General features: G+C 32.6%; 18 protein-coding genes across 18 annotated transcripts in view; 7 read left to right on the plus strand and 11 right to left on the minus strand.

The window, feature by feature from the left end:
- The window catches only part of Tsp_11380 (hypothetical protein), a 2,031-nt gene extending 564 nt beyond the window's left edge, over positions 1-1,467 (minus strand). Inside the window, exons 1-3 of the mRNA XM_003372591.1 lie at positions 1,411-1,467; positions 1,083-1,126; positions 694-906 (exon numbers count right to left, since the gene is read on the minus strand). Of these exons, the coding sequence (XP_003372639.1) occupies positions 694-906; positions 1,083-1,126; positions 1,411-1,467 (314 nt within the window). The remainder of the gene's footprint in view (positions 1-693; positions 907-1,082; positions 1,127-1,410) is intronic.
- Positions 1,468-7,415: 5,948 nt separating this feature from the next.
- Positions 7,416-8,322, minus strand: Tsp_11381 (conserved hypothetical protein). Its single transcript, XM_003372592.1, has 4 exons — positions 8,113-8,322; positions 7,774-7,887; positions 7,551-7,658; positions 7,416-7,478 (listed from the first exon to the last, which is right to left on the minus strand). The coding sequence occupies exons 1-4, from the start codon at positions 8,320-8,322 to the stop codon at positions 7,416-7,418; spliced, it is 495 nt and encodes a 164-aa protein (XP_003372640.1).
- A 131-nt stretch (positions 8,323-8,453) lies between these two features.
- Positions 8,454-9,068, plus strand: Tsp_11382 (hypothetical protein). Its single transcript, XM_003372593.1, has 3 exons — positions 8,454-8,486; positions 8,583-8,679; positions 8,899-9,068. Exons 1-3 carry the CDS (start codon positions 8,454-8,456, stop codon positions 9,066-9,068), a joined length of 300 nt encoding a protein of 99 aa, XP_003372641.1.
- A 1,274-nt stretch (positions 9,069-10,342) lies between these two features.
- Positions 10,343-11,797, plus strand: Tsp_11383 (hypothetical protein). The gene is made up of 2 exons (XM_003372594.1): positions 10,343-10,376; positions 11,436-11,797. Exons 1-2 carry the CDS (start codon positions 10,343-10,345, stop codon positions 11,795-11,797), a joined length of 396 nt encoding a protein of 131 aa, XP_003372642.1.
- Positions 11,798-12,184: 387 nt separating this feature from the next.
- Positions 12,185-13,432, minus strand: Tsp_11384 (conserved hypothetical protein). Its single transcript, XM_003372595.1, has 5 exons — positions 13,398-13,432; positions 12,942-12,992; positions 12,611-12,703; positions 12,257-12,406; positions 12,185-12,224 (listed from the first exon to the last, which is right to left on the minus strand). The coding sequence occupies exons 1-5, from the start codon at positions 13,430-13,432 to the stop codon at positions 12,185-12,187; spliced, it is 369 nt and encodes a 122-aa protein (XP_003372643.1).
- A 596-nt stretch (positions 13,433-14,028) lies between these two features.
- Tsp_11385 (transmembrane proteins 14C) lies at positions 14,029-15,778 on the minus strand. The gene is made up of 5 exons (XM_003372596.1): positions 15,706-15,778; positions 15,466-15,561; positions 14,474-14,943; positions 14,361-14,414; positions 14,029-14,292 (listed from the first exon to the last, which is right to left on the minus strand). Exons 1-5 carry the CDS (start codon positions 15,776-15,778, stop codon positions 14,029-14,031), a joined length of 957 nt encoding a protein of 318 aa, XP_003372644.1.
- Positions 15,779-18,424: 2,646 nt separating this feature from the next.
- Tsp_11386 (conserved hypothetical protein) lies at positions 18,425-18,800 on the minus strand. Its single transcript, XM_003372597.1, has 2 exons — positions 18,630-18,800; positions 18,425-18,601 (listed from the first exon to the last, which is right to left on the minus strand). Exons 1-2 carry the CDS (start codon positions 18,798-18,800, stop codon positions 18,425-18,427), a joined length of 348 nt encoding a protein of 115 aa, XP_003372645.1.
- Positions 18,801-23,425: 4,625 nt separating this feature from the next.
- Positions 23,426-26,077, plus strand: Tsp_11387 (conserved hypothetical protein). The gene is made up of 3 exons (XM_003372598.1): positions 23,426-23,489; positions 25,506-25,652; positions 25,926-26,077. Exons 1-3 carry the CDS (start codon positions 23,426-23,428, stop codon positions 26,075-26,077), a joined length of 363 nt encoding a protein of 120 aa, XP_003372646.1.
- A 915-nt stretch (positions 26,078-26,992) lies between these two features.
- Tsp_11388 (putative DnaJ domain protein) lies at positions 26,993-27,304 on the plus strand. Its single transcript, XM_003372599.1, has one exon. The coding sequence runs from the start codon at positions 26,993-26,995 to the stop codon at positions 27,302-27,304; it is 312 nt and encodes a 103-aa protein (XP_003372647.1).
- A 4,999-nt stretch (positions 27,305-32,303) lies between these two features.
- On the minus strand, positions 32,304-33,459 carry Tsp_11389 (hypothetical protein). The gene is made up of 5 exons (XM_003372600.1): positions 33,442-33,459; positions 32,877-33,110; positions 32,665-32,806; positions 32,506-32,590; positions 32,304-32,409 (listed from the first exon to the last, which is right to left on the minus strand). Exons 1-5 carry the CDS (start codon positions 33,457-33,459, stop codon positions 32,304-32,306), a joined length of 585 nt encoding a protein of 194 aa, XP_003372648.1.
- A 2,287-nt stretch (positions 33,460-35,746) lies between these two features.
- On the minus strand, positions 35,747-39,297 carry Tsp_11390 (putative tropomyosin subfamily). The gene is made up of 7 exons (XM_003372601.1): positions 39,139-39,297; positions 38,517-38,590; positions 38,141-38,258; positions 37,365-37,435; positions 36,580-36,718; positions 36,446-36,515; positions 35,747-35,829 (listed from the first exon to the last, which is right to left on the minus strand). The coding sequence occupies exons 1-7, from the start codon at positions 39,295-39,297 to the stop codon at positions 35,747-35,749; spliced, it is 714 nt and encodes a 237-aa protein (XP_003372649.1).
- Positions 39,298-41,209: 1,912 nt separating this feature from the next.
- On the minus strand, positions 41,210-42,170 carry Tsp_11391 (hypothetical protein). Its single transcript, XM_003372602.1, has 2 exons — positions 41,841-42,170; positions 41,210-41,347 (listed from the first exon to the last, which is right to left on the minus strand). The coding sequence occupies exons 1-2, from the start codon at positions 42,168-42,170 to the stop codon at positions 41,210-41,212; spliced, it is 468 nt and encodes a 155-aa protein (XP_003372650.1).
- Positions 42,171-43,877: 1,707 nt separating this feature from the next.
- On the minus strand, positions 43,878-46,769 carry Tsp_11392 (tropomyosin). Its single transcript, XM_003372603.1, has 8 exons — positions 46,656-46,769; positions 46,474-46,599; positions 45,165-45,298; positions 44,840-44,957; positions 44,706-44,776; positions 44,427-44,565; positions 44,294-44,363; positions 43,878-44,184 (listed from the first exon to the last, which is right to left on the minus strand). Exons 1-8 carry the CDS (start codon positions 46,767-46,769, stop codon positions 44,102-44,104), a joined length of 855 nt encoding a protein of 284 aa, XP_003372651.1. The 3' UTR covers positions 43,878-44,101.
- Positions 46,770-47,168: 399 nt separating this feature from the next.
- On the minus strand, positions 47,169-48,051 carry Tsp_11393 (conserved hypothetical protein). The gene is given in 4 exon segments (XM_003372604.1): positions 47,169-47,262; positions 47,687-47,771; positions 47,784-47,911; positions 48,026-48,051. The coding sequence occupies 4 exon segments, from the start codon at positions 48,049-48,051 to the stop codon at positions 47,169-47,171; spliced, it is 333 nt and encodes a 110-aa protein (XP_003372652.1).
- A 3,317-nt stretch (positions 48,052-51,368) lies between these two features.
- Positions 51,369-51,831, plus strand: Tsp_11394 (conserved hypothetical protein). The gene is made up of 2 exons (XM_003372605.1): positions 51,369-51,461; positions 51,613-51,831. Exons 1-2 carry the CDS (start codon positions 51,369-51,371, stop codon positions 51,829-51,831), a joined length of 312 nt encoding a protein of 103 aa, XP_003372653.1.
- Positions 51,832-53,057: 1,226 nt separating this feature from the next.
- Positions 53,058-57,424, plus strand: Tsp_11395 (cuticlin-1). The gene is made up of 12 exons (XM_003372606.1): positions 53,058-53,143; positions 53,542-53,551; positions 53,685-53,730; positions 54,686-54,915; positions 54,976-55,077; positions 55,133-55,275; positions 55,483-55,589; positions 55,691-55,769; positions 56,099-56,261; positions 56,313-56,463; positions 56,520-56,714; positions 57,381-57,424. Exons 1-12 carry the CDS (start codon positions 53,058-53,060, stop codon positions 57,422-57,424), a joined length of 1,356 nt encoding a protein of 451 aa, XP_003372654.1.
- A 2,928-nt stretch (positions 57,425-60,352) lies between these two features.
- Positions 60,353-63,317, plus strand: Tsp_11396 (brain-specific homeobox protein). The gene is made up of 3 exons (XM_003372607.1): positions 60,353-60,662; positions 62,927-63,120; positions 63,195-63,317. The coding sequence occupies exons 1-3, from the start codon at positions 60,353-60,355 to the stop codon at positions 63,315-63,317; spliced, it is 627 nt and encodes a 208-aa protein (XP_003372655.1).
- A 2,038-nt stretch (positions 63,318-65,355) lies between these two features.
- Tsp_11397 (conserved hypothetical protein) overlaps positions 65,356-66,103 on the minus strand; it is a 3,012-nt gene continuing 2,264 nt past the window's right edge. Inside the window, exons 7-9 of the mRNA XM_003372608.1 lie at positions 65,861-66,103; positions 65,561-65,744; positions 65,356-65,501 (exon numbers count right to left, since the gene is read on the minus strand). The exon at positions 65,861-66,103 is cut by the window's right edge and continues 142 nt beyond it. Coding sequence (XP_003372656.1) covers positions 65,356-65,501; positions 65,561-65,744; positions 65,861-66,103 — 573 coding nt within the window. The remainder of the gene's footprint in view (positions 65,502-65,560; positions 65,745-65,860) is intronic.

Genomic DNA, 66,103 nt, shown 5'->3' on the forward strand with positions numbered 1-66,103 from the left:
TGAAAAGAAAAAATTAATTAATTAAAATCATAATTTTTCCCTTCAAATCCCATCCTGCATTCAAAAATAAAGTAATATTTTCTCCACCACATTAAAATTAACAAAGCAATAATTGAAAGAAAGAAAATCAGAAAAAACAAATTTTGCACAGCATATATGACGCAATTTACCAACTGACGTACTAGAAAGTTTCAGAGACTGAACAGAACAGAGAAAAGTGTACAACTGACTTGGAAATCACATTCTTCGGCATGCATGGTATACTGCATGCATTTGATTCATTCATTTTCATTCAGTGATTATGAATTATACATATGCATATATATACAATACTGTAAAAATGATAACAGCTAATTTGAATGAGAAAAAAATTCTACCAGAGGATAATCAAATAAAAAAACAACGCTATAGCTACGAATATTTTCCCACATAATAAATAAATAAATAAATTCAATAAAAAAAACTATATATATATATATATATATATATATATATATATATATATATTAGAAGAAAAAAATAATGAAATTCTACTTCTGGAAACTGAGAGCGACGAGCAAAGGATGTTCCGTATCAAACATCATACGTGCCATTCTTCTCCTTTGAATGTTGGTTATTTTTACTGCAGAAAGGGGAATAAAAAATAATTTCAGTTTAAATTTATTTTCAAAAAAAACACTCGCAAAAAATTACATTCTTTGGATTTGAACAACGTGTACAACCAAAGCCAATGCATGGTTTTCCAACGAATCACCGGCCGTCGGGAAATGCGAAGCCGCAGTGCAGTTTTCCTTACCAACGAGGACAACAAATAATCGATCAAGTCGAATTTTACCAAACAATCCAACACTGGAAACCAAGCTTGAAACACATTTCTCCTCATCACTTTGTTCATTCTCATTGAGTCTAAAAAATGAAAATATTTGTTTAAAAAAAACAAAGTAAAAAAGTGAAATTTTAATAATTTCTCTGTTTCACTGTTATTTGTTTATTTTTGCACATTTTACAATGCAGAATAAAAAAAAATTCTAACTGACTCTACTTACCCGCGGTTGCAAACCAGTGCACTACGGCTAATTTACTCATGAACAATTTCAATCTGAGTAGCACATTTACAACCTCGTAGCTGAAAAAAATTTGCATAAATCATTAATTCTATTCAATTTCAGTATCCAAAATACAACAACAACAACAACCGATTATTTTTCTTACCCATCAACTGAACAGTACAAATACAACCTAGGTAATATAAGTTCCATGCCGTAATCATCAGGATTGCTCATGACAAATTCCATAACACTGCGGCAGTGGAAAGTCTACGAGAAGAGAGAAACAAAAAGAGAACATTACCAACATTGAAAATTTGCATAAATTGTGAAAAAAGTTGTCTGGAAAAAATCACCAACTTACAACGATTCTCTTTTTAATGAATATTTTCAACAATTTTTGAATTCTCTGGGACATCATTGGGATCTTTTTGGGCGCGGTGCAAATTTTCGGATTCACTTCAACACTCCAACAATTTTCCTGAGAACCAATTCAAAAAAATAATTATTAAAAATATGACAACAATAAAAAAAACAGAAGAAAACAGCATTCAAAGAGAAACAATTACCAGCAGCCAACGAAAGCAAAATTCCGCCGCCACACGCAGCTCGGCCAAAGAGGGCAAATTTGTGTGTGTCGCTCTGTGTCGAACTCTTACAACCCATGCCGGAATGTTAAACTTGAGAGGCAAAGAAAAAAAAATTAATAAGAATTATTAGCAATTTTTTATAAAACAACAACAACAACAACAACCTTGCTCAACGCTTTCATCAACGATTTGTACGCCTTCCTACGTGACTGGGCAATTTCATTGATATAATTGATACACCTTGAATGATACAAAAATCAGAATTAAAAAAAAACTTTACCTTTAAACAATTATTCCGTGTGTAAATTAACAATTTTTGCAACTGTAAATTATGAGTAAAAATTTGAAAATGGATTATGAAATGTAATTTTCCATCTTTTCCAACAAATTAAATTGCCAACTGAACTGAACAAGCATCTCTGTCTAATCACGTTATTTTAATACATATATGTATATGTATGTATGTATGTATGTATGTATGAATGTATATATTCATTTACTTATTCATTTATTTATTTATTTTTAGTTGGATTTGAGCAGAATAAAGAAGTGAAAATTTGTCAAAACCATTATTCTCGTGTGCAAAAAAAAATCTTCAACTACCGTTGAATAACTATATGCTGAGCAAAAAATTAATAAATAATTTTTCTCTGTTCATCAACAATAAATAACTGAACAGCTGTTTTCCAACTGTTCCACACCACAGATGGAAAGATAAAAAAACGAAAGATAGAGACGTCTAAATTGAATAAAATGCACCTGGAAAATCGACTTAAGAATGTGGAAATCGCTGGCCGTATATTTCAAAAAATCACTACTGACGTTGTCCAAAAGCAGTTCATCCGTCTTATTCAACCAAGTCAACTTTTGATTTCTGTCTGAACTGAAAGAAAAAAAAATATCCGCCTCTCGTCTTCGGATATTTTCCCCCATCACTTTCAATATTCGCACGTTTTCTTCAAAAAGCCTAATCACAAACTGTCAACATTGTCGGAATATATTTTCACCAATTTTCCCCATAATCTCAACCAACGATCTATTAATCGAAAAATAGAGCAAATCAAACAACCACACATTCAACAAGCAACAGCTTCGTTCAATTCATCTTTTTCGCATCAAAACCAAAGCAAACAACAAAATTCCAATCTCCGAAGAACAAATAACAATTTATTTTAAAAAGACAAAAATAAATTAATTATATATATATATACATCAATTCTGAGAAACGCCATTTTCTTTTTGTTGAATGAATATTCGTTAATTTTCTTTCTTTTCTAACTAACTTTATCGGTCAGTTGTTGAAGAAATTCTCTACTCCTTTGTTATGGATCTATTTTTGCATGCATGTATGCGTATTAATAATTGGCAAAAAACTGTATACTGTTGGATGACTTGCAAATAAAATAAAAACACACATATGTATATTTACATTTATGCGTGCATGTACGCATGTATGTATGTATGTGTGTGTGTATGTATGTGTGTATTGGTAATGTCAAGCTTTACATCGTGAGATGCTTTTGAAGCATCAGAGCTTGTCGTCGATTGATCATCACCGTTGGACGTGTCGCATTACGACAAGCTTTGAAGATGTTTCAGCTCAGCTCAGCCGGGCCTGGTCGGCATTGATCAATTTACCAGAAGTGTCCGTCAAATGGCAATTTTCCAAACTCAACCGATGAGACCACTCACATCTGCAAGGTAAACAGACTGGCCGGTCCAAATTCAATTCATCCCAAAGATTAGGAGTACACAGCCAGAGGCGACAAGCTCTCAAATGGCCTATTGAAACAACATGCCCCGGCCCGTCGTGGCAAATTGCAAGTGGCCGCAAAAGAAGTGCCAGCAATCAGAAAAGCAACGGCCACGCCTTGCTCGCTTGCTTGTTCTCTCCACTTCCTCGCAAAGTGGATGTTTCAGAACGGCGGCGGCAAGTGGTGACAAAATTACCGTCCCTCCAAGCGAGCAGTTTGAAAGCAATATAATCAAACAGCCTCGACCGAGGAACAAAACCGTCAAAACCATCATCATCATCATCATCAGCTGGCTTAAAATTCAATCACACCCGGCAGGGCGGTTTCTGATTTTACCGCATTCACTGGAAAAATCACCGACCACTGTGCAAAATAATCCAATTGAGCTGCATTTAATAAATAATGGCCAATTGGCAATTGAACACAGCACCAAAGCGTTCAGCCGCCCTCTTCTGACCTCATCACTTTGGTATTTCAAATTGTCCGCAATTGGCCAAAATTGCCAAATCAACCAAACAAATAAATCATTTCACGCTCTTCTACACAAATGCACCACCACCCAACCAGCATCCTCACTGCAACTATCCTCTCCCCCCCCCCCCACACACACACACACACAACGGCAGTTGCAGTTGTGGAATGTTAAAAGCAAATTTTCCCAACTGGAATGTGAATAAGTTCTTCTCACACATATATTATCATCATCATCATTCTCCCAAATAATAATTGAAGCCAAAAAATGAAAAAAAAATTGCCACTTCTTCACCGAAAACTGAAAATAAATATTTTTACCGCGCCAATTACAATTAACACGACAATCACAAACTGAATCGTTGAAAAAATTTTTTCAATATTCATTTTTCGAATCACCACACGCGTGCAAATTCGAATAAAAGTCAAAAACGAATAAACGAGAAATTTCAAAAAAAAAGAAACCTTTCTAATAAATAAATATCCTTGTCACTATACGTTCAGAAAATGAAAGCAATTGTTGTTCTTGTTTCGGTGAATCACAATCACATTGCTTTCAACGGGATTTTTTGACCAAGACAAAATTGTGCACACTTCACACCACAACAACACGAAACGAAACATTTTTAACAACACCGACAAAATTTAAATAAAAAAATAAACATTTCCATCAGTTGTGAAAGTAAATATTTCATTTTTCTGTTCACAATTAAACTTCAAAAATGTTCTTTTCTCACAGTAGTAGTAGTAGTAGTAGGATTGTGTTACTCTTTTCATCAAAAAAAATGGACAACTTGCTTTAATCCCTTTTTTTTGAACCTCATCAACGAAAATTTTTATGCATTCAATGTATATATATATATATGTACATTTTTTTCTCATCTCACACTGCAACAATTCTCACCCAGCTAATAAATAATAACTATAATGAGTCAGAGGAGAAAAGTAACAAACAACAAAACTGAGCCATGTATTTTTGAACTGAACAATGGTACATTTTTAATGGTTTAATGGAAGTACTGCACGCAACAGACGGATCGTCCAAGAACATTTTGAACAAAAAATGACACAATCACATGAGCAAAAGCAACGCCTCAAGCAATGCACAATAATACAAAGGCACAGGCACAGGCGCGCACTAGAATGAAGAGTTCGTTCACAGTTTGTCAACCAATGACAAATCGTCGCTGCCGATTGGCCGCCGGGATGTGAACAGGTGGCGCCAGTTGTGCCTGTGTCTCTAGCTAAAAAGTTAGCCGTTTGTCGCTCGACGCGATGGTGTTGCTGAACACACAGCCAGCCCAGGTCCAGGCCGGATCCACGTCGACTGAAAATTAGAAACAGAAAACGGAGGAAGAGATAGGAGAGAACAAACAGAGTTTGGAAAGAGAGGGAGAGAGAGAGAGAGAAGAGAGAAATAGAAGAGTGTGAGTGAGTGTCAAGAGAAGAGATTTTTTGACGCCTCGTCAAGCGCCTGTTCTCACTAAGTAAAGGCCAAAACCGACTAAGCGGAAAATACTGCAGCCGCTAGGGCATAAAGCGGAGACTAAAGCGAAGAAGCTTCGACAAGCTTGAAACAAACCACGGACCATGCTAGAGACCCTAGCTAGAGTCGGCCTGACACCACAACGAAGCTCGTTGAAAATACCAAGCCACCAGAGTTGAATTCACGCACGCACACGCACACACACACTATACGCCAAATACGGCTGCCAATGCTCTTCTGTTTGCTAAATTTCATTGCCTTTCTGCATCTCGTCCAAACAGGTAAAAAATTTATTTATTTATTTATTTATTTACTTTTCATTATATATATCCCTACTAAGTATCGGTTTTCATTGGAATGTTTCTTCTTCTTCTTCTGCTTTTGTTGATCATTAGCATTTGTAATTATATTTTTCTGATTTATTTATTAACAAAATATTCACAAGAAAAAAATTGCAAAAACTCGAATCAAAAACGCATCATCACCATGTCTGAACAAATTCTAAACATCACTTTTGTGATCAACAACAAACAACAAATATCTGCAGCATTCGGTTAGGTTTTTTTTTCCACTTTCACCTCAAGTAAAATTCAGCACGCTTCTATCTATCTGGCAAAAAAGTATCTATCATCTGATCTGTACACATTTTGAGCAAAAAGCAAACTGATTTCCATTTCGAGCTCGAACCACATTTCCTGGCAATCTGCTCTACACTGTCATTATATATATATATATATATATTTGATTTGAAACAACTTTTTTTTGTTCTCCTTTCACCTTCACGTCGTGGCTTCTTGACCGTGTACGGATCCGCATGGAAGCCAATATCGACAACGCAAGCAAGGTGAAAAGCATTCCTTTGTTGCGCAACCAGGCGCCTCTAAGCCGCCCGTGGGCGTTCCTACCGCTCAGGCAGGCAACACTGCTGCGCAGGCGAAAAGTGACTGCTAATAAATAAGCACGCTCGACCGATCGCCGACACTAGTCAGCTAATGCACGACGAGCCGGTTGGTCACACCGGTTAGCAGTTATAAAAATACCGATAAAATTTCTTTGAAAATTTTACCAACAAATAAAAACAACTTTTCACACGTAAAATAAATTAACATAAGCAACAAAGAAAAAAACAAGCACGCTCCAATCCCTGTGCTAATAGTTGCTTGCCGTTCAATGCTGCGGTTTTCGTAAAATCGTCTTAACGTCGATCATTACTGTGTTCGTTTTCTTTCCCCCATGCCGGACGCTTTGCATATATATGACCAAGCTGAGGTTTGCGTTTGAGGCAAAGACAAAAATTCCCATCAAACGCCAAGAATCAAAAACATTACTGTGAAGCAAGCATGCATGCATGAACATCGCGCTGAGATGAGAGAAGCGTTGACTAAATCGAATCAAGACCGTCACGGAACATTGCTCCAAGGCGGCCAAGCTTTCACCAGTCGCCATCAATAAATTAAGCGCTACGGACAATAGCCAGCAACGCGCTGACTAGCCGTTAAATAATGAACAGCAGCAGCAGCAGTGTAGTGGGTTCGGTTCACGTGAAAAATGCAAAAACTCACTTGAAGGAAGAATAAGAAAAACAAAACAATAACTACAAATACAATTTACAAGTAACAACAGTACACAACTGATTGGATGCGTTAGTCATAGAAATGCTCATAAACTTGATCTATTATACAGCACAGCTAGCTGGTTGTTGGTGCAAAAATCTTACTAAAAAAAAGACAAATTAAAAAGCCATGGATTCAGTCAGTTCGGAATTTCTATTCTACTCTTTGCTAATGTAAAATGTGGAATATTACAATGACGGATTTTGATACTTCTGCATACAGTTTTCGGTTTCCATTTCACAATCGACAATTTCTCCCATCTCACTTCCTTTTCATTATCTTAAACATTCATCTCCGAAATCAAACACACCTAGCACTCAATGCCATTCATTGTTGAAATATTTCAGTGAGAGAGTGAAACAGATATATATATACTCTCTCTCTCTCTCTTTTTTTCTTGCAAACACTTTCCTTGCCAAACTATTTCTTTCTTGCCTGTAACTACGGATGCGTTGCTAAATTGCATACAATGGACAATATTTTCCTGACGTTGCAACTGTCGAGAAGAGGTGATGAAGCTGAACAAATATCAAATCAATACAAATTCTCGTAATTAACAATGTTACTTAAAAGTTGAATTCTTCCCTTACACAGACAATTTGCAACTGAGCAACTTTTCCACTATGTTCAGTAAAACGAATCCATTTGCTCTTCTTTCTCGTCACGCCAACTCCAATTCTAGATCTCACTTTCCAATTCTGCATACGGTTGTCAATTTGCCAATTACTCACTCATTTTCTCAGAGCCAATAAAAATCACTTTCTCTTATTTTGATCTTCAATTCTCCCCAAAAATAAGTTTCCCCAACTTTACGGGCAGCTGATGCGCATCACCTGACCATTTTCTGATTTGTTTACGCTGAACGCGCGCATCAACAACCGCCAAACTCTGATAACATATCCACGGATTGCTAATCCGGCACTTTGACTAAAATTTGTCGCTGTCACAGAAAAAAATGAATACTTCACGTAGACTATTTTTTTTTGCAATTTCAATCAATTGACTGACAGCAGTTTACCAACAGTTAGGCAAATAACTAAATAGGCACTGGAACAAAAAGAAAACAATGCGCGCACGTATGTAGTAGCAGTTAACACCACAGCGCTTGCCAACCAACTAATGCAATCTCTAGCAATAACTGCCGAAGCTGACTATATCAGCAATTCCTTGGGAACTTGAATTCCACTGAAACAATTCTGCTTCTTCGTCCGGCAGACATGGTTTAATCTTGGTGAATAACAAACTGGAAGAATCCATGCAGCAGGATATATGTGGTGGAACATTTTCCACCATACAGCCTGCATGCTCACCAGTTACTCGCGCAACGTGAAAAACAGGATGCAATTGTTGCACGTGATGCATAAATGACAATCACGTGATTAAAATCCAGCAAGCGCATTGAAGTGTTTATTTTTCGAGCAATTTTCTTGCTACATTTGACAACGTTGACAAAATACAGTCCACTTCCTTGATTTGAGAAACTTTTCACTCAAATGCACCACAGCTCCGGAAATGTTCGTGCTTTGGTTCAATAAAATGAAAGTGCAGTCAGTAGTTGTAGGTCAAACTTGAAAACATGCAAGTCCATCTTCAGAGATTATTGGAATAAAATATTTGTATAGGGCTTTCGTGAATGCGCAAGCGTTAACGCACTTGATGACGTATTGCAAATCGGTTGCCTAAGTTGTAAGCACTTTCGAGTACCAAAATCGACCGACCGTTAGTGTTTCACGATGACCAATTGAACTCGAACAGCCAGCTAGCTAGCTAGCTAGCTAGCTATCCCTCCTTGTTTTAAATTTTCTTCTTCTTCTTCTTCTTCTCCTCTTCTGCTACTGCTGGCCGTCACCGCTGCTAAGCAGAGCAAGAAGAAATTCCTTTCTTTTCTCGGTGCCAGAAAAATCGATTCTAACATATGCATTTCAAAATGTTGTCCAGTCTCCGGTATCTCAAACGAGACCCCGGAGGCCCTCGGAACCAAATTAGTGCGCTTTTGCTTTTATCGATTCAGCTTGCCAATTGACTCCAATATGGGACTGTTCATTCCAGCAGCAAACCAACAACAACTAGCCATTAAAACTGCAGCACCGGCAAGCCGTTCACAATAATAATCATGACAATAATTGTTGGTCTAATTAATTCTTCCACGTCGGCAAAGTCGACGAACGCAATCGCATCTCACCGCTAGTATCCGTTAACTGATCGCAAGAGCACACACACAAGTGCGGATATTTGCCAAAAAGCGGCGCAACTTGTGCAATCAGTGAAAAATAATTTCTCATCTCGTCCATTCCTTCCGCCCTTCTTCCCTTCATCACTATATATCCCGTCCTCAGTCAGCTTATGACGTGCTTCAACGCAACTGTCGCATCCCGTCCCGCGAAAATATGCGCGCACTTTTTGCAAAATTCATTTTGACAAGCACAGGCGTGAGGGAAATTTCTGCGTAGCGAATTCAAAAGAAAATCAAAAAGAAAAAACCACGGTCAGCAAAAAAAAAAAAATAAATTAACAACGGCTAATTTTTGAATAATCGACTAGTTCCCATTTGGATCAAATTTCCCCTCGAAATTCGACTTCTTTTTCTTTTTGCACGGATGATAAATTTCACTGTTCAATTTTTGTATGCGAAAAGATAGATAGAGATATAGACGTTGCAATTGCGAAGCAGCTGCGATTTTTTCCAAAGTGCACGGCTGGAAGAATTATTGGCAAGCAAATTCATTAGTAACCGCACAACCATTGTTCAATAAGCTATGCATGAGAAAGTGAAGAGGGGGATGTGGAGAAAAAAAAAGAATTCATTCAAGTCACACACACATTCAAGGTTGTAGCGGTAGCTTTCGATCAATTGGAAGCTATTCGACACTTTGCATTAACGTAGCACCGAGACACCGACACTACTAGCGGTTTGCTAGGAGCAATCAGAAGAAGAAACACACACCTGCTCTCCTCGGGGAACAGCATTACCGACTGACTGGCAGGTCACTTTCATTAGTTGCCGCCGCCTGTTCTTCACCTTCAAAGCCTACCTGCCAAATTGAGTAATCGATTTCTGGTTGAGCAAAAGTGCCAGAGCATCAATCATGTTGTGCATAGTCGACAAAAATGCATTATTGTTTAATTAAAACATCTTCCACTACCGTCGCAACAACAAGTCACCCACAGGAGGGAATATCAATCGTAGTGCACTTTATTACAATGAATATTTAAACACCAACTGGTGTAAAAACTTCCATAACGAGCATGGAAAAAATTTACCACTATGATTATTATTCATGGCAAATTAATGCGCTGATCATTTTCACTTTCAGCCGGTGCTGTTCGCTGTTTCCAATGCGATAACCAATATGGAAGTTGCAACACTGGCGAGTGTACCGGAATGGCTTGCATTATGATTGAAGCGGTGACCAATCGTAAGTATTTTTCTCTTCTCTTCTCTTATCAATTTCATTCCATTCGAATTTATTTATTTTAAATAATTTTCCACCCCATTCCACTGCAAAGCGTACAGTACAATTATTAGAGATAAAAATTACAAGACAAATAAAATAAATCACTTATCAATCAAATTGTACAATTGAAAACATGCTCGCCCTTCTCTCTCTCTGTCTCTTCAGGTGTGGATTCAAAATAGATAACTTTTCCAGAATTCAAAAAAATAAATAAATAAAAATTATATATATATATATATGTATAAATCACGCCATCGAAGATGAATTGATGCAATTTTCTATTAAATAATTCACCAAATCCACTGTCTGAACGTTACAAACTCAAATCGATCAACGATGCATCATACTGTTGTTGTTTTTTGTCTTTAATTTTTTTCTGTTTGTTCAAATGAATAACATTAATTGTTGTACGTATTCGGAAAATTAAAAAATAAATTTTTAAATAATATTCACAATTGGAATTGAATTTCACCATGATGAAATAAGTGAATAATTAATGTATAATGAATGAAGTGACTGGATTTGATGAAAATCAAGTTGTTTTGTAAGTGAAATGGTTCATTTTACATTTATTTCATCATTTTGAAAAGTAGCTTTTTTCCAAGCTTTCCTGCCAATGTTAAATTTATAAATTAACGATCTTGGCCATGGCCAGTGACTAATCAACCCACATCGACGCAGAATAGAGAAAAATGGACGGATAGATCTGTTGACAGCGGTAATTCGTTTACTGTAATTGCCATTAGCTGAACAAAGCGGAAATGTCAAATATTGAGGACGATGTTGGCTAAAACAGAAAATGGGGAGCCTGTTGGGGGAAAATGTTCTTCTAAGAGCCATTAAAAGTGGTCGAATTCGTCGTCTTATGGGCAAACAATTTCGCACCGTACTACAAGCGAAATTTCCAGTTGGAAAAAGTCATAAAAATGTAGAATAATGTCCACTTGAAATTCTGCACCATCCATTATTGAATTTTGAAAAGATAAATTAACAAAATAAATAATCGCATTTATTTTGCAGAGAAAAAATCGGTGCAAAAGGGTTGCCTTCAGTTTATCGACCGTCCACGTTGCCTCAAAGCGGATCTGATGGGCGTGGAGACGGTGAAATGCACGTGCAACAGTGATTTTTGCAACGATGACGAGCAGCTTATCAAAAATGGCCTCGTGCGACGGTTGCAGAACGTCGCCTCAAGCACGTTCAACCCTGAACGAAGCAAGCGAACCAACCTCGGAGCTGGTCTTGGAATCAAAGTGACAACCAACTATTTATTAATGCTAATTTTCATGTGTCTTTTCATCACCGGCTCGTTCAGTTTGCTCGTCTTCAACACTGTCTGCATACACGCCAGCACACTGATTCTAATCACTTTAGTTGTATAACACGTGAAAACAACAACAACAACAAAGTTCTTCCTCTGTATGCAAATTTGTTGGTTGTAAAAACCAAAAATTAAAAAAAAAGACTACCAATCGCGTGTGATGAACACTGACGATGAAATTCATTTCTCATTTATACATGTTGTGTTCTTACGAATCAAATTCTTATGCATTACACACACAGTTTGCTTTGTATATAAGTGTGAAAAGTAAAAATTTGCCAACGTGAACGTTCGAAAGTTTCAAATTTTCAAAATATGCTAACTAACTCATAATTAAAGTACAACTAAACATGAAAACAACTGAATATTGAAATTATTTTCACGACATTCAACCCGAAGAATAAATAAATTACCCTCAACTGGTTTGTACAAGCAAATTTAAATCCAATTAGTACTTAGTACGAAAAAATATATAATAAAATGTTCTGCTGTAAATATAAAATTAAAATTAAACAACAACCTGGTAACTGCCAAAGCGTACAGATGCTGTAGACAAACTTCTTCGCTGCTGTGGCGATCAGACGATTTTGAACAGTAGCGTTTGTCCTGCACTCGTGCAAAAAGTAACGCCTCCGTGGCCGCGACCACATGTGGAAGTTTTCTACCAAATCTGAATAAAATTATTTTTTCAAATTCACATGATAAATACATTTTTTTAAACTCAAAAAATTAAACAAACAAATAAAATTGTTTTCAGCAATATTTTACCCTTAAATGCATTCATTGCACATGTTGATCACGCTTTCCAGCGCGAGTTTTTTGCTTTTAAATCGTAAAACAAAATTCCTTTTCTTTTCAATACAAATATACTTACGATAATTTCCATAAACGCAACATTTCATGAGCTTCTGTCAACGATTCTACAGTGTCAGTTTGCAATAAAATATTGACATTACCACATTGTTTCCTGAAGAAAAATAACAACGACACTCCATACCAATAATTATGCATACATATTAAATATAAATCATCCAAAGCAATTCTTTACTTTATTTTGTTTTAAAATTTCACAAATATAAAACTCATTACAATAAATAAAACCATTTCATTTAAATGACCGTCGTAATGGAAAAAGAACATCCAAAATGTGCAATTAAAGTATTTTTATCTTATAAAAATACATTTTAAAAAAATATAAAAATCACTTGATTATTAACAATGAACTACTGCGTGCAACAAATATTTTTCTACGTAATCTAAAAGGAATTCTTAAAAATAAACAATCTACAGATATGAAAAATGTAAAAAATATTAATACTGATATTAGGAACATAACAGCATTTCAAAAAATATGAAAAGCGCAATCTGTTTGAGAATGTCTAAAAAGTAAATTAAAATATATAGCAAATGAATGAAACAATAGCACATTAAATACAAATAAAATCAGCTTTGTAAAGCTCATTAGATTTCGCAGAGGAAAACAAAAACTTAGTTAATGAGACCCGAATAAATGCGCAAATCATGCATTGCACTGTGTTTTACGATGATTGTTTCGGCAGTAATTATCTTCGGAAAATAAAAAAAATTTTATCTGATTGTTTCAAAAAAAACATTATCCCAATGTTAAATGATATTTTTAAAATACGAAAAATCATACATACTTCAAATCCAGTGCACTGCATTTACAAAGAGCCATTTTTTACTATGCTGATAATATGTATATTTTTAAATTCACTTCAAATATACTGAATTGAATATATTTAATATATGCAGGACGTGTCAGCTTATACAGCAATACTAAAATGTGAAAAAGTAAAATGCAATTTCACTACAACATATATTTGATAATAAAGATAAGTCATACTGTATCATTTATAGGAAAGAAAATATAAAATAAATTAACCGCTGAATTGTGATATTTTGCCAATCAACACTTTTTCAGCAATTTTAATAATGAGCGGTTTTTGCACTGAATCTTTAAATTTGTAACAAAAGCTATCAGTACGATAAATTAGTGCAACAGTACTGTAGCACATTGTACTGTAAATTTGCTGAAGTTAAACAAAAATTGATAAAGTACATTTCTTTTCATTAATAACTAAAAGAAATCAACTGAAATCATACGTTTTATTTTGATTTTACAATTCAAACAAAAACAGATTAAATGCTTTTTGTATGATTCAAAATGTACCTGTTTTTAGCAATCAAAATTTTCAATTATATCACGCAAATATGTAAATTTTCACCAAATCACAAGCTAAATACACGCAAAAAAAGATACAATCAATTCAATCAAGAAGTGTCCTCTTCTGAAGCTTCGTCGTCATCCGTTAAAATTTTCAAAAACTGTGTAGCGACGTGGGCGGCATATATTTTTCTTTCAGCTTCGGGCAAACTTTCCGCGTACTCTTTCATTTCGCTAAATTTCTGATACAAAGCAGAAAATGACATCACTTCACTGTCTTCGTCCAATCGCAAAGCTTGGAAAGAGTCACTGGCCGCTTCCACCGACTCCCCCGCATCGACGGCCACGTTGGACGACGATTCCGCATTTTTCTGAAACGCAAAAACTCCGCTTTAAAATTAAATTAAAAAAATAATTATGCAAATAAAGCATTACTCACACATGTCACTTTTGGTTGTTCATTTTTGGGAATCATATTACGCCACTCATTAGCCTAGAAAAGTTGCAAGAGTGAATTATAATTTGAAAAAAGAAAAAAAAAACTTTCAAAACCTGCAAAACTTCAACGAGACGATCAATGCCTACAACTTCACCAAACGATTCGGCTTCTTGGCGCATTTCCTCGTCTGGATTCAAAACGATAAAATCGAAATTGTTTTCTATACACCAACTTTCAACACTGTCCACGTGGTCGTCCAGGATGTGCGAGACAACAAACAGACGAACACCAATATCCGCATTTTCCAGAGCTTTCCATACAAGTTTGTAACTTTGAGAATCGTAGGTCAAATTGCAGTGCAATATCACGGCTTCAGCACGAATGGGAGGTGGCGTGAAGCTGTCAATCTCAGCTTGCCTTGTGGTGTGTAAAAGCAGATCAACACTGTAATATTTGGAAACCAATTTCCACGTTTTCGGTTCAGTGTCAGAAAATGATGAACAATCTTTGCTTAACAAAAGCGACGCTATACAAGGTTCTGTACTGTCCGCTTCTTCGGGAAAACAGCGAACTATTAATACATCTGAAGAACTGGCCATTTTTTGTTTTACAAATTCAAAAATACTTGAAATTTTTAAATTATCTCTATATATGTGTACACAAATATATACAAATATCAACCCAAAATTTAACCAACTAATCAAATGTTGCCAAAATTATTCGTTTGTAAAATTTTTTCAAGAATAAATTCGTAAATACGATCGCACAAACATTGCCGCACTTAAAGCAGTAAATAGACCAGCCGGAAAAAATTTATATGAACGACAGAAGCGAATTCCCATCACAACACCTAAGCAACCACTGGTAACTAAAATAAATAGAATCAATTAACTGACGATAGATAACAAGAAGAAATTTGCGTTGACATTTCACTTTGCACAGTAATTTACACTAGTTGAACAAAAATACAGAAAAAAACTTTCCTCATTCACTGCATAACTATGAAAAAATAATACATGTATTAAATACAGCATAAAAACGGTTTGTTTAATTATAAGTTCTTTAATAAATAAAAAGTTATATTGAATTTTATATGAAAACTCACGAAGCATGGGCAAGTGATTCTGCGAAGCTGCGTAATGAGCACTGACTAGTGAAAGAATACCAAAAGTAATGCCGGCCGCTAAAGATGGAACACTACCTAAAATAAAAAATAATGACGTTAAAGTAAATACTTTCTTCTCAGTTTGAATATATCAAAATTATATAAATCAAAGCTTAATTATATAAATCAATAAAAGCTAACGTGTAAACACAGAACTCTCTATCAATAAAAATGCATAACCTGCTTTGTAATAACCAAAAATACCACCAGACAGTATCAGAAAAGCATACAAATTTCCAATGTGATCTGGCATAGGAAATACTCTTCAAGCGAAAACGTACGATACGATGATTTATAACCTCGTTTAGGTAATAAGTTACAGTAAACAATCATGAAATTCAAGATTCATTATGTATTGTAGAATTAAATGAAACTTAATATGGCTAGTTATTTTCTTAGCAATCTTATTTCAAGTACAAAAGTGAAAGTAAAGCGTGTTTGTTGCAAATGACATATTAATGCTGATAACTGTAAATGTAAACAATGCGTTTAACATTGCAGAATTATTTTTCTTATTTTGAATTTTGTCATTTCATTGTTTCTTCAGCACTGCACTGTTTACCATACAAAATTACTGCTCATTTTTGCCATTTATTAAAAGCATTTATTTAAATAATTCATTCTAGTTTATGTTCTTCTTTTTTTTTAAATTATCTCATTTTTGCATAATTTACAAGATCACTTTTCTAAATCAAATGTAAAACATGTTCAGCAATTGACATGTCCAAAGCTGTCACTTTTGCTTGAACAAAATAAAAATAGTGCATAACAATTGCTTTTAGCCGTCAATTTTTGTTACTTTATTCAGTTATCTGCTGAAGCGTTTCAGCATCTGTTGACACACCATTTTACAGCTACAAACGGAACGCTTTGCAATAATTGCAACTTCCCATTATTGAAAAATAAAAGAAAAATATATTTTCTGTTATTTGAACAGATGAATTTTTGGAATATTGTTCAAAAATTAAATAATTAAAAGATCACTGTTAGGATACAATCATAAATTAAATCAATGCATATATTTTACATTTTTTTTCATAATTCTTTTTTAGATTTATAATTAATTAATGAAACAGTAAGTATAGTTTTTTATTTTTTTAACAAGTAATGGTGAATATGCATGCAATTTGAAGCGAAAATATTAAAATATTTCAGTTTTGAATAACTAATTCATATTCAAATACAGGATCATTTAACGTGTAAAATTTTGCTCGGGAAACTTTTTAAAATCGTTACTTTAAGCAATTATAGCGTTCTTTCCAGAAAATCATATTTGTTTAATCGAAATTATCACGTATAGTTTATTCAAGATGAACGTGGCATAACATGTTGAAATTCTCTTGGTAAATATGGAAACGGTTTTCTTATAACGAGCCATATTTGTGGAAAAAATGATGTGTGTACATTGGATGAAACATGAATATTTTAAAAATTTTGGAATTACATAAATTAGATTTGTTCCCCTGCGGCAAGTTTCGACCTATCTGACCCATCTGATAGAAACCCCTTTTATAACTCTCAGCCTTCATTTATGCTGAAGCGCCTGTTTACATTTGTTTTTGTTAGAAAGATGGTAAGACTGTGTGAATTTAAATTAAAAGTCAAAGTATTTTTTTGTTAATTTTGAGAGTAACATATAGCTACGAGAATGTAAAAAACAGTCATAAAAGTCAGCTTTATCAATTTAGCACAGCAATGCAGAAGAGCTTGCCTCTTTTTATCAACGCATGTAGAAGCTAACTTTGGTATGCGACTTGACACGAATGGAACTTTAGAAACTTTAAAACAAGCTACTGCTTGAAAAATATTGTGATCATTTTTTAATTTTACAATAAGTAGAATTAATGTAAAATAATTGAAATATTCTTTAACATGTTTTTATTTGAGAAAAGATTTTTTTATTTGATATAACAATTACTTGAATGTCAAAAAAGTACAGTAAAATATGTATAATAAATTTTTGTTTACTCTCTGTTGTAGCTGGTGGAATTTGAAGAGACAAATTCGAATCGTATTTTGCGTTCAAAATTCAATAAACTGGAAGAAGATGTGAAATTTTCAATTTAAAAATAATTTTGCATGATTTCATTGTGATTTTGAAACAACTTTGAGAACAAATGTTAAAATTCAGTTTGCTTTGAATTTCATTAAACAGTTGTACCCATAAAATCTTTAACATTTTGAAACATGCATGTATAAACAATTTCACATGAAATCATTACTGCAACTGTACTGACTGTTTAATTTGTGAATCATCAAAATTGCAAAAACAGCAACGTTTATTTTATTTTACCACGCTTCTAATTAATATAAAATTCTTCTTATCCAACTGGTATCCAGTTGCAAAATCCACTCTAAAATATCATCCTTTGTGGTGATCATCAATGAAACAGTATTATTCTTCTCTTTTTGTATTCCTGTTTCAACTCGTCGTTTGAGAACAAGATTACCAAAATACGGTTGCACTGAAGACAGTTTTCTTCTTTTTCTTTTTCAAAATGCCAAAGCAAGACAACTCTAGTTTTGATTAGCAAACAGAATGTGTCATTAGACTGGTCGATAAAGTAAAATAATCGCTGTTTCTAATTGGGCAGCAATTGATTGCCAGTCGATGTTAGTCATGCCGGTCCAAAAGCTGGGGGTTACTTCGATAATTAAATTTTGCTTCATTTTTGCTAATCGATCGTCCAGCTTTGCCCCGAATCATCATCATCTTTCTTTTTTACTTTGTTAGACATTTTATTTTATAAATGAAAGAAAAGAAAAATGAATAAATAACTATATATATGTATATATATACCATATCCACCAGGTATCAGAGTTTTACTTACCTTCAGAGAAGAAAATCATTTTCTAGCCGATCAGCTTTAGCTGGTTGAAGGGGACCAATTGATACAGGCTAAATACAATTTGGTACGTCCTCAACCAGTCCAAGCCAGTCGGTTAATGATTTTGATGTGTCGATGCTCATCAGACGAGGAGGATACAAGACAACAGCCGGCTCACCAGGCAACGTACCGTCAATGACTGACCGAGAGGAGCGGACAATTTTTGGCAAAGGCACAAGCCGGCGATCCTGATTGGTCAATCTGATATGGAAGCACCGATGCGTTGCGATCGATCAGTAAAGCTTTTGCCGTAAAGCGACGAACCGTGATCAACTTTTGGCCTTTTCTTGTCGAAATGTGCAGTCGGCTTGATGTTAGCTGCGCCTGGTTGATCATAAGCCCCGCTTTGAAGCGAAGGCGTGAATATGAATTTGAAGCTTTTGTCATATATGTGCATTTTCTTTTTTGTACAATATGAATGAAACTTGACGTAAGATAATTGAAAATGTTGAATTGATAACGAAAAAAAAACACGCATATACGCATATACACATACATACATACATACATACATACATATACACATATGCGCATATGCGGACAAACACAGATACACACAGGCACAAACACACACACACACACACACAAAAGCTGAGAGAAGAAGTAAAGCGGGGAAAAGCGGGTTAAGATTCAGAGAAAGCGAAAACCTATGACGGACGATTTTCATTGCTGTTGTTGCTGCTTTTGCTGTTTCTGCGGCTGTTGTTGCAGCTTCGGCTGCTGCTGCTGCTGCTGTTGCTGACACAGCTGCTTTGCAGCAGCTGCTCGTCAATCATCATCAGTTTGGAAGAGGAAGAAATGTCCGTTTGCGACGGCAATGTCAAAAAGTTGGAACTCACATTTCGCCTCCGCCCCAAATTCATTTTGTGCAGGTTAACATAATTCGGACGGTGATTGTTCTTTGCAAGCTCGATGGGTGGCTTTTTCGATAAGCCATTATTCTTCAGCTGGAAAAGCATTTGTCATATATTTCTATATTACTATTATTACTGTTGTTATTGTTCACTTGCAGTGGAATAGAAAATGTGTTTTAGCAAAAAAAAGAAAGTTCAATAATAATAAAAAAAGCAGTTGAATTATCACCATAGCGTGGGCTTATAGCTTTTTGTTTCCTTTTTATTATATCTGATTTTCAGATGAGCAATTGATAATTTGCTAAAAAAAATATTAAAGAAAAAGAAAAGGCATATGCTCTCTCTTGTACTTTTGAATTTTTCCCATTGTTTGAATGGGTGTGTAGATGATGATATCAGTGTTGAAAGTAGCATAAATAATTAAGGAATGAAAAGCCTCGATAGATATATTAGCTTTATCAACACAGCAACACGGATCTGTTAAAACAGAAATTTGATTCCTGTGTAATTTATGAAAATAGACTGTCTGAATGATTGCGCTGAGATTGGAAAATAGCGTTTGAAATTGATTCTGAAACGTAAATCCATTTGTTTTGCAAATGAGAAACTTTTCCAAGTGAATTCAGTTGAAATTATGGAATTTACACTTTCACATCAGTGGGTTGAAATATTTTAAAACTCTTCAGCAAAGAATAATTATAATTTCTTTTCGTTGGCGATTAGCTGAAACTTGAACTTGAAAGCCTTTTGAAATTGAAACGCACACTTCACCGGGGCTACAAATTTTTTGTCCCAACAATCAGCAAATAAATTTCAAAATTAAATGACAGTTTTTACAGTGGCAGTGGTGGATTCGATAATTTGTAATTTTTCGATAATCTGTTCCACTGTCGGATACGTTGCAAATCTCAACTGGGAATTTTATCCAATGTGTCGGCACTGGGAAGCTCATCTGTTGAATAGAAGATCACTTTTTTTATTAATGGAAATTTTAGACAAATTCGTCGATTTTCATGATATTGGCCAACTGCAGTGAAATTTACCATTGAACTAGGTTGAACTGAAGTGAAAAATCGATAACATTCAAATTTACACAACATGCTGGGGCAATTTTATCCGTTTTACAAGTTAACCAACTATTCACAAACATATTACACGATTGCATGTTGGGAACAAATGTTTTTTAATTATAATGGTATAATTGGCAAAAAATTCTACACTATCATGTATGTAGACTTCAATTTTGACAATCGGATTGTATGACATTAATTTTTTATCAATCAAAAGTGAAAATTTCAGGATATGACAAAAAAAATTAAATCGAATTTTCCATTTGCAATGTTCCAGTAAAATTAATGAAGCTTGACTATGAAATTTTTTACTTTAAATTGAGATGGATAAAATAATCGTCATTAGAAATTTCTTTAATTGAATTGCTTAATTCTTTTTCAGTTTTATTACAATTTCAATAAAAGCAGTTTTAAAATGCATTACATTGATGCTTTGAAGAAAAACAAATATCAACGCAATACGTTTGAACACTGGTGAAACTAGTCGGTTTATACAATTTAGCATTGATAACGGAAATATTTGCTTTGTTTGTATATAAATTTGAATTTGCTTATTACAAACAGCAAAGGCTATTCAAATTGAAAATGTTTCAATTTAATTTTGTACAATTTAAAAGCTTCAATGTTGCACACATTTCAGAAGTATCTATTTAGAAAATAGATGTCATCTAACAAATAAGTATCATAATTTTGCAATGTTTAAAATTTGCTAAAACGTAAAAATAAGCAGTTTAAAATTAAAAATAGAAAACATATTTTATAATAAAAATCGCCACCACCGACAGCTTAGTACTTTGAAGAGTGATTTCAATTAAGACAGTCGAACACATGAAAGTGATATACATTATCATACATTGCTGTATTATTTTTCAAATTATGATTTACTCATTATTTTAATATTATTATTTCTATTATATTTAAAGTTGTCTATATTAAAAAGAAAAAGAACAGTTTTTGTTTTACACGAATGATGGATGAATTTAAAATATCCATTAGCAAAATAGACGTAATTATTTTTTTGATTATTATTAAGTTGATTTATTCAACAATTCGGTGTATTTGTTGTATTTTATAAATTGCAGATGCATTTCAATTATTCATGAAAAAAGAATAACTAACCGAATTTTATTAAATAAATGAAAAGCAAATTCAAATATATACAACTTACAACAACGCGCGGCAGTAATGTTGGGGTTGATGAATTGACGGACAGGACATGATGCATACTTGGAAAATTCAATACCGAATTCGATAATGGCAGGGATTTTTGAATAAAGCAAAACTTGATCATCCGACCGGCGATCGATGCACTTGAAAATTTCACAGCTAAAAAGTCGAGTACGGTTTTTGAGCCGGCTAATTATCTCGGCACGTTGTGGGAAGCAAATGCGCTATAGTTCCCCTCCCCCTGCTCCTCCTCCTCCGGCCATGGTTTATTACCGTGCGTTTTTTTAAAGCGGATGAATTAGCTTCAGATGCAGTTTGTGTAAATAGTGAAAATGCTTGTTTAAATAAAATTGCAATGTATAAAGCGAATTTTTGTTAACTACAACTTTGAGAAGGTAGTGGGTGATTTTTGAAACAAAATTTCAGCGTTCATTTCGGTTGATCGTTTTTTTCACAAATTTGCCCAGATAGCATTGCGACGCTTGTTTCCAAGAAGAAGAAGAAGAAGAAGAACCGTAAGTAGTAAGCTATATTAGCCGTTTGATAAGAAGAAAACGATCAATATAAACTCGCTTGGAAACACAAGCTTGTCTGCTTTTGCCAATTGCACCCATTTCTTAAATTAACTCGCAAGCAGTTGTCATTTTCATTTCATTCCAAGCGTACTTTGTCCGCAAATGTGTATGCAAAAACAAAAAAAAATTTTTTTCTTATTTCAATACAGTACAGCTATACTATTTTTGTTTAATAAGCAGTTTGAAAAAAAATTTTCAAACAAATTATAATAAATTTAAAAATGAATTTATTCATAATGCAGCATCTGCTTACAAATTGCTATTCATTTATCATAATAATAATAATAAGAAGAAGAAGAAGAATATAACGGAAGCGGATGCAATTTTCTTATTTTACAAACATCATAAGAAACTCTTTAACGATTGTAATTAAATAAATACTTCAAATACTGCTTTGCCTAACACTGAAGGTCAAGTGCAATTGTTGAAATAGATTACATGAGTAAATAAAAAAGATGCTAATAAATGTTCCTCGTTAATGTTTTTAATTTTCACTGTGCAGGGATTTTGCTTTGAAAAAAAATTATTTCTACTCATTTAGCACTAGCAAATTTTATTTAAAAACACGAAAAACATATGAAAAACAATATATATATATATATGTATTTCACAATCTGTATGCAAAGTCTAAAAATATTTATCAATGCAAATCACTTACTTATCATCTGTGCAATTTTGCATTTGTTGTTTTGCACTTTTTGCTACTATTGATATAAATAGATTTGTGATTTTATTTCTTTTTTATGTTTTGGTTTTTTATCTTTTTTATGTTTGGAAAATTTGCAATTTTGAAATGATGACAGAAATTTCAGATTGCAACTTGAAAATGGTTAATGAAATTATGGCTGCTTAAGCATTTGCAGAAGTGCTGCCGTAATGGAACGATCGATTCATATATTGCGGTGGGTGATTGGAAAGTCGAGTGGTACTTTGGAAATAAAAGAATCCCATTAGCATGAAAACATTTGGGAATTTTTGCACCGCCTTTGTTGGCCATAAGCAAGGCAACGACAATTGCCCAGTGAACGTTTGAAAACACGAGAGCGTGCATCCTGTGAAATCAAGTGCATGCCGCTGGTTTAGTGGCTTTTACCGTCGTAAATATTACAAATTTGGTCGAAACATCGATCCATCTAGCGCCAAAAAGCAGCACCAATTGCACAACGCTGTTTGGCACTTTTTAAAATTTTGCTTGCATTTGATGTATGTTTTTTGTTTTACAAAATCACATAGTCAACATGTTGCAATGCCGAGCAATTAATTCAGCAGTCTAAGGAAGAGATAATTTTTGCAAATCTGCAAGCAACAGGATACAGCTTGTTTGATCGATCAACATTAAGGCAAAAATGGCAATGTTCAATCTCTTTTGGGATGAGTTTCGGGAAGATATTATTTTAAATGACTCGTTAGGTTTTGCACTTTATGGGAAATAATGTTTTACAGTATCACCATTTTAATAATTTAATCTTCGATAAGCGAAATTTGTCGATCATATTTTTCTGATTTGATCTTTGTTTGAATTTCTCTTTTAAATGTACAAAATTAAAGAATGATAAAAACTAAAAAAAATTCATATACAATAGTTGTTTTTAAAAAATTCCTTTTTTTGAATGAATAATGCATTCCATTGATGGCATTATTTTGTCATGTTTCATCGTCCTTGTTGCAAAATGGCTGTTGAATAAATTGGTTCACGTTTTGTTTAAACATCAGTCTTGTTCAATATTTCATCATCAAGCAAAATTTTAGCGCAAAATGAAATAAAGACCCCAGTCAGGCAAAATATTTATATACTTTATTAGAAGTTTGTAGTCTGTTCAAACCGATCTGCACTGAATAATGAAAGCATTTCTTCATTTAGCAACTGTATTTAAATTTCTTCTATTGTCAATTATTGGATTACTTTCACTGTTTTGATTCTCCTTATTTGAATTGCGACATTGTAAACATTACAACTGTTTCAATTCCTCTGTAACATCATCTTAATGTAAAGCTGTTTAAAATCAGCAAAATTATATGCATTGAATTTGAGAAAATAATAATTTTTGTTCATAAAGACCAGTGTTTATATTTAAATTTAAGTAATACTTTGCTAAATTGCACACTAAAAAATATTTTACATATTATGGGGTAAATGAAATGCTTGTTATAAATAAAGATGTATTTATTTTTTCAATTTATGCCACAAAATCTACCATCGTTGTTTCAGAATTACATTGTTTCTAAGCTTCATTTAAATATTTCGAATTTTTAAATGTTCAAAACTTTAATGTTGTTCTATTGATAATTAATTATTTTATTAACTGAGGATTCAATACAAATAAATAAGTAGCATTTAAAAATAGATTCTTGAAATATTCTTTATTATGCTATATTTTTCTTTGTTTCTCATACACACATTTTGCTAATTTAGGAGAGTGACGTTCAAATGTTGAGATATATTTGAAAAGTTCTGACACAATGACATCAGGAAAGCAGCTCGATTTGTCGTTGTAAATGGTTCGATTTCTCCAGGTTTAAATATTCATTACGTTATAGAAATTGCGATTAAAACTTGAATCCCTTTTTCTTGTAATTTTAAAGCTCTTTCACTTTATTCTTGGCATTTGTCATGCAAATGAATGACTGAATTTACGATAAAAATGATAAAAACAATTTTGTTTTCAATTGCATTTGATTTATTTTCAAATTAAATATTTTGACCACTGCAACCTGCAAAATTCAAAACTGTGCATTCAAGGAGGATGCACTTTCACTTCAATGGCACAAAAATTACTTGAAGCATTTTTTGAATAAAATTAGAAAACGTTGGTCCGTAGTGGGACAGACTTATTTTCAAATAATATTGTGTCTCACGTCGTAATTTATTAAGATATCAAGTATAAAATAAAACTTTAGTTAATTTAATTGACAATTTACGATTATTCGAAGAAATTAAATAATCCATAAAAGTAAAACAATTTTTTCGTACTGAATATAATTGAATGGTTAGTTAATCCCATTGAGAAGAAAATATCAACCTAAAATCAATAAAAGTACAATTTTTATTTTAAAAAATATTTCATTTACTTAAGAAAGTATCAAAATTATATAACATTTAGTTGAAATTCAGTACAACATTTCCATCGGAATGTATAACCTGGCCACGTACAATATGAACCTGCATTTTAATAAAAACATGATTACTGTACTGTTGCTTTTCGCGCAAAATGTTCTATTTTCTTTGTTGTTGAAAATTTCCGTTTATTATTCGCAAACGTAATTAACTGAAATTGTGCTAAAAATATTGGATAGATGTTTTCAAGAATTAATGAAACGAAAAAAAAATTTTTTTTTCGTTTCAAACTTTCTTCATTAGTACTTCAGTTGTTGTGAAATTAAAATGCTGATTATTGTAAATCAGACAAAAGGTAAATTTCCGTACAGGTAATTTCCATCGAGATAGAACGCCCGAGAACTGTGGAATAGATGATAGTGGAAAAGTTTGCTTTGAAAATGCAGTGGTTGTTTTTCCTACGGCTCAGTCGATTGCGATGATGAGAATTGTTGCAAAATTGCTTCTTGCATACACAGGTGCGTGATTTTCTCAAGTTTCAATTTCTTTGAAAATATTTTTTACAACTACAAGCAAATCAAATTCCAACATATCGAATTGGACAAACAGGGAAATTCGTGTTTCTACAACAAAAAAAATCTATGCTTACTTTTGTTTTTCTTTTCTTTCACTTTTTTGTGAAGAAGCGGAAGAAAATAATTCGTCGACAAGCACGGCTGTACTGGGAAGGTTCGCAAATCGACGATAAGCGCTCTACAGGCTACATACTTCTTTACATTCCATATCTTCAGATCTGTATGGCGATGCAAAGAAGTATGGGGCCAGAGAGGCAAATTATTTTTTCTTCTCGATCGAAAAGTTGTCGACCAACCGAGAATTACGAACAGGCTTGTCTAATGACAATCTGGTGCATGCTTTTGTGTGCATAAAATTTCCAAAATAATGAATAATGCATGTAGTAAAATAATGAACTCACAGACGTTGTTATAACTGCACCACCTTTGATTGAACGATTTTAAAATGCGTGCAGAATTATAAATAAATAATAGATGAATATAAATATATACGAGCCGTCGGTGGTTGTGTTTGGCTAGTCGACTGGAGGAGGTGATTTGGCAGCGAGTGATGAGCGAGAATGAAAAAGGCAAAAATGATCCGCAGTTAGTTTGCCACTGGTAGTAGCAGTAGCAGTAGCAGCAGCGGCAGCAACAGCAGTAGTAGTAGTAGTAGTAGTAGTAGTTGCTGTTGCTGTTGTTGTTGTTGTTGTTGGTGGTGGTGGTGGTATTGCAATGGATGAGAGTGTGGCAAACGAACGATTGGACCAGTGGAGCCAGCTTGAACATGAAGAACGAACCCGGAGCAACTGCGAACAAGCGAAAGCCGGCTTGCTAGCTAGCATATTCCACGCCAGCTGCCAGCAAGGCTTTCTATTCTGCGTGGCCAGCGTTTTGGTGGAGTTGTCGAAAAGTGCGGCCGCATGTTGTTTGCCGTCATCTCGGATGCAACGCTGCAGCAACGAAACACGGACGCGCCTACGAACGAAAGAGAGTGAGTAGTCGGTCGGATGGAGAAATAGCAAGCGAGGCAAAAAGAACATGCAACGAGAAAGAGCTGAAAGCCAACCGGCTGGCGACTGGCCAAAAAATTTTTTCAAAAATTTAATAATAATTTCTCCAATCGACGAGCAGGGGAGATTTTTCCCACCGCGGGTCGGTTGTTGCAGGGGTTCGAAAAATGAATGCGACCCCAAGTCGAGAAGAGCAAGAGAAAAAGCCGTTGGAAAACCGGGGAGTTGGTGGTCGTGTGTGGAGAATTAGTCTACCATGTTTTCTCATTTGAAAATTACAAATGAACACTGATGATTGTCGGTGATTGGGTCGACTGCAACATTGATCATGGAAGCTGTATGCGCAAAGGAACCGAATTTATGGGAACGTCATTTTTCCCATGTGTGGACGAACGAACGAACACTATTTGCATATTTTGCAAGCTGTTGTTGTTCTGTGGTGGAAATTTTCGAACTCAACAACAACAACAACACTCTGTGTGTGGTGAAAATTTCTCCAATGATGATGTTTCTGTCGAAATCTTCAACCAACAACCGCAAAAGCAAAAATCAATCAATCAATCAAAATACCCAACGGACGTTTTGCTTTGGTCACTGAAGTGAACTTGTTGGCCAACTCTAGCCGCTTGTGTGTGTGTGTGTGAAAGAGAGAGAGATTTCCCATGGCCGAAACGTCCAGTCGTTGTTAGCTTGCTTGGCTAACAATTTTTTGACTTGTTCACCAGGGCTGCCGTGCGTTCGGAAAAGCTAAGCTGTCGTCGTCGAAACTCCACCACCACCACCACCATTAAAACTCGATTCTTTCACAAATAAACCAGCTGACAAAGCACATCGCATCGCTGAGGGGAAAAAATTCCTCACCAGAGTGATGTTAAAAATATTATTTCATTGGCGAAATTTTCGAAGCAAAATCAAAAAAAAATGAACATAAAAAACAACCTCACAACGATACTGTTCACCTTAGTGTTTTTTTTTCCAAAAAGCCAAAAAGAAAGCAGAACATGCATAAACCGACTGATCAGTGTACCAAACGACAATAACTAGGATGATAATGACAACGCACTGACAGACGGATGTTACTTACCATGACCTTGACGCCCACGTGTTACAGTCCTGACCGCGATAATTCGTCCCTACCGTATCTGAACTGCACACTACTGTAGGCAGTTGCTTCTACCTTTAAATTTCAAAAAGTTTGTTAGTTCATCTTTTCTTAAAAATAAGAAAACAAATAATAATGAATATATGCGCATGTATGTATTCTTGCAGAGGTGCTGATTAGTTGGACAATTTTCCACATCGACGACATTACATAACGTTGCTTGGTCTTCATCGGCATTGTTTTCCTTATCCGTTATCAAAATCATTTCACTCGACTGTTGAACAGCTACAGTTGTTCAAGGTCGGTTGGGCATTTTTGAACAGCGGCCAAAAAGTTACCGCACACCGCGTAAAAGCACACCCCAAAAACCCGTATGCTGACACAACAAGGTCCAGGAAAAAGTTCACGCTCACCTTGAACACATTATACTGTCAATTTGAACAAACTGAAATATAATTAACAAAACATTTCCCCTCCTCCGCACAGCAGGCAACTGTGTATTTTTGTTTTTTCTTCTAATTCGTTTTTTTTGACCTACGACAATTCTGTCCACTTCATCATTTTCCAACTACTGCTTTTTCTTCCATTAATTCAACGCTTTTTTCCTAGTTCTTCCTGAATTCTGTTTGGATTGGTGGGTGTGGCTGTTTTCCACTAAAAGAACAAAATAACAACACCAGAAACATGATCAATAACCTGCCATTTGACCTAACAGGAAACAACCGCAAACGATGACTCGAAATGCAAATTTCACATTTACAATGCTTTTGTCGGTTAATAAAATGTTATTTTTTGGTGCTTTTTATTAAAAAAATATATATATACTTTCTAATAGAACATATTATTCAGTGGAAGAGGGTGAAATGTATAATTCTATAAAATGAAAATCATTTCTTAAAAATAAGCGAACAAAAAAAATTCTTCTCGATGAAGTTCTATTTTCTCAAAATTGTTCAGCATAGCCGCTTTCAATGCAAGAAATATGAACGCAACCAGTAAAATTGATCATTGTTGCTTCGTCAAATTCGATCATCAACAACAATAACGTTGTCATTAAACGTTTCTTTGTTATTCTTAAATGTTGTTGTTCAAAAAATACTCAAAATATTATATGAAAATTTTTTGTTTACGTTGAAAATTTCCCCATCCCAATTCTCGGCGAAATCCATTCCCTAAATACCACTTTCACTTCAAACTACAACTACAATTATGCAAATCAGAACTCGTGAATAAAATTCAAATATTCAAATGCCTTTCTTGAAGAACTTGATCAGAATGGAAATTCAAATATTCCTTTCTTTCAAAATCATCATCATCTTTTTTTTTGTTATTTTTTGTTTCCCTTCTCTCATTTCAACCCAACTTATATATCATTCAGTTTAAAATATAACAATAAGCTTTTACCCAGCAAAACGCCATCGGTTGCAAAATGCATCTAGCAGATGGCCGGCTAGCATTCATCAATTCCATCCAAAATAGCTCCACTATATCATGGCATAGCTGCTGACGGAATGCTGGAAACTCCTCCGCTGCGCAACACCAACGAGCAAAAATTTCAATTTCAATATTATGCTTAAAGTTGGCTCTTTTCGGCTATCCTTTCCAATCTCCTTTCCAATCCCAGAAACGCACAGTCCGGGATATTTTTCAAATTACACTAAACATTCAGCAACCGTGTCTCAATTAGAGCAAAACCTGACTTGTGCGCTTTAATAATTGAAAAGTCACGAAAACAAAAACCACGCTAACACTGCGCCTGGCCGCTTTTTCAAATTATTGACGATTCAGTGTTCTTTCGGCGCGATATAATTTTTTCTTCTTTTTACCTCTTTCAACAACGCAACTTTCCCCCAAAGCAGAAAAAATTATTAATTAACAACCGAACGAGAAAAATCTTCTCGACATTCTCCAAACAACAAACACCAATATTTTTTTACCTCTATCTGCAAAACCGATAAAAAATACCGTACATCATCAAATTTATAATTCTGACAATAAAAATGGGGGAAGAAACGCCCACCAGATTTTAAAAATTTTAATCAATTTTAAAAACACAGTAGATTTTCAACCGTTTTCACGAAGATAAAAAAATAAATTTCAATAAAACTGCGCCTACTTTTTCGCTATTAATCTCTATGTATTTGAAAAAACTACATTTGCATAAAATATAGATATAAAATCGATTGTAAAAATAAATAAATGTGAAACCGCTATTGTTTTTTTGAATGAAAAGTTGTTTCATCTGTAATATCAAAAGTTGTTTTCATGACAAGTTCACAATTTGTACAGTGGAATGAATTTTTATTCTTAATATACTGGGAGGATGAAAATAGTTGGTTTGTAAAAGAAAATTTCAACAACACAAAACAAATGTAAGATTGGAATAATTATATAATGCAGTTGAGAAAGTTTAAAGAAAATGTAAAAAGCTGTAAAAGCTGCTTTTCAGTTGAAGAGATTAATATTTTGCGGCCATTCTAATTCATAAATAAATATCAAATCCACTCAACTAACTAGCTGACAAAGTTATTTAATTGTACTTGAAAATCTTATCATCTTATCGTAATCTATTAACTGTTCGTTGTTTGACTGTGGAGATGAATTGAAATCATCGTGGAATACTTTGAAATTTGAATTGTTTTCGAGCGGAAATTATGAACAATTGAAACAGTGAAATAATGTGAAGTTTGAAATGAAGATATGAAGAATATGAACACTTTTCTGTTTACTTACTGTGAACAGGATGGACAGTTGAATAATTGTAACGCTTGGAAATAATCACTGTGTAAAATCTGAAGCACAGTGTTGTGCTAAGGTGGTGGTCTTTGAACGAGTGTTTGGTGCATCAAAGCTGACACCGCTTTTACACCGATATATGATGCTCGCATTGACGAGGTCGAAGATGCGTGTCACACTGCCAAACAACTGTTCGCGATTATTGCTTGTTCTTCAGTGCAAAGAATCACTGGGTCAGTGGAGCTGAGCCAGTGTTCCGCTTTTCAACATGTCGAGCTAAAACTTTTGACCTACTTTTTTAGGCAACTTTGTTAAGTGCTTGTATTGGCCTGTATTGACTGGCTACCCGCGTTCTGCTTGCCTTTTTCCAATTTCGCAGTCATTTATTTGACCGAGCTGCCCATCCCTTCTGGCCCGTTGACCCTTTCCTCCACATTTTCCCTTAAAAACTCGTCGTCGTCACCTCTTTTCAGCTATATTTGTGTATACTTTTGAAAAATTTTAATTTAATTGATTTCCTGCGATCAGTTTTCAGTCGATCGGCAAACATGGTACTGCATTGCATGGTCTTTTTACAAATCTCTAAACCAGGCGTAGCCAAAGTGGTCGATATCGACCCTTTGGAGTCGATAAAGGCTTATGGGTTGAATGGGGATCGAATATGAATTTTGAAATCCCATTTGAGGAATTTATTTCTTGGAGAACTATTTTTTAACAGTAATTTATACTTTTCTGAACCATCAAGGGAAACCACAAAAAAGCAAGAATTCAGAGGAACAGATGGGACCTGGAAATGAATAGTTTACGCCTAAAATTCACCAATCTCCAACCAAGTTTCAACGCTGCCTTTGCTGCTACTCATCAAGCACATCCCTCTTATTAAGTAGTTAAATGAAAAATTATCAGCTACCTTTTAGCTTCATCGTGAAGTTATTAACATTATTATTCTCATCAATACAACCATTATAGGAACAGATATACAAATTGAAAAAAGGATAATTGAACGTAAAGGTGAAATGAATCTGATCGAGAATCAATAAGGGTGAAAAGGGTACTTTATAATAAAGAAATTCAGTATTAATAATATTCATTTTACAAATATTTTGGATCTCGATGAAGCATCAAGAAATCCACGAGGGGACGATGGTATAAAAAATTTGCCTCTTCCTGCTCTGAATGAAATTCACCCATCCACTTTCAAGGTTAAATGATTTGCAATAAAAATAAAAAGCGCTAAAAATTTCCAATTATCATGAAGAATATGGAAAACTTAAATTTTTAGGATTTATTTGATGTTCGATCTTTTCTCATGTACAACCGTCCGTCGGAAAGTGTTAAATATTTCAACTGAAAAACGAAAACGTTTAATGACGAAAGAATTCACTTTAATGTTAAAGCTAGAATGCCAAAAATAGCATTCAGTGATTCATTGCTTTCATGCTTACTGTTGCAGATTTCCGAAAGGTTCTTTTTTCTTCAACCGACTTTGCAAAATCAAGCTGTATACAGCACCGATTTTTCGTATTATCCTGACAATAACAGAATATCATTGTTGATCATCATAACGATGAAAAACACTTCAATTATAAAAAAAAAATGCAATTTAAATTTTTTTTTCATCACTGCATGATCTACATCAGAATGTCTACAGTACGAGCAATTGTATTTGATAAAAGTATATATAAAAGCGTATTAATTTATCACAAGGAATTGATAATCATTGTGATCTTTAATAAGTTATGAATAAACTGCGCTGGACGAGGATTACTGCAAGGAAACCACTTCTTCACTTTCATCTTCAACAATTTCAATCAATTCAAGATCATTTCTTTTAATGTAATGGTTGTTACGGCAACCAACTCGAGCGCATCTAAAAAATTATAAAACAAACTCCCAAAGTCAAAATTTTAACTGAGAACAATCATCACGAAAATACATTACATTCAAAATGTTAAATTTTGCTCACCGAAATGGAATTTTATTGCTAATTGCAGTTTCGACAAAATCAATTTCCAAAAAATGTCCACACGCTTTAATTTTGAACTTTTTTTCTATAATAATCAAAATTTCATTTTTTTGTAATATTGTTTTTCTTTTCTAATATGAAAATGAGAAAAATGTTTACTCAATTTCGAACGGATATCGGATAACTTTTTCAAATAATTCTCCATTTCCAAAAATTCAACCTTTGTCCTCTTGAATATTTCAAATTGCTTCTTCTTTTCCGCAGGATTCAAATTGTTTTTCAAATAAATTTCCTCTTTCAACTGAATAAATAATTTGAAATTATATTCGATTGAAGTGACAAAAAATTAATACAGAAACAACAACTGCTACCTCAAATTCCGTAGGCTTATAATCATCATCTTCAATTTGTGTTAATCGGTGTTCATAATGCAACAGTTGTTCAAAACAATCCTCAAACGCTTTCACACGTTCCTCATCCACTTTCCCTTCCAGAGGTTCAACCAAAGTAGAACAGACGTCCAACATATCTGCCATATGCTGTCGCAGTAGATCACGCACCACCGGGATGTCCTCTTTACAGTCATCATGGCCAGAAGGTGTAGGCTACAAAACCAAAGAGAAAAAAAAACAATTAAATTAATCCAAAAACCCATTTTTATTCTATTACATCTACACAAAAATGCTGAATTAAAAACCTCTCATAAAGTAATCATCGTTGAAAAATTATTGAAGAATAATTTTCAGAACTGCTTTACAGTTAGTCAGCATCGTGCATTAAGAAAAAACTACTCCACTGATAAAGTTCGATAAAACGGATACTAAAATCAGTTCTCTAATGAAAGGAAATTAATAAATAATATTTTTAAAAAATTAAAATTAAAATAAACATTAAATTCGTTAACACTGAAATAAAAAACTCAAAATACCCACGTACCTTGGTAAAAAAGGACATTGCTGTACGTTGAATTAATTATACGTAACCGAAAACAAATGCTCGAAGTCTAAAAGATAAACTAATGCAAAAATGTCCGAAACATTTCAAAACAAAAAATCACACAACAACTAATAACTTCTTCATAATTTTACGAGACACTTGAAAATAATTTTTAAATATCTATATCTACAGGGCAAATAAATGTCGTCGTCACAAAAGTATAATTAAGTACAATTAAATAATATTTTATAATTTAAAATTAACTTTAATTTTTTTTGCATTTATTAGAATTGAAAAAATAAATATTATACAAAAAGAACATATTGAATGCAAGTGAAATTGTAAAATGAAAATAAATTATCAAATTGGCATATTGTCATGGTTACTTTTTTGTGAAAAAGATGAACGTGAAAATAGTTTTAGTTTAGTATGGAAAAGATAAAATTAGATTTTAAAATGATAAGCAATTTCAAGCGCAAAATATCGATTTGAAAAATGAAAATGCAACAATATTTCGACTTTAGAATTTGCGTACTGTGCAGTATGAATTTTTTATCTTTGTACTTGTACGTTCTTTTACGGTAATTGAAGTATCATTTTTTTGGAATGTCGTTGAAATGTTCAAATTGTAATTTCAGACAACAATTTGCAGCTAGTTAACTGTAAGTATTAAATTGTCAATTTATTGTTGTAATGAATTGTTGTTGTTTTTGTTGTTATGTGCGTCAAAAGGAAGCGCGTTGTAGTTAATAGTGAGGGCAGCATTTCGAATTCGAATTACATTCGGTAAAATTTAAGAGTAACATTCGATAAAAGAGATTGTTTTTTTTCAACGTACATAGCTTTTCTCTTTTGTAAATAAATATAAATTTCCAACATAACAATAGAATCAATTTTTTGAAGTTTTTTTTGTTTATTTTCCAATCAATACTTTATCCACAGACGATTTTATTGATGTGATAATGAACAAAAATATTCAAGCAATTAACATTTGACATTTCGCAAGCGATATAGGAAATCATTTCAACAAATTTCGGAACGCATCTAACGCTGATCTGCAAATTAACGTTGTCCGTATGATTCGATTTTTCTGCGGTTGAATTGAATTCAGTATGATAAAAGCACAAATATATTATACTGGACGGAAATGGATGAATTTGAAAAAAAAAGAATATGTACAGTCAGAAGTCGGCAAAAAGAGACGACGACAAAATTACAACTGTATATATATATAGATATTTATAGAAGGAGAGAGAGAGAGTAAATGGTGAATGGAATAAATAATGTTGAAAATGATGATAAAAATAAAGCAACAATTTCAACCAACACAAAAGAATACACTTAAGAAATATGTTGTTAATGAGAACTGAAAGCCAAAAGAAATTGAAGAAGCTGTTAATCAAATCAAAATAAAAGGGGAAATAGCATAGATGGGATCGAATAAGCAAGCAGTGTGGGTGGGATAACAGAAATTGGATAGAAATGTGAATTCTTTGCCAAGAAATGGAAGGTCAGTGCGATTGTACAAATGTGTACAAGAAGTATATTACGATCATCGGCTAAAAAGTTGGCCCAGAGAAACTTTCTTGCTAGTTTCTTGTTGTACCAGCTGATCTACAGAACAACGGTTAACAAAAGTACAGGTCAACACAACCGGATAATCAATGTGTGAAAAAAAATAGGGGAAAAAAAAGAACAAAAACGCGCCACAGCGTGCAAGCTAGGAATAAATTGATCTTAAGCATGCTTAAAATCAAGCCGACTAGCAACAACGAACAGCGAATGTACAAGCAAAAAGGTTATAAAGTGTATGCATGAACAGAAAATGCACACCATTTTGTTTGTTTTTTTTTTAAATTCACTGAGCAGCAGCCTCCAATATTGCTTCTTGCAAGGCGTGATTTCTTGCCCGATGGTTGGCTGCATCGTCTATAATGTAGTGGGTACGAGGAAAAAGCGATTGAAAAAAAAGAAAGCAAAAAAAATTAATTTAATGCAACACCGAACTACTAGTTCATTCATTCATTCATTCATTCGTATTAAAAATGCTCTGATTAAAGAAAGAGCAGAAAAGAAGAAGCATTAGAGATGAAGGAATTGAGAATGTTGAAAAAAAAACATTTCAAAAGATGAAATAGAAATTGAAAATCAAAGAAAAAAAAAACAGTGGACGGATCACTAGTACTAGGAGTATTGGTTGTACTAAAGTGCGTATGTATTAAGCTAAACATTCCGCATCCAAATGAAAATAATAATAATTTAAAAAAGAAAAAGAACGGTAAGAATGTTAAAAAAATCAAGCATTTTAATTGGTTTGAATCTCTTGTACAGTAAGCTCGATTTCTTCAGTCAAATGACGACAGCGCTCTTTTTCAACGAGTAAATCATCTGAGAAAACAAATGCATGACAGACAAACATAAAATAACAAACAAACAAACAACAACATTTAGCAGCCAGTACAAAAATAAAAAAATACAAGCATAACAATTAAATTAATTGTGCTATTCGTAAAAAATTAAAATGACCACCAACATCGTCATCATCTCTCTGTGTGTCGTGTGATATATATTTTTTGCAACGAAAAAAAAATATTTTTCAACAAGTGCGAAGTGTGTTATTAAAAACAAGAAAAAAACATCAAACGTACGTTTCATGTTCAAATATGAAAATCCCTGAACTGCAATATTGAGCTATTCACTTTCCTCCGTTTCCCCTTTGTGTTAAATTTCACGTTGATTTAAATTTAAATAACTAAACTTGAAATTCACTTTTACACGTCTACTTATTTTACACGTATTGTAAAACAACTGAAAAAAAGAGGGGATGGGTAATCACGGATTAAAAATTTGAAATCCCCACCGCAGAAATCCTCGGCTGACATTTGAAAAAAAAAACAAGTTTGTCATTCAAAAATCAGCCTAAGCGTACACATACATTGGTTGTAAGCATTGGTTATAAGCGGAAAAGAGAAAACAACACTGCCGGGAAATAGCTTTTGCTCACCTTCGAGACGATCGACTTCTTTTTGCAGCTTTTGCACAGATCGTTCGGCAAATTCTGCCCGTGTTTCAGCCTGGAAAAGAAGAAAGGTTCAATTTGTCCAGTAGAGAATATTTGAACACCAATCAACCAAGTACTTCTTTTAAGCGTTGGGAAAGTTGCCGAATATGTTCTTCGTATGAATCTTCTCGTTGCAGAGCTTTTTCTTCGCTAACTTCAAGTGATTTCAAATTATTTCCCACCACTCGAAGCTCTTCTTCCAATTCCACAATTTTACTAAAATACAAACAAGCATAAATATTTATCATTGATTGTCAACAGAAATTATTTGGATTCATTGGACGTGGGAATGAATCATTTTTCAATAGTTTTTTTTGTTGTTGATTTTCAAATGCAAAATTATTCTCAATTGATCGTAGTTGTTGCAATCGATTTATGGGTGTACAAATGATCGATATAAAGTGGGCTGTATTAGTCATTTCATTTCATTTCATTTCAAAAATCACAATCTGTGTGCATGATTGAAATTGAAACTTGCATATCTTGTACTGTGATTATTTCGAATACTATGAAAGCGGTATGTTGTCTATTGTTAGTTGCCACTGGCCAAGGCAAACATTGATTTTTGTACGCTGCTTGCCTGCCGAACGTTGTAGCATGTGTCAAGGCTATTCCCTGTAATAATGAGCGTATTTGTTCAGCTAAAAATGACGCACAATTTCCGGCCTTTTGTTCAATGAACAAGGGGGGGGGGAAAAAGTCGATCAGCAACAACAGTGAACAAGAAGAATTGGAAAGATTGGTGGAGGAAATTTTGTTCAAAAAGTAAAAAAAAATCGAAATGATAAGACACAGTTGAACAGGTGGTGTACTGTAGAAATCGTTAGTGCAAATAATAAGCTAATTATTTCTGTACACTTACTTTTCGCCAGCTTCAGCACGCTCTTCTGCTCGTTCAAGGTCAGCTTCTACCATGGCCAGTTTTCTGGCAACCTATCAATAACAGAATAGGACAATTGTAGTATATTCCATTCGCACGTTGTGGCAGAGGGAATACGGGCGACATTCAACCGAACGAACGAACATGCAAAGTTCATGCCCACCGTTTTTGCGTTCGTGCAAGCCAATGACCGCCAAGCACGGTATTTAAAAACGCCACAGCCCGTGGCATTGATTCCAAGTGGAATAAAGGAAAAATTTTTTCAACAAATGTGATCTCACATCCAACAAATGACCGACCAAGACAAACGTATAAAAATTATATCGTGTACGAACAAAAAGAAAGAAAAAAAAAACAATGTGAAATAGTCGAATTATAGACTACCTCTTCGAATTTGTTTTCCGTCTCCTGAAGCAGACTGGACATCTGACGCACCTTCAACTCGAGCTGAGTACACCGGTCGTCTTCAATTTCGAACCGATTTTCAAGCGCCTTACGAACTCTGCATGCCATTTATAAAGGGAAATATTATTCATTGCAGACGAACCAAGGATAGAAAAGCAAAAGAAAACAAAACCAAAAAAAATATACATATACAGAAAGAGAGAGAAAAGAGATAGAGAGAGCATTAAAAAACTGAAAATATTAAACTAAAAAACCAACAAACAACAGTTCGAGCTCAAAAAATCCACAGGGATATATGGATAGGGTGTTGTTGGAGGGACTGCTTTTGCTTGCAGTTGTTGTGCAAATACTACCTCTTCGTATTTTCGATCTGCTTCTTCTGCAATCAGTTTAGCCTGCAAGACTTGAGTCTCTAAAAGGTTAGCTCGTTCTTCGTCTTGCATCGACCTAGTTTCCATAGACTTTCGACCGCTAGAGATGAAACAATTAGAATATAAATTACATTTACCAATTAATTCAGGCGCCCAAACCGTTTCCCTCCCAAAGAAAAAGTTTGATGATCAGGAGGAACAGGGTAGTGAAAAACAAACACACAGAACAGAACAAATTGAAAATGAATTAATTAAGCAAACGAAATACAACAGCGTATATATATATATATATATATACCGTTCACTTTCATCCGCCGCTTTCGAAGCTTCTTCCAATTTTTCCGTAGCTATTTTCAACCTCTCTTCGGCTCGTGTAAGATCCTCTTCCAACAGTTGAATACGTCTATTCAATGCTGCTACTTCGGCTTCAGCCTAAAATGAATAGAAAAAAAATAAGAAATTGAAATCAAACAAACAAACAGATGAACGATCGTCTCTGAATAAATTCGGACAATTGCATACAATAGGATTGATCATGATTTTTACGAATAGATTAATTAGTACACACACATATATATATATATATATGTATTTGATCAGAACAAGCAGACTTTTATCGATCCAACGTCACTAGTGTGCTCATCAGTACGAATCAATGCTCGCTTGCCTATAGTCATAAAAGGCAAAGAGCAAGCAATTTGTAAACGACCAACGACCCAAGCGACGATATAATTTCGAATTGTTCGTAAATATATTGTATATTTTTCCAAGAAATGAAATGGAAAATTCGACGAGAAATATGAGAAAATATGTTCACGTTTAGTGTTTCTCATTTTTGGGTAGAATGAGGAAAATAAAATAAAAAGATTTAAAAGAAATGAAAAATAGTAATTGTAGAAAGGAACGAAATTAGTGAATTGAAAAAAAAGAGAAAATATCATTAAAAACAGAAATAATAAGTGAATGGAATAATAAAATACTTCTTCTCGTTTTTTGTGCTCTTCTTCGAATTTGCGTTTCGCTTCATCGGCATCATCTTTTGCATTTTCCGCTTCTTCACGTGCTTGGCGCATTTTCATTTTCAACATATCCAACAAAGATGTTTGCTGACTATCTTTGGCAGCAGCGACTTTGGACATTTTTGTTGTTTTCTTTTCAAATTATTGGACAAAGAAACGAGAAAAAAAATAAATCCAAGTAGCAGGATAGGGATATATTTTTAAAATGAAAAGGCAGTATTCGACTGATGATGATGAATCGAAGTTGGAAATGCGTGTATGTGGGGAGGGGGAAAATCGACAACCACACACACACACCAACGAGACCAGCAAACGACAATGAAACCGCCCAACGCGACGACCAATCCACTGACTATCAACGATCCGGTATTTCGATAAGTGAGTGACTGATTGATGATAACCTGCTTATCAGTACCTACCGGCCGCCGAAGGCCGCGGGTAGCCAGTTTTCAAGAATGCTTGGAAAATTGACAACAGAGAAAAGCTGCCAACTGGTCAAGTGGAACGAACAGTTTTTCCACTAGAGCTTCTTTTCTGCTTGTTTCGCTTACGCAATTTTGCAAAACTTTCCAACGTTTACTTGAACAACAAAACAAACAATCAATCGACCGGCCAGATAGAAATTTTTACCAACAGCAACATTATTTTCTCAATATTCATCATTGTTTGTTAAATTAAACACGTTTCGATTTCATGCATCATCATCATCATCCCCATTGTGTTTCAAACACAAAAGCTGACGCGAAGGTGCTCCAACAATTACAGTAATCCTTGATATTTCAGCGCAAAGACAACGGGCGAATTGTTTCCCTTCATCATCATCATCTTCTTCTTCTTTTCCTTTCACTCTCCCCCTCTCTTCCTCTTCTTCTTCTTTTTTTCAAAACTAGTTTCAATTGTTATCCCAACCTGAACTTGGCTCTTCAATTCAATTATTGACGATCAATGTGAAGGGAAATTTTTCCAGTTGGTATATTGAAATGCTTTCTCGTTGCGCGTGTTTTAAATTGTTTCTGTGAAAATTCATTCTGATCATTTCTGCAATCGAATTAACGTTCCATTTCGATATATACTTTGTTACAGAAATTTTGCCATTTTCCAGTTGGTGTGGTTGAAATTGAACTTGTTCTCTCTCGTCTCGTCTGTCATGCAATATTTTTATTTGTACAATATTCAATTCACTTATTCTGCTGATAAATGTTCTCCCACTCCCCTCCCCAAACTTGTATACAATATGCTTTCAGTTGAATGCATATCGTAATTCAATTCGTCCAAACCTACTCGTATTGATCAGTGGAAGAGCGTTCGGGTTTTTTTTTCTCTTTTGTTTCAAAACAAATTCTTTCCTAAATGTTACACGTCGAACATGTTACAAATGATATTTAAAAAAAAATTTTTTTTTCAATTTATCACAACGCGTCTTTCCCCATTCCTCCTACGTCCTTATTGAAAAAACAACTACATCTATAATATATTTCAACACAGTACAGTAAATGTAAATTTCAACAAATCTGACGTAGCAGTATGCTGTGTCAAATTAATCAATACTTAATGCAAGCTGCGTGCTGTTTGTGCGCAGACGCATGTTTACATTCTTATACGTTTTCATGAATCAATGCTAAAAATGTGACAACTTTGACAATGAAACTGTCAATAGTAAATGAATCACACAGTATATCAAGGACAGTTTTCAATGAATTTGTTGTTCACATTTGCAAACCAGTTGTAATTTGTTTTTTTTTCACTTTCAATTTATAAAAACAACAACCACCTCACAACGAGTCATCACAGTTGAAATTTGACCAATTCTGAAATCGATCAATCGAATTTCTCCTACCGATCAAACATTCAAAATAACAAATGCAAAATAAAATTAACATATACAAAAAGTTCATCGGAAAATGTCATTCTGATATCAAAATGACTTTCAACGCTGCAATTTATTTCAAAAGGAAACTGCTGAACAAAAGTTACTGTGAGCAAAGGTTTATTTATTTATTTATTTATTTTTTCTCCATTCCCACCACATTTTTCACCTAGCAACCGAAGAGCAAGAAATTGCAAAATAGAAATCATTCATTTGCATCAAACAGCCATTGCAATATCTTGAACAATGGTTGAATAGAAATTGTACCCCAGGCTTGTTTTCCACTTCATGCACAACACTATCCTATTTTTCATATTATAATCATTTCGATAAGTTCAACACAGATTGAATTAGCAACGTTTTCTTCAATTCCAACTCCAGCGTGGATTTCAACATAACTGTAACTATTGTTCACACGGTTTGTTCGAAATTTAAGTGAAACCAAAAATAAAAAGAAAAGAAAAACAACTTCTTTTCTCTTCTTAATGGTGAATATTTTGCCGACAAATCACATTTTTTCTAATGCACGTTATAAAGTTTACTGTAAATGTGATTATCAAGCATTAATGTTCAATAATAAATACCGAAATAAAATATCACATGCAATTAGATTAATTTTAAAAACATTTTTGTAAAATAAATTTACTAACGGAAATCAATTGTCATTTGTTGAAATTGATAAAAATTGAGTAGAAAATTAATTTTTTGTGACAGAATTCGGTCAGTGTGTAATGGAAAATTGTGTGTTTTCAGTCAGAGATAAAATTAGAAAAAAAAAACAAAAAACTTTATTTACCTGTTTGAAGAATATATGGTAAATATTGTACACCTCGTTTTGAATGAGCCGGAATCGCATGAACACATTTGAGCTGATCAAACAGTTATTGGTGAACCGACTTCTTCGACTTCGCGTCGACCCGAAAGGAACATTTTGATTTTGGACATTAGCATTTGTGTAACTTTTTTGCTTATTTCGTCGATATTCTGGAAGATCATCGTTGTTTCGTTTATCTTGTCGAATTCTTTCTTCCACTGCTATCCGACGATGACGTAACGTTAGTACCAGATCAGAAAGCTGCTCTTTAGTTCGATTCACGTTTTTTTCATTTGACAGTTTGGCAGGCATCAAGCAATTCACGAAAGTAATTTAAAATCTCTTTGACTGTTGAAAATGTGACAAAATGTTCACTGCTGCAAAACAGATGCAATTGTTAATTTAATATGCTTCAATTTTCGTTTCAACGTGATTATACTTCAACAAATTGTTCGCAAATTGAAAAAATTTCTTCACTTTCCAGTCGTAATATAGGATATAAGTGGATAATGATTTTTATTGTGAAAAAGAAAAATTAAGCTTACCAAAATTAACTTGGCTTCAGTTGAAATATTCGGATACATGTTGTGTTAAAATAGTAGTAGTTGTAAGCGATTGTTGAGTACTGGAAATTGAGACAGGTCGTTTTCCAGAAAGCAGGTTTGTCGTAAATGGAAGTACAAAAATAAGGACACAATGGTTCTACGTGAAAATTTGCTCTCTAAAAACAACATCTTACAACAAGAAATGGTAAAACAAAATCTGTCTTTCATAATAAACTACTCATTGCTTTTTCAAAGCATTTTACCATTTTGCAACTTTTAACACAAATAAGTAATAATCATGTTGATATGAAAATTTTTAAAGCTAATTTTTGTTTTTAAGAAAAGCTAAGGCCAAATTATATATATATACGATGCTTTTTAGTGATTATATTTTTATAGAAGAATGCATTTTTACCGTTAGTATTATAACCGCAAGAAATGTTGACGCTTCCGACTGACATAACACAAACTTGCGATATTGAGAGCTGAATTTCAAATTGTCTGATTGCTCAACAACTGACTGCTTACGTGCTTTTATACTTATAACATTCATCAAATATATATATATATATATATATATATATATATATATATGCAGAAAGAGCAAAACAACAAGTGAAAATCAACATGAAATAACACGATATTATTGAGCGCATTATTAATCACTCAAACGGCTTTATAAGCAACCGTTGTAAATAGAATCAAACTTTTTAAACGTATTTCAATATTCAAACTAATCTGGCTATAAAGTAAAAACTACAAAAAATTGTTTATAAATATTAAATCGAAACGTAAAACCAACAAAAAAAATCTTCTCGGTAAACTTTAAAATAAATGTAATTTATTATTTTTTTATAGTTTTCTGATAAAAAAAAATTTGTAAACAAATATTTTTTCATCGTATGTAAAAATATTTCTGCTTGTAGTTTTTCTTTTTAAATGAGTGTTTGCTTTTTTTTGATAAAATTTGAATAGTTCTGTCATCACTGCAGCAATATATTTTAATTGAAATTATCAATTTATTACTTGCTAATTTGATACGAACAACTTTAATTATTCATTTATTTTTATATTTATTAAACAATTGAGCGATATAATTACAATTGTTACTCAGTGTCAGTTAATTTTTATAACATAATATTGACAAATATGTCAACACAAGATTTTAATTTTATTAAAAATACTTTTTAAAAAGATTTACTATATATTTCTGTTAAATTACATATTTCTTTTGTTTTATGACTTGCACAGTTATCAGTTAATCTTTAAATACGAGACATTTTAAACTAAAATATTTCATGATTAATACTCTGACATATGGAAATAAGAACAGGAAAATTATTTTATAATTACAGTTTACTTTAAAGACTAGGCATTTCATTGGATGTCGAGAAAGCAATGGGCAATAAGAAATTATATTGTTGTTTAAGTGTCGCACACTCTAATTCTCTGACAAAATGATGCTAATTTTTAGCAACATATTGTCAGCTAATTCAAAGATTATATATAATACAAAAGCTGTAAAATGAGAATAAATGCTGAAAACCTTTTTCATAAAACTTCTTTGCTTTCTGTGACTAATCAATTCCAAAAAAAAAGAACAAAAATTATTTAAGCTATGCTACTGAAATATTTGACCAGTCGACAATGTAAAAAATCGAGCGCTGCGTATAACTTCTATGTAGTTCTTGAAACACATCAGTAGCCGGATAATTCTTGGAAAGTCTGGTCCAATTCTTCAGAAATTGCTTTGTATTTTTCTTTCTCATGAACCAGCTCGTCTAAAATACAAAAAAGTTTTATTTATTCAATTTTTAATGTTTATTAGAACAAATTGTATAATTTCATCCAATTAGCTTTATATATTATGAAATATTTATTCAATATTACCTTCCAATCGGTCAACTTCCTTTTGCAATTTCTGCACTGAACGTTCAGCAAATTCAGCTCGAGTCTCAGCCTAAAATAAACAGTATGTAAATGTATATTTCTTTTTTAATTATAATATTAAAATTTGGTCGACCTCCTTCAATCGTTGAGTCAACAATCGAATTTGTTCTTCGTATGAGTCTTCGCGTTGCAGAGCTTTCTCTTCGCTAACTTCCAAAGATTTCAAGTTGTTACCAACAACACGCAGCTCCTCTTCCAATTCCACAATTTTGCTGAAAAAGAATTTCATATCGTTCAATTAGATTATAATAAAATTATTTCACACATGTTAACACAAATAAGAGTAGTTGATCTATTTTTAGCCAGCACAAAAAATAAAATTTTACTAAATTCATCAAACTGATGAACTTACTTTTCACCGGCTTCTGCGCGTTCTTCAGCTCTTTCCAAGTCAGCTTCAACCATTGCAAGTTTACGAGCTACCTGAAATAGAAGCAATAAATAAATAATCTTTTTCATAATTATAACATGATAACTAGTATATACTTCGTCATATTTTCGGTCGGCTTCTTCAGCTAACAGCTGAGCTTCTTTGAGCTGCGCTTCTAGCTGATAAACGCGTTCTTCATCTTGCAATGAGCGATTTTCCATAACTTTGCGTACTCTGAAGCGGAAAATGTTATAAAGTTTCTGGAATATATATCCAAATATTAATGTATTATAGTTCTCAAATTAGCCCACTATTTCAACTGCAGATTTTTTTTCCAAGTCAATCGAGTAATTGATTATTTCAATTCTACATTTAAGTATTTGGGTTATTTTTTTTTTTTGATAATTTTTAAAATTAATTTCAAATAAATTCAAAGAACACCTTTCGCTTTCATCAGCTGTCTGTGAAGCTTCTTCCAGTTTTTCAGTGGCAATTTTCAGCCGTTCTTCAGCTCTTTCGAAATCTTCTTCAAGAAGCTGAATTCGTCGGTTCAATGCTGCAACCTCAGCTTCCGCCTAAATATTCAAGAACGTTAGACAATATAACATTATTATTATTATTGCCAAATTTGATTTTCCAACAGATCCATTTCACCAGTCGAATGAAGCTACAAGCAAGTTTGCATTTTATAAGAGATAAAATGCAGTGCAGCAATAATTTCATATTAAAAAGACAAATAATTAGTAAGCTGGGATTTAACAAGTTTTTGAAAATTATTAATCAAAATCAACAAGACCTTAGAATATGATCTTGACGTAAAACAGTCTGAATTTCATTGTTTATTTCAAAATTTATTTTCATATTTAATGGAATTTTGTTGTTATTGCATTGTTATGAATTTTTGAAAATTTTATTTTATCCTTATAAATGATATTTAGAATGTTTTCTTCTGAAGCGAAATTTTTTGAAAAGTTGTTCACCTTAAATTTGCTTAAAAGCATTGAATTCGATTGACATGGTTATGGTGAACAGCTAAAAATTGTAACTAACTTTTGTCAGTGCAATTCAGAACATTGCAACATAATAGTTTTAAATTTGCCTTTCAGTAAAAGTTTACTACTTTTATTTCACACACTCAAAAAGAAGAAATATATTGCTATGCCCTGCATTATAAACTGATAAGAATGCAATGCATACTCATAGTTCCGCCTTCACAAAATAAAATCAAATCGTCCACCCATTAAATGTGAAAGTAAAAACGAAAAATAACTACTTTGAAAAAAATAGCTAATCTTTCTGAATGAAGTTTTAATCAGTGTTCGTATTTTATAATTCTTTCATATGCAAGCTAACGCGAAGATGGCATGTGTTAGCCGGCTGTTGATAACTAACTACTCTCAGTGCGCCTGCACGCCAGTGGATTTATTTTGCTTGTTTGCTATCGAACAACGGGGAAAATATTCATACTAAGCAACAGATTCATAATTGATGAAAAATTATAAAAAGCTAGAATTATTTACCTGTTGAAGAAATTTGCTCTACTTTTAAGCTGTACAATGTGAATAATGTTAGAAAATATGCATTTGAAAATATCAGAAATAAAATGCCAGGAAAATATATGTTAATTTTGAAATGAAGCAGCGGACAACCCCTCCTATTTAAGTGTTTTGCAATTTTAGAAAAAGTATCCTTGACTGGTAAATCGCTTGAATAAGAATCCTGGTTAAATGAACATTAAACAGTTGCATACTTCTTGGACTTTCTTTTCTTTCTCTTCCAATTGAGCATTGGCTCCGGTGAGTTCTTCTTGGGCCTTGTCGAGCTCGTTTTCAACTTGCATCATCTTCTTCTGTGTATCACGCAGTTCTTCTTCAAGCTGTGAGAAAATGCACAACTTGTAAAGCAATATTAAGAATACTTTTTCGATGTTACCTTTTCTACGCGTTCCTGCTGTTGACGGGCTTTTTCCTCTGCCGCATCTGCGCGATCCATCGCGTTATCCTTCTCGATCTTCATCGCTTGCATCTTCTTCTTAATTGCATCCATGGTTGTAGATTTTGTGAGATTTCAAACTGCTGCTGCTTTGGGATATGAAGGAGGAATAAGTTTCGTTGTGAGAATATAGAAGTGCACACGAGCGCTTCTATCCAGCTGGTAAAGACGTAATGCAACTGAAGCGTCCGTCCGCTGAGTTTTCCTCTTGCAGAATGAACGAAAACGTATATGAGGCAGGCTTTTGTTTCTGCAGACACCACGGAAAGCAAGCTGTGTTAGCTGGCTGGCAAAATGGAACAAGATGTTTCTTCATCAACTCAAACCAATTGTCCATTGCTTAGCTATACACTTGAAGCAGCTGAAGCAAGCAAAATTTCTGCAAAGCAACTGCCGCTTTTCAAAGTTATAAGCAGGATATAATATACTAACAAAACAGCCAACGTCAGGCGTTTATAATTCTTCCGAATCACTACATGTCGATTTCAGAGCATGTTTATATCGCCGAAGACAATTTATTTTAAGTGAACAACTTTTGCCGCTTCTCCTGGAACTTCTTACTGACTATTTAAAGCTGAAAAAAACCAAAGCAAAGCATAAAACTGCGTTAAATTGTGTTTACTGCATATGTGTAGTTTAAAATTTTTCACTGAGAAATCACATGCTGCTTAATTGCTAAACCATTTCACAATTACATAAACTGAACTGCTACTCTTTGAATCTGATTGAAATTATTTAATTTTTTATGCTTGTATTTTCACAGAAGTTAGCACAAAGCAGTATTCTTAAGTGCTACAAAGTTTGTAATAATTTTCATGATTTTACTTTTCTAAGTTGATAGATATCAAATTAATAATTAAAAGTAATTAAATCAATAAAATATATTCTTGTTAAATATCAAATTATTAGATATTTCCTACTGCAAGTTTTAAGTGCATTCTGACCTCATGAAGACTAGAAAGTCAGTAAACCTTTTAAACAATGCATTTACATTCACTTCAATAAACAGTTTTGAAACATTGAAAATAAGCGTTTTTTCATCTTTAAGCATAATAACTGAAAAAAAACTCTTGGGTAAAATGAAAAGAAATCTTGTTGCTTCATCAAATCTATTGCTTTTAAATGAGAATGACATTTCAACATTTACAAGTACTGCGTAATTCTGAGCAATGAAATGCTCAGCTTCAGCTGCAAAACTTAATTTTTAATATTAATATATTAATTTAATGCAATCTGTTGATCAATAAACATCACTGAAAGTTGTTTGCTTTGTTGAATTGTTAGAATATAGTCTGAAATGTGCTTAATACATAGTTAAGAATGAAGATTTGCGCATTTAAGCTGACATGGTAAAAAACTGATGCAATACAAGTTTAATAATTGATAGAAAAAACTTATCTTAAAAATAATATATAAACAATATTAATATAATAAAAGACAATTGTTTTCTTAAACAGATTTTACAGCTTTCGCAATATTAATCTGTATATTTTATGTTTTTCTGTTTGTTCATCATAAAGTGATAAATGAGCATTAATATTATGTTGATAACCGAAAGCGCTAATTTATAATTATTTTTTAATGAATTAGTACCTCCCGTTTAGATTCTAATTTAGAAAACGATGTTTTGATGAAATTCTTGCAGAATGCCAGCAATCTTCAAATTAAATAGATGCTGCAGAAAGAATGAAAATAAATGCAACTACAGCATCTATGATTCAAGTTGAGCATTACATATTTTTTATTATTTTCCTTTTTTGATTGGTAATTTTCTAAAGTTCAATGCTATATTTGTAGTTTATACGTTCAATGTAATGCTAATTTTTTGCACTGCATATATTTAAAGATTATACAATACTATCAGCTAGTCAGTGTGCTGACCTGAAAAAATCACCCTGGAATTATTGTCAAATGTAAATGTCACATAAATTATTTATTTTTGTTTTTAATTCTGAAAATATAATTTTCATAGTAAAATATTCGAATAAGCTGTTAAGAAGGAAAATAGAAAAATTATCATAAATGCATAATAAGTTGTTTAAATTTAGGTGTTCATTCAATTCAGGCATAACTAATGTATTTATTTTTGAAGGAAAGATTATTTTTGCCAAGATAAAAAAACAATTTTTCTCAAGAGAAGTATATAGTAAGCTTTGTTAGAGCGGAATGAATGCCGCATGATGAGAATATAATTTTGTCAGTAATTCTTGCTCGCACTTTTATTTATAGTAGTAAAAGTTTCGAGAAGTAAGAATGCATTTTTTAAAGCGAAGCGTAAAATGCGCTTAGAATTAAGCTGAAACTAGCAATATGTACATCCCATATGAGATTCATTGCTAGTATTAACTTGTGCGTTTGAAAAAATGTTATTGGCATTAGCTACTTTTTCAGGCATTCATTCAGCGTCGTTTTCTTAGCGTCAGATTGACGTGAACATTCCTCTGACGCACTTTACTTTTGAATAAATGACAAACAGACTGCCTGCGTGATTTACGCTATTTATGACTGATGTTGTTATAAACTGAGTTCAACTTTGAAACCTTTGTTTCAAGAATTCGATCATATGAATATTTTTATATAAGAATTTAACAATAAAACTAATAATAAGAAATAAGATTTTGAGAAAGTGTATGTTAAATTTTACATCATTAAATTGCACTGCACATCTTGCCCCACTGTTTAATTATATGAACAAAATTGCAGTGCTGAAATAATTTCATGTTTGCAAAATTATAGAAGCATCGTTAAATCTTGTGTTGGGTAAGAAGATGCAAATGATAAAACAATTTTTTTATTCTTTAGTGAAACAATGGTTTTCTGTATTTTGTAGATAAGCAGTTGAAAGCTGATTTTTTCTTTAGGCGTGCTGTAAACAATTATACCATTGTCTAGTAAAATGTCAAAGTGAGTCCCCCTCCCCCCACGCGAAAAACACACGTTTGTGCACGCATCAGTTAAGAGCCATTGAACAGGCCATTTTCTTTGTGTGTGATCACAATTTGATCTGAACAAATAATGCTAGGCGTACAAATATTGAAGCTTCAATCACTGGCCAGTGGTCTCTATTGCCGAGCATTGTTCACAACTGTTGCATCCAGGCGCAACTGGACTGTTGGCTGCATGACACGGAAACAAACCGTAACTTGAAAACAGCAGCAAAATTTGCGCTTTTTTGACATGCATTGTGAGAGTAAAGAAAACAAGAAGCAATACCTGCGTGCCAGAATTTTGTTGAATGGCCAACAGCCGTATTTGCTCTCTACCACATTCAACCGGATACTCTAAAAAGGAGTTGAAAAATAAAGCAATTTTATGAAATTATTTATTATTGAAATGATTTTCATTTTTAATTTTTTACTAAATACTAAAGAGTACTGACGTTTATTATTTAAATTTATTTTAAGTGAGTTTAATTCAGCAACATGTTTACAAAGAATTCCCATTACACTTATGATCATCTAAAAGTAAATTCAGTTGGCATGTTTTATTTTATTTTTTTAATTCCTTGAAAGAAAGAACTTTACAATTTATTAAATAATTTTTACTTTAATTTAGTTTCATTTCATGTTGTTTGTGTCAGTTTTTGCTATTTCATATGTTAGCTACTTCAGAAATAAGCCAAACATTGCTTCATACTTTGTAATAAGTATAACGGATGAAAATTATATTGTTTCATTTCCTTAAATATTATGTGATTGTTTAATATGAAGCAATTGTATAACTTGAATGAAATCTTAGAAATTATTTCTCTTGTATATAAATAAATGTTGCTTTATTAGCGATATTCTATCGCCGAAATATTAAAATGAGCATTGTGAATAAAAATAGTCAGTGTTTTTGTTACATCGTTAAGATTACACATACTTAAAATTGGTTAGGAAGTTTTGGTGATAAAGAAGAAAACAATAAAATGCAAGCTGTGCAATTAAATTTTTCTGAACAAAAATTAATTTATGCATTTTCATACTCAGTATCATTTGTCGATTTGAATATAGTTTATTAAGGATGATATCCAACATCCCATGTGGTATAGTGGCTAGGATTTGATTCCCGGCATGGGAAAGCGTCGCCTTTGTTACTTTTATTAACTGGCATGTTAAAAGTTTTTTTACCAAAATGAAAGACTGTTCTTTATAATATAGAAGCTGAAAATTATATTATGCTGTTTGTTGTATAGCTTAAAATTAGACATTTCAGTAAATTGTAAATAATATTGTAAATGCCCATTATATTGTAAAATTTAGTGATTTGCCTGAAGTAGTTCAAACGAATCGAATAAAAATGCTTGGCGTGGTCATCACAGCTTATCTGCTATAAAAAACAAAATGTTAGTGGAAACGTTGCTGTTGAATAAATACAAACCATTTGCGTTAGCAGCACAGTTTACCAAATTTCATAATTAAATAAATAAATAAATATGCTTTCATTTTTATAAAAAAATATTTGAAAGCATTAAATACACCTTCAGCTTGTAAAGAATGACAGTAGCAGTAAAAAAATAAATTTGCCAAAGAAATACTGAGAACTTTTCAATAATTTCAGCTTTCACTAAAATTTGTAAAGACCACTGTGTCCTTGAAAGTGACCAGCGGACAGTCCTAAAACGGGCTTCTCCGATTGCAGCATTTGTTTATGCTGTCCAATAACAGATAAATGGCCTCAAAATTTGACATATTCCGCTTTGGCCCGTTCCGTCGGCAACCCATTGATAAAGCCATTTATTGTTTCCTGACCCTTGTCGTTTTGGTAAAAGGTTGTGTTAGCAAAGCGGCATTTCTTTATCTCAGTAGACCAATTAAAAGTTGAGAAGTGAAAATGAAAAAGAATAGAATGATAATGAGATAGAAGATGCAATGCTGTACTGGATAGTCAAGTAAACTATATGTTCAATTTTTAGTGTTGTCTAGAAAACATAAGGACGGGCGAGGACGGTCACAAACTAACAATAGACGAAACAAGTAGGTCATTCTCAGTCAAAGGAACCAATCAGCTTGAAGTTTGGGTGGTGTTCACCATACGGCATCAGACCACCAGTTGTCTACAGGAAACCCTTTTCACTGCATTCACAGCTGCACATGGACTATGCCCTCAGCGGTGCCGAGTGACCACCGAATGACCCGGCTTGTTGCCTTTGTTCCGGCTTCACTTTTTATCTTGACTTCCTACATCACGGTAAGCAGCGTTTTGTTTTTTACTTTGTTGAAAATGAATTATATGCATTATTTTGGTTATTTTGGGTTTTTTCATTTTTGCTTATTCAACTGAAGCTTTCTTTGCTATATTTTTTTGACAACAGAATCAAACGTAACCTTAAGCTTGAAGGCCATCTCATCACTGACCAGTTCACTTCGGCTGAGCTAAAAGCACGCTTTTTCGCAAATGCATTGAAGCGTCGTTCAAATGCAGAGCAATGCAGAGGAACGATTATAACAAACATACAGACGGCCGTGAAATAGACTTTTATCTAACTATCTAGTAAACAAAGTATATTTTATGAAAAACCTTTTCGCTTGAGTTCATGAATGTTTCAAATATTGTATCTATTTTGCTTTATCTAAAGAATCGAATCAACAGCCATAACAGAAAAAACACTTTTTCTTTTGAAACTGCATGAGTGAAATTTCACTTCTAAATGATGATTGCTTTTGGACTCTTTCTTACTGGATATTAATTCTTTTTTACTTTCAAATATGAGCTATGCAGCTTAAAAAGTAATATTAACAACTTATGCAAAATAATATTTTAAAAATGAGTTATCATATCTTGAAATGATTTCTTACTTTGTTTTTTATTGTTGTTAGCTTTGTTTCACCGTAATATTCAATATAAACGTTCAAGATAATATTTTAAATTTAAAATATTGTAAAAGTGATTTATTTTAATCAAATAAATGGATGTGAGATTTCAGAAAAGAACTGTTTAATTTCTTTAAACAAATTATCCAAATTCTTTTTGTTATAAGATGTGAACAGCACAGTATTATTTCATTTGAAAATTTGATTATTTATTTATTATTTATCCGTTTATTGACGAGGGTATGCAGTATATTTAAATTAAATTAAGTTCAATTGTACAATTAGCATATTTTGTCTAAAATCCCTCTAGTTGCATATCGTTTTCCAAAATGAGTTTATTTCTCGCTTTTTTATTGTGCATGATGTTTACAAAAACGTAATGCTTATTTAAAAATTCTCTAGCACAACAGAGGGATGTGAAAATTTTTCACAACAGTAGATTCTTGAGTAAGGAACGCTTGACCTAACATTATGATAGTTGTTATGCACATGCCTATTTGGAGAAGCTGAATTCAAGCTTTGATTGCATGTCCTTCAATTGACATTAATGACAAAAGTTGTTTCGGCAGTTTCCGACCTGGTTTGCTGCAGTGGTGACCATAGCTGTGTCGTTATGACGCATCGCTGCGCCCAGTGATTATTCTGACCTGAAGCTCTGGCAGGAAAGTGAGCCTTATTAAGCGCAGGTGGGGTCTGTTTTCCCACAGTGTCTCAGTTCTTTGTGCATCATTACATTAGGCATGTTTCTAGAAATTTAAGCAATACTTTCTTTATTTCGTTATTTCATTAAAAATTGATATTATAAAAGGCGAGGATTTTTACTTTTTTGGAAACTTGCTTTAATTGCAAGAGCTAATTTTCATATAGTGCGCTTTCTTCTTTTTCCCAAAATCATACTTTTACTGTTGAATAATTATTTTGAGTTCAAAGTATGTCTGTGCATATGTACAGTATATGATTTGTATATCAAATAAAAGAATTAAATTGATAAATGGTGTTTAGATTCAATTTTATTAGATCAATAAATACAGAAATGCAATAGTATAGATGCATTGCGCACTGATGCGTTGTTGGCACATTACAAAATTTTTATATCCATTAAGCATTAGATTCACAGGAATGAAACAAAAATGAAATTTAAGCATTTCTGAAAATAAATTTTATAATTTTTTAGATGAGCAGAAGCCAAACGTTCCCCGCTTTAGACAACGGAGTTATTGGTAAGTTTGAACTGCTAATGTTGTTTGAAGAAGATCTTTGCATCAAATAGAAAAGAAATATGGACCCTTTATTTTCAATGACTAAAAAAGCAGCTTTGCTAAGTAAATTTTAGCTGTGAGCAACTTTTAGTAAGCTTATGCTTTTATTAATTTTTCATTTAATGGTCAACTAATGTTAATCTGATGTTTATGTATATTTTACATAGTTTGTAATTATTTTCATTATCACAAAATGCGTAAAAATTTTTGATGAAGCAGCTGATTGCAACTTTCAGTCATAGTTCATAATTGCGCGTCCCTTTTTGCTACTAAATTTTCTGTGGCACTGATGATAAAAGTTTAATTTTTCTTTATAAGCATCCATCTTTACATTTAAATTTCTTTTGTTGCTTGATTTCATGTTTCTTTATTGTTACAAGTTAGGTCACCTTGTTTCTGTATTTGCTAATTTCTAAAATTTCCTGATTATTGCCAAAAGTTTTATAAATAGTTTATTAGAAGGTTTAGTAAAAGACTTATTTGCAATAAATTATGCTATGCGTAATAAGCTGTCATTATCCTGTTTGTGAAAACATCTTTTGTCATGTTATCAGCAAAAGACAGGTATTTATGCCGTTGAAAAGGAACCATTTTGATGTAGCAGATAAATGTGTACATTGATTTTGTGTAAAATTTGAAAATGACTTTTCTTTGCATTCTAACGGTTACATATATATTATAATAAATTAGCTATGATTTTTTATAATAAACGCCAGCATGACATTAGCTTAAAAGGCATATTTTATTTATTCTGAATTATTTATTAAGAAAAGAATCTGTAACGTCAGAAAATAAACAGATAATAAGATTTAAAAAATGATTAGATTGGATTAGATTGGATCAAATTAAAACTTCACATATGCACACAGATTACATTTCAGCTTCATGATAAATTAAAAAATTAGGTGAATTTAAGGTTATCCAGACGTTGTATGCGGAAGTGATTCTATTCAAGTGTTTATTAAAATGAAAAAACCTTTTCGTGGAAAGATTTACGTTAAAGGTGAGCATGGAAATCCTGACTGCCAAAAAATTTATAATACAAATCCACCAATTCCTCCAAAAAATTTCTTACAATGGCCCAATGGAAAAGAGCACTTTGTTCAACCAATGCATTGCCCTCCTTGTCCACCTTGTGAACCCCAAGTAAACTGTCTCTTATTTAATATGTTGTAAAAGCAAATACACTGTAAATTTTTATTACAGCTCAACTCTCATATTGCATCTGCACTTCATGTCCATGATGAACCTAAATCAGTGCAAATGGCTGTGAGGATTGGATCATGCAGGATGCGGCGTGAACGTACAGTACGTATGAATTATTGTTTTTTGATCAATACCCTTTTTGATGTGGTACTTTTAGCTTAATCCACCTGGAGTAGCAATGTCTTTTACAGCAGTCGTTTCTTTTCATAACCATTTTATTACCAAAATTGACCGTGCCTATCAAATACGGTGTTTCTACATGGAAACTGACAAAACAGTCTCTTCTTTGCTCTCAGTCAAGTATGATGTTTGCGCCAATACTCATTGTAGCACCTTATTTTTTCTGTTTTATTTTATTCTGTTTCTTATATTTTGCTCTTTGATATTCAACAGGTTTTATAATTTATGGGCTCAACAGTTTTTTATTTTGTTACTAGATGTGAACTGTTATGATATTAATTTCATGTTAATTTTCTTTAGATATCTTCTCTAATATAATTAATTTAGTTTGCCCACGACGACTGAACTGCGTGCACAGGCTCCAATGCCATCTTGTGAGTATACCATTCGTCGAGGTTCTCCAGACGGACCACTGGTTCGCTTTGCTAAAATTGGTGAGCAAGTCTATCATCAATGGAAGTGCAACACTGAATTCAAATGTAACAGACAGATGTTATATTCACATAAAATATAAATTACAAATATAATTTTTCAGCATTGTTTGGGATGCTAGTGCACAGCTGTTATGTAGATGACGGTCGAGATCAGCGCGTATTAGTAGTTGATGAGAAAGGGTACTTTTTCATTTTGAAATAAAAAAAATGCATTTATGTCATAATTATAATACAATGGAAATTTTTATTGTATTGATAAAAAGAGTTTAAAATTCTTTGTTTAAAATTGTTGATAAACACAGTATCATATTTTTGAATTTGACGCAGGCTCTTGTAATTTGTTGCAATAATTACTACAATAAGTAATAAAAAATGTACTGTTAGCTTGAATCAGGCAAGAAATTTAATTTGTTCATATGTATGTTAAAATTAACATGATTCAGTTTTATTAATGTGACTCTAAACAAAAGACTGATGCAACTATTACGCTAAATCATTGTTAATTTAAGGTGCTCTCTGGATCCATTTTTAATCGGTGATCTCTCTTATATCGATTCCATGACAGCTTTTGTACCAGCCAACGTATTCAAGTTTGCAGATCGTACAGCTCTTGATTTTCAGTGTGCCATTTCTATTTGTATTTTTGCAAGTGGAAGTTGTGATGGTGTAACAGTAAGTCTTTGCTATTGTCAATATAAAAATTTAAATGTTGGAAACTTTCAGCCACCTAACTGCGAAAAAAGGATTAAGCGCTATGCAAAAATTGAACCCGTTAATAACAGTTTTCTCGTAGAAAATATAGCTGACAATGAACTGGATATCAGTGCGCAAGAAATACATGTTATTGACATTGACGATGGAATATCGCTGCAAGGTAATTTAGCGTACTGTTTACATATATATATTTCTAAATTTTGTAAAATTTTGCAGAATTAGAAGACTTTGAACAGTTACATTTCAAAGATCATTCATCAAAATTTCCAAGAAATTCCAATGCTGATTTTGAAGATCGCTCGTTTTGTTTATCCATTCCTGCTTTCAGTGTTCTTGTTTCTTTGTGCACGTTTTTGTTTACACTCAGCGTAATGATTTTATCTGTATTTTACATGGCCCGTAAGCAAGATGGTTTTATTAGTCAAACATTTTTCCATTCTTGAATTCTTGGAACATCTAGAAAATGTTTCAAATATAACGGATGTTGCAAATTCAAAAAAATGCTAAAAATGCATGCATGCATACATTCATGTGAAGAAGATTTTCATCACCAAATAAAGTAATACAGTTAAACATTTTTTTAATTAAGTTTGAATTTGAATTAGCTCAGAAATTTGAAAAAAAAGATAAATAAGCTTATTTGGATTTAGTGTATAATGTGAAGTTTAGTAAAACATGCAATTTTACTTCTTTAAAAAATATTTAATCATTAAAACGATTGCATTAGTGCTACGCAAACACGAAAGTAATAATAAACAGTTTGCTAAACAGCAGGGTCATTACATTACATTAAAAAAACAATCATTTATAAATATAATAGACAATAAAAAGTTGATCATTTATAAATGATATGCTGTTGTTTTTAACACTTTACGTTGATTGCAGCATTTTAAAATCTGCTACGATTGCATATCTAGATGTATTTTGTTTTAATTAGCATAATGGTAAACAAATATGTCTAAACCTTCAACAGAGATAAGCACTAAACATACGATGATGTCCTTTCAGTCTGCAAATCTTGTTGTGTTGTTTCACAAATACGTTTTTTTACTGTTTATAATTTTTTATATTGTAAAGTACCATTACTTGTTAGGACAATGTTAAAACAACCGGTAATATGATGCAATTAAAGTTATATTCGTTTAATATGGTTATAATAAAAGTAATGTGCAATTCATATTTAAATGGCTTTAGGAAAAACAGCAATGTGGACTACGTATTTAGATATAAGATGTCGTATTCAGCTTACGGAAACGTCATATTGCGCGATGACAATCAACTCATGCACTCAAGTAATTTTTTGCACTGGTAAAACATATATTTTTTAAATTTAAAATGTTTTGTTTTGATTTACTGCCGCATTTAAACTGTAAATAATGTGTTATTGAATAAATGTTTGAAAATGACCATTAGTTAGGAAAGGATAAAGTAGTGCTTTCAAAAGTGCTGTGTTTCAAAAGATTTCTCTGCCAGATGTGGTAGATGAGATTAAGCTTTTATAAGCTAATGCTAAATGAATGACAAGAAGGTCAGAATCGTTGGTTATTCACTAACCGCTGGCTTGGAATGAACATTCTTAACTCGAACACGTGACGGATCATCAGATTTCCAAGTTAGAGTGTACTCAAAAATGGGTAATTGCTTAGTCCCGGAAGGAACGGTGGACAGATGCTAAGTGGTAACCTGATGGGCCCCCTTAAGTCTGCCGAAATGTGATAACTACACTGTTTTCACCTTCTCTATTGAAGAGACTGATTAGTGGCCAAATAGCAACTGTAAGCGGCCAATTGTCACTCAGTGCGACTCCTTTATGCCATATGCAATTGATGTCAACAAAGCACGCTTTCTTTAATTGACTGGGCGGTGCTGCACACCATTGGGAGCCATCGATGCTAATTATTTCAACCGCCTATTGGCCACCCTGTGCAGCTGTAGTTGTGCATTGGTCTCATTAGTAACGTTCACTCACTTCACCCCTGAGAGCAGTTCACTATAGCTTTTTAATTGCTGATTAAAAAAGAGAGCAAACAAATCTGCTTTTTTTATTACTAAAATGAAATATGAGTTTGCCGTCTTTGAGGCACCATTTGAAAAATATTTACGACCATTTTCAACTATTGAATTAATATACTAATTTAGAAAAGCATGACTTTTTATGCTTCATTTAATTGAAATCATTCTGTGCTTGATAATTATTAAAATTTATTTTTGCTTTATACCTCTATCACATTTTTTGATAAGTAATCACAAGTTAGCATTAAATGTTAAAAGAATGTGACTCATAAGATAAAGATATAAAATAAAGATGTGTCTTTTTTACTTTTGTTGGTACTACCAATTTGAAAAAGTTTAAATTAGAAAAATTTTAATTCATTTAAAAAATGACTACTGCTCATTTATGAACTTACTAAATGTATAGTATATTAATAAGAAACAAATTTCATTTCCGTTTTTAAATATTACAATAAATAGATTTTTACAGTATAAACATCTCAAATATGAAATAAAATTTTTAATAAATAAAAATTTCACTTTATTTGGTTATAAATGAAACAAGAAATTTCAGAATGAATTGTGCACATTATAATCTAGAAAAGATGTTTCATGTAATTTCAAAGAAAAGATTTTTAAAATGTTTTCATTAATAACTCATATTTTATAATATTATGATATGAAACATTTAGCTGCAATAAATATTAATGATATATTTAAGTTAAAATTTCCGTCATATATTCATATATGCATCATATCACATTATGGTTACTGTTTGCTATGCTTAATTAAAATTGCCACTAGTGCAAAAATTGTCTAAAATAAAAGAAACATTTCAAGAAATAAGTTTTTTGCTGCTTTATTTTGTAAGAGTAGGAGAATACAGTTAAACCGTGATTATAAAGATTTATAAATTATTTTTAAGTTATTAAAAAAATATTTATTGACGTCAATATCAATATTAAACTTTTATTGTTATTTTACTGAAATAATAATAAATTTGAAATTTTAATTAAATAATTAGGCATAAAGCCTAATAAATCAGAAAACCGTAGAACAAACTTACTTTAAAAGTGAGGTTCTACTCTGATTGCATATTAAAAAACTTTATGACAGGAATCTATTTAGGAAAAGCATTTTTGACGAAATATAAACTAATAATAATGCTAAATTATACAGACTTAATGCATATGATTGATTTATTTAATAAACCTGTAATTTAGAAGTTGAAAGTGTGTGTGTGATATTTATAGTAGAAAGTAAAGTTTGTAGTAGAACGTAGAAATAAATTCACAATTTTAATATGAGCAAAATATTTGAATGTTTTTATGTCTAATTAGCGTTTTTTATAAATAATAGTGCATTTAATAACTGAAAATAAGTTTATATTCTTTTGAAGGTACTATTTTGTTATGATGGCCTTTAATCGAAGCAACTGCGATTATAAATCCGTTTGGTTGCCTATTTGTCATTGTTTAGCCAAACAGTGAGCTGATAAATTTTTCTTATTGTCAGAGGAGAAAGATTTTACGGAAATGTTTATCTAATTTCTTTAGCTTCCAATTGAAATACTTCAATGGAAAGTCAGTCTTAATAATTGAACCATTTTGCAGCCTTTTGAAGGACACAGTATATCCATGCAGGTCTCAACAGAGTGCATAGCTGTAGCTGTAAATGATCTCATTAAAAGTTCTAGCAGTTCTAAAATGCAATCAATTGAAAAATACGCTTATTGGAAACGGAAACTGCTAACGCCAATGACTGGTCAATTTAACCTCAGTGGTCCATACATTGAGATGCTATTGTCAACCAGTCTGGACCAATAATTAACAATAGTCCCGCCCTTAAGTATTACTGTAGAACTTCATCAAGGGTCTTTTAGCTGATCAATGATCATTGACTTTCATTTGATAACTGGATCGTGTTTTCTGCAAAACAGTATGGAGATGAGCCACTCGGAATCTACCTGTTTACCTTCTGTAGTGATAAAACAATCTAATTTAAATACTAGCAAGTTTCTCATAGATAATTTATTGGTAGACAACAATGTTCAAAAAATGTATAACAAATTGCCATTTTATGCAAATGGAACTAGCCCACTGAACAATTCAGTATGCAGATTGGGCAATTCAATAACGACAGCAAACAGTTCAAAAGAATTTGTTCAACGTATCCAGCCACCGATAAGTATAGCTTTGACTACCGACGTTGGAAACATTTCCAGCTCATCTAACACACCACATCAGTCCTTATTTTCATTGCCAATAAGAGCAGGTCATTCATCAGAAAGTTTTCTAGCTAGTTTAACACCATGGATTCAATACAATGCATGGCCTATTGAAAATCCTTTGGTCTTCACTGCACAAGGTATGCAACAATTTTTGCTCACTTTAAACCAGAAACAAAAATGTTATTTACAGCTGTGAAGGTTCAATAGCATTTTGTGATTACTTAAAGCGAGTTCTTTTCAATTTTTTGGATGCAGTTTTATAGTTAACACGTTTTTGTATATAATTCACTTCAATGAAATATTTAAATTTTAGGCAAAATGGTAAACATGTGATGATACTGTATTTTACTAACTTAGTTTGTGTAAATATAAAGTAAATTAACATGAAAATGAACATTTTAATATAGCATTTTATTAGCGTTTATGAAGCAGTTATTTCCAAGCATTTTTTAATGATATGCATCAGAAGAAAATTATCGATTAAAAATTTGTTTTAAACAATTAAATTAAATTAAATTAAATTAAATTTTTGCATTACAACAAGAACAGAAAAGAAATGAAACGCTAAAATATTGGTTCTTGCAAACGGAAGTTAATTATCTCTATAAAATTTGATAAAGAAGTTTTATAATTGTTTGTTTAAGAAACTCTGCTTAATTTGCAATAACATCTGCTAATTTCATTCAACTTTTTAAACCCTATTACACATTTCTTCTGAATATATATATGTAATTTCTCTTCTAAAAATGTATAACTGATTTTATTTTTAATAATAAAAATAATAGAAAAATGTAATTGTAAAATCCGCAAATTTTCTACTAATTTTTTAATTTCAACAAATAAAGCAAGTAGCAGAGTTAAAACTTCGAAAACAACCATTTCCATATAAAATTTAATGAAATCATGTTTTGCAATAGTGAAAATTATTTATTTTAAAGAGATTTTCCTTTTGCAATTAATTCAATTTTCATTATCATGAATACTCAGCTGCAATTGTTCAATGAGTTTAGCATAAAAATCAAACATAGCTGCATGACAAGCAATGTATTCACTTTTTATCTTTTGGTCATTTTTTAAAGAAGAAAAGAAGAAACCTTCTTATGTGAAGTTTTTATTTAATTTTGCACCTCTTTCCCAGAATATATATGAACCATTTTAAAGAATTATCGAGTCTTAAATTCAAATAGAAAATGGCAATCAAGCTGTTTGTAACGAAGGATGCTTTTTGCTGTCAAATAAAATAAAACTATTGAAATGCTTTTAAAACTTACAACGTGATTGCAGTCACTGAGAATTGCTAATCGACGTTTACCTTTTGGTTTGTCAGGGTGAATTTGTTTCTGTGAGATGAGATAACGCTGTTTGTGTTAGTAATCAGCTGAAAGATTTGGCCAAAAATGAGGCAGTCAAAAAGTTTTCCTATTATTACTTTAGTTAGTGTCGTTCTTAGTGTTAATGGACAAGCATTTAGCGTGCAAAATTAACAAATTGAAACTTGTTTTTCCTCTGAATTTGACAATTAAAACATTTTCCAACTGTTCAATTTATTTTGAATATATTGATAACAGAAAAGTTGACCACCCAAGAGAGAGATTTCCTTAGTATGGTGTAAAGTCAAAAATAGGGATTCAACTGAAAGCCCTATATATGCAGTGCAGATTTGCTCTGTTAGCTGTAATACTGAAGCGTGAAAGGGCCAACGCCTTTAGTAGGCCATTGTTCACTAATAGCCCATTACGAGTGTATACATTCATTAATGTGGGTAAACACTGTCTTATGACGCCAAATATGTCTGCAGAAACAGCTTGCTAATGTGACTAACTCAGATTGCCCTAGACTTAGCCAACAGTGCTTTTATTCATTCATTCATTCATTCAGTGATTATTAGCTCATTGACAACGACAGTAGAATTGTAGCACCTGTAAAAATAGCTAAGTTTTTTTCAAGCTAAGCTGACCCTGAGGCGTTGAAGTTGGGGGTCACATTTGCAAACAGCAGCTCGACCTCACAATACTTTTTTATAATATAACAAAAAGTTTGTTACAGGAAAGATTAGGCTCATCCTGAGAACAATCACTGTTCGTTCATTTTTAAGCGGATTGAAAAGATTATCAATTTCCTGACTTGTTCCTGAATCTAACTGAGGGTCACATCAGACGAATGCTATTGTCATTTTTTATTATAAACGTATTTAATCAGCTTCAGCTTTGACACCTAGTCGTTCTTTTCCCAGCCAAATGACCTCAATCTTAACACTTAAATTTCCATTTAACATGTAAAATACTATTTAATAAAAGTGAAAATCGATTTTTATGTGTTTCTTCTGCTGCTGTTTTATAAATTTCCAAAGCAATCATGCGTCAAATAATTTTAAACTGAAATATTTATTAAGGAGTTCCAGGACTTTGGCAGTCTCCATCTGACGCAGCGTTGGCAAATGCAGCAGGAAGCAAGTCTTATAGACGACGCAAAGCCAGAACGGTGTTCTCTGATTATCAGCTCCAAGGATTAGAAAAACGATTCGATTGTCAACGTTACTTATCCACACCAGAAAGAATTGAATTAGCGACCGCTTTGAACCTTTCTGAGACGCAGGTTGATGCGGCATTTAATTTATTAAAAAAGTTATTATGCATGCATGCATATATTTGTTTTTTTGTTTATTGCAGGTAAAGACGTGGTTTCAAAATCGAAGAATGAAGCATAAAAAAGTAACTCGAAAGCAATCTGAAGGTGAACCGTCCGCAGCAGCTAACGGTCACTCTATTCCAACTTTTAAAGAATTTGAATAAATTATACAAACATATGTATTTTAAATGCTGTTTTTTCTTTTCTTTGCTTTATTGTCTTGCGTTTTGGAAATAAGTCTTTGAAAACTTGAAAAATATGAAAAAATTCCTCAACATTAACTATATTGTTGTCGTGTACGCTTTTCTATGAAATAAATTATTTCATTTGTTCTATTTATTTGAAAAAAATTTATGAACAAATTTTAATTTCCCATATGCATAATGCACATAAAAATTATTATTTAGTAAGAAAAAAGTGTGAATTGCAACAATTCAAATATTATGCAGAAAACGCAGTATTTGTGCAGCATTTAGTAAAGCGCATTGTGATAATTTTATTAGGTAAACAATCCTTTAGGCTGATAAATTTAAATTGCTAATACCTGCTTGCACAGCAACATTGCATTTTATTAAAACATGCTTTATCAAAGTAAGTTGTTGATTGTATCCAAAAATAAGCAAATAATTTTAAATCATAGAATGTGTTAGCATTTTTTAAAATTAGGCTTGTAAAGTTTTGCATCAAAATAATGATAACTGCTATGTTCACCCTATTTCATTGCATATCTTAGCTATTTTCTCATACGATATTACCCTTATGCACTTGATAGGCAAGGTAATTGGCATTCTCATTAATTGCTAAAATGCTGTGCATTAAAAAAGTGTCTGTTGTGAATATAAAATTTGCATGTATTGCATATTAACATATCATATCATTCGTAAAAGCTTACTTGTCATTAAATAAATTAATTTACATTTTAAAACTGCATTTACTAATTGCTTTAACAAGAAAGCTTACAAATTATAAGAAACGTTATAAAAGAAACTCTTGATATTATTAGTAGATAGCTTTAAAACTGACTCTAACTCATTTATGTAGCAATTAGGCAAGCTCTCTTTAATATAACAAGCAAAGCGTAATTGCTACATTGTTGTCAGATGGAAAATTGTAACTTAATCAAGCAAGCAATTGCTAGCGACTTAAATACTTCTTATTGTAATAATAATAACAATAAGAATAATATTAACAATAATAATGGCAAACCAAATACCGTGAAAAGGAATCTTTCCTAGATTGCAAGCAAACAGGAACTGAGTTGATCATCAAAGCAGAATGAATATGAAACTTTGAATTTAAAGATTCGCTTTGAGACCAATTAGTCTGCAGTACTTGGGGCGCCACTGACACGTCACAAAAGCATCACTGAATTTTATAAATTGTTGACAACCTTTTATTATTATTTGCATATCTTGTATAAGCATTTATAAACTGAATTTATAATTAATCATTGGCATAAGTTATTTCTGAGTGGATTAAAAAAATTGCTAAAATATGTTAAAAACTTTAAATTTAAACAAGCTATTGTAAATTGTTTAATTTATATGAAATGTATTTAAACATTTAATTTATATTCAACCTATAATCTGATTTTAATTTTAAATCAAGAAAATTTAATAATATTTATTTTGAATTATAACGTAAAACAGATGTGTTGTCATTTAATGTTCCTAAATTTGGATTTCAGGTTCTATTAACTGAACATTTAATTTCGCATATGGAATACAATTGAAACAACAATGGTGCATTAATAGGTTTTAGTAGTTAATGATGCAGCTGGTACTTTATTAAATAATAAAGCATTTATTTATAATAAAAAATATAATATGTGTATATATATATACAAGAGCTGGAAGTAATTAAATGTTGATTTTTCATTTACGAAATAATTTTCATGAATTTGAAATTTTAATTCAATTTTAATACATTCATGTTATACTGCGCATTGTTAATTGCATAGAACTCAAATAATGAAGAGCTATTTTATTAATTAGGAGTTGAAAGAAATTTTAAAAAGAATAAAAAAGAAAAGAAAACATTAAATGAAATGAAATAAAATGCTTTGATGGCAATAATGTGCTACATAAAATGAATCTTCTTGGACAGTACATGCAATTTTCTAGGAATCAGAAACTAAAGCTGAAGCAAGAAAATTTCTTTTTACTTTTTCTCATTTTAATATTCACTAATAAAGTAACGTTGTCATTGGCTGCAGTACTTGTATTGCAGCTTCTTCTCTTGCAAATTATTTGAAGTCATTTTCATTTGTTCTTTGCTGTCTTTCCATTTTTTGTTCGGTATTGGCACAAAAGTTGGCACAAAACCGGTAAAAGTGGGTGTATCATCTACTGAAATAAAGAATACTTGATAATAATAATGATAATAATAATAACTTATTCCATCTTACGGTAATCCGTTTGTTCAAGATAAGTTCTTCCTACTTGTATGTGACCCTTGATTGAAGAAAACGGGGTTTCCACTAATGACAGCGAAGCGTCTTGAATTCGTTCTTTCAATGCAACTGTATACGATTTTGAGATAATTTCAAATTCATGTTCAAACAAACCATCATTTTGACTTGCTGTTTGATGCTGAAATCCAATTAAAAATGCTGTGCCATTTTTCATTTTTATAAGTTTTTCCCCTAAAGGCTAAAATGAAAAAATGTCACAAATATGTTATTTAAATGAACATACAGTCAATGTACCAGAAATGCCTGGCTCGTTTTCCACAAAATGCACTGTTCGGCAGATGCCTGGTTAACATCTGAATTACTGCATCCAGTAACTTGCATTTTATCAGAAGGAACCAACTCTATCATTGTGTAATTAAAATCAATGCCAATGATATAATAATTTCCATTTAACTGCACGTTGTCCATTGATTCATTCAACTTTACACCGGATGCGTTGCCCAATTTGCTCTCCAGAGTAAGCAATACATTGTTCAG

The sequence above is a fragment of the Trichinella spiralis genome, assembly GCF_000181795.1.
Source record: "Trichinella spiralis strain ISS 195 chromosome Unknown Scfld9, whole genome shotgun sequence".
NCBI classification, from domain to species: Eukaryota; Metazoa; Nematoda; class Enoplea; order Trichinellida; family Trichinellidae; genus Trichinella; species Trichinella spiralis.

What these genes read in the sequence shown, in the direction of transcription:
- Tsp_11381 (XM_003372592.1), bottom strand. Translation starts at nt 8,322, where the DNA reads ATGCATCACGTGCAACAATTGCATCCTGTTTTTCACGTTGCGCGAGTA. An exon ending in CCCAAGGAATTGCTGATATA is followed by an intron (nt 7,888 to 8,112) that starts GTCAGCTTCGGC and finishes GACAAATTTTAG; the next exon opens with TCAAAGTGCCGGATTAGCAA. An exon ending in CTCAGTTGCAAATTGTCTGT is followed by an intron (nt 7,479 to 7,550) that starts GTAAGGGAAGAA and finishes ATATTTGTTCAG; the next exon opens with CTTCATCACCTCTTCTCGAC.
- Tsp_11382 (XM_003372593.1), top strand. Translation starts at nt 8,454, where the DNA reads ATGCACCACAGCTCCGGAAATGTTCGTGCTTTG. An exon ending in CCGGAAATGTTCGTGCTTTG is followed by an intron (nt 8,487 to 8,582) that starts GTTCAATAAAAT and finishes ATATTTGTATAG; the next exon opens with GGCTTTCGTGAATGCGCAAG. An exon ending in AGTACCAAAATCGACCGACC is followed by an intron (nt 8,680 to 8,898) that starts GTTAGTGTTTCA and finishes AATGTTGTCCAG; the next exon opens with TCTCCGGTATCTCAAACGAG.
- Tsp_11383 (XM_003372594.1), top strand. Translation starts at nt 10,343, where the DNA reads ATGGCTTGCATTATGATTGAAGCGGTGACCAATC. An exon ending in GATTGAAGCGGTGACCAATC is followed by an intron (nt 10,377 to 11,435) that starts GTAAGTATTTTT and finishes TTTATTTTGCAG; the next exon opens with AGAAAAAATCGGTGCAAAAG.
- Tsp_11384 (XM_003372595.1), bottom strand. Translation starts at nt 13,432, where the DNA reads ATGGCTCTTTGTAAATGCAGTGCACTGGATTTGAA. An exon ending in AGTTCATTGTTAATAATCAA is followed by an intron (nt 12,704 to 12,941) that starts GTGATTTTTATA and finishes ATTTTTCTTCAG; the next exon opens with GAAACAATGTGGTAATGTCA. An exon ending in TACGCTTTGGCAGTTACCAG is followed by an intron (nt 12,225 to 12,256) that starts GTTGTTGTTTAA and finishes TTATATTTACAG; the next exon opens with CAGAACATTTTATTATATAT.
- Tsp_11385 (XM_003372596.1), bottom strand. Translation starts at nt 15,778, where the DNA reads ATGCCAGATCACATTGGAAATTTGTATGCTTTTCTGATACTGTCTGGT. An exon ending in TTTTGGTTATTACAAAGCAG is followed by an intron (nt 15,562 to 15,705) that starts GTTATGCATTTT and finishes TTTTTATTTTAG; the next exon opens with GTAGTGTTCCATCTTTAGCG. An exon ending in GTCTCGTTGAAGTTTTGCAG is followed by an intron (nt 14,415 to 14,473) that starts GTTTTGAAAGTT and finishes CAACTTTTCTAG; the next exon opens with GCTAATGAGTGGCGTAATAT.
- Tsp_11386 (XM_003372597.1), bottom strand. Translation starts at nt 18,800, where the DNA reads ATGACAAAAGCTTCAAATTCATATTCACGCCTTCGCTTCAAAGCGGGG. An exon ending in TGATCGATCGCAACGCATCG is followed by an intron (nt 18,602 to 18,629) that starts GTGCTTCCATAT and finishes TTGACCAATCAG; the next exon opens with GATCGCCGGCTTGTGCCTTT.
- Tsp_11387 (XM_003372598.1), top strand. Translation starts at nt 23,426, where the DNA reads ATGGCAATGTTCAATCTCTTTTGGGATGAGTTTCGGGAAGATATTATT. An exon ending in TATTTTAAATGACTCGTTAG is followed by an intron (nt 23,490 to 25,505) that starts GTTTTGCACTTT and finishes ATTTCCGTACAG; the next exon opens with GTAATTTCCATCGAGATAGA. An exon ending in ATTGCTTCTTGCATACACAG is followed by an intron (nt 25,653 to 25,925) that starts GTGCGTGATTTT and finishes CCATATCTTCAG; the next exon opens with ATCTGTATGGCGATGCAAAG.
- Tsp_11388 (XM_003372599.1), top strand. Translation starts at nt 26,993, where the DNA reads ATGATTGTCGGTGATTGGGTCGACTGCAACATTGATCATGGAAGCTGT.
- Tsp_11389 (XM_003372600.1), bottom strand. An exon ending in CGATATCCGTTCGAAATTGA is followed by an intron (nt 32,591 to 32,664) that starts GTAAACATTTTT and finishes TGATTATTATAG; the next exon opens with AAAAAAAGTTCAAAATTAAA. An exon ending in AGCAATAAAATTCCATTTCG is followed by an intron (nt 32,410 to 32,505) that starts GTGAGCAAAATT and finishes ATAATTTTTTAG; the next exon opens with ATGCGCTCGAGTTGGTTGCC.
- Tsp_11390 (XM_003372601.1), bottom strand. Translation starts at nt 39,297, where the DNA reads ATGTCCAAAGTCGCTGCTGCCAAAGATAGTCAGCAAACATCTTTGTTG. An exon ending in TTTCCCAACGCTTAAAAGAA is followed by an intron (nt 36,516 to 36,579) that starts GTACTTGGTTGA and finishes CTTCTTTTCCAG; the next exon opens with GCTGAAACACGGGCAGAATT. An exon ending in AGAAGTCGATCGTCTCGAAG is followed by an intron (nt 35,830 to 36,445) that starts GTGAGCAAAAGC and finishes TTGTTTTCTCAG; the next exon opens with ATGATTTACTCGTTGAAAAA.
- Tsp_11391 (XM_003372602.1), bottom strand. Translation starts at nt 42,170, where the DNA reads ATGCCTGCCAAACTGTCAAATGAAAAAAACGTGAATCGAACTAAAGAG. An exon ending in ACCATATATTCTTCAAACAG is followed by an intron (nt 41,348 to 41,840) that starts GTAAATAAAGTT and finishes TATGAAAAATAG; the next exon opens with GATAGTGTTGTGCATGAAGT.
- Tsp_11392 (XM_003372603.1), bottom strand. Translation starts at nt 46,769, where the DNA reads ATGGATGCAATTAAGAAGAAGATGCAAGCGATGAAGATCGAGAAGGAT. An exon ending in ACAGCTGATGAAAGCGAAAG is followed by an intron (nt 44,958 to 45,164) that starts GTGTTCTTTGAA and finishes TTTCCGCTTCAG; the next exon opens with AGTACGCAAAGTTATGGAAA. An exon ending in CCGACCGAAAATATGACGAA is followed by an intron (nt 44,777 to 44,839) that starts GTATATACTAGT and finishes CTTCTATTTCAG; the next exon opens with GTAGCTCGTAAACTTGCAAT.
- Tsp_11393 (XM_003372604.1), bottom strand. Translation starts at nt 48,051, where the DNA reads ATGCGCAAATCTTCATTCTTAACTAT. An exon ending in AAATCTTCATTCTTAACTAT is followed by an intron (nt 47,912 to 48,025) that starts GTATTAAGCACA and finishes TTAAAAATTAAG; the next exon opens with TTTTGCAGCTGAAGCTGAGC. An exon ending in GTAAATGCATTGTTTAAAAG is followed by an intron (nt 47,263 to 47,686) that starts GTTTACTGACTT and finishes AAGAAGTTCCAG; the next exon opens with GAGAAGCGGCAAAAGTTGTT.
- Tsp_11394 (XM_003372605.1), top strand. Translation starts at nt 51,369, where the DNA reads ATGGCCTCAAAATTTGACATATTCCGCTTTGGCCCGTTCCGTCGGCAA. An exon ending in TCCTGACCCTTGTCGTTTTG is followed by an intron (nt 51,462 to 51,612) that starts GTAAAAGGTTGT and finishes TTCAATTTTTAG; the next exon opens with TGTTGTCTAGAAAACATAAG.
- Tsp_11395 (XM_003372606.1), top strand. Translation starts at nt 53,058, where the DNA reads ATGACAAAAGTTGTTTCGGCAGTTTCCGACCTGGTTTGCTGCAGTGGT. An exon ending in GGTTCGCTTTGCTAAAATTG is followed by an intron (nt 55,590 to 55,690) that starts GTGAGCAAGTCT and finishes ATAATTTTTCAG; the next exon opens with CATTGTTTGGGATGCTAGTG. An exon ending in CATGGCCCGTAAGCAAGATG is followed by an intron (nt 56,715 to 57,380) that starts GTTTTATTAGTC and finishes TATATTGTAAAG; the next exon opens with TACCATTACTTGTTAGGACA.
- Tsp_11396 (XM_003372607.1), top strand. Translation starts at nt 60,353, where the DNA reads ATGTATAACAAATTGCCATTTTATGCAAATGGAACTAGCCCACTGAAC. An exon ending in TTTGGTCTTCACTGCACAAG is followed by an intron (nt 60,663 to 62,926) that starts GTATGCAACAAT and finishes AAGGAGTTCCAG; the next exon opens with GACTTTGGCAGTCTCCATCT. An exon ending in TGAACCTTTCTGAGACGCAG is followed by an intron (nt 63,121 to 63,194) that starts GTTGATGCGGCA and finishes TGTTTATTGCAG; the next exon opens with GTAAAGACGTGGTTTCAAAA.